Consider the following 60,881-nt stretch of genomic DNA (forward strand, 5'->3'; position numbering starts at 1 on the left):
CAACACACGTTATAGGACTTGTGGGGCCCAAAAAATTGGTAAAATGTTATGGACTGTACATCCTCGGGAATTACCGACGAAACCGTCGGTAATTTTTCCAGAGGGTATTTGTTGGTTACCAACGATTTCCTCGGGAATTACCGAGGGTGAACAGTCATTCAATTTTTTGCAAAATTTGAGACACTTTTATGAAATTTTGGGATTTTCGTGTATTTGTGTGTTCGTGTAAAGCCGTTTGTTTGGTTTTTTGTATTTGTGTGTTCATGTAAAAACGTTTAGAAAACGTTGATTTTTGTTTGGTTTAAAATATAATAGGATATGTAAGTAATGTTTTTTTGTTTGAAGGTTATAATGGATATTGAGGGGTAGAACAAAAAAGATATCAAGTGAGGGGGCAAAAATCATTAACCTTGGTCCTATGAGGGTATTGGGCCAAATTCCCCACAAATTAAACATCACAGGCCGTTAGTTTTGTTGGGTCCATGGATGCCAAAGTTCTTATTTATTTATTTATGTATGTGAAAGATATCATATGTTCTTTATGAAAAATATATTTATTTTATATATATAAGTATATAACACTTACCAATGAAAAAAATAAGAAAATACATTAAATATTTATCTTTTACTTCAACAATAGTATACTATAGATGTATCAAACCTCGTTTACTTTTGTCATGTTATTTTATATATACAATTTAGCAACCAAAAAGTCTATTCTTATAGTCTATATATACCTATTATGTTTGTTCCCAACTTGCATATATATTACACTCACCGACCATCGTGATGATGATTTTACACCCGCCATTTTCCATGGCGGCAAGCAGAGGGTTTTCTACAGCACGCTTTAACCGTTATAAATATGACTCAAGAGATAAATATTAATTTCTGACTGTCAATAATATGTGTACTATATCTATGTATAATATATCACTTTATTATTATTATTTTTTCTAATAAATATTTCCATATTTTAATGAACATCTTGACCCAAATTTGATCGCTGATCAAAATGAATCAAAGCATTTCAATTTTCAAGCTAGTCACTACGCGAAATTCGCTGATTAGCGACGATAAACAAAAACGCATTTCACAAAGTCACCAAATGTCTAGTTGCTAAAAACATTATACCAACAACAACGCAGAAATAAAAGTCGCCTAATATGGACTAAACAGTGACGTAGTACAAAAATAAGTCGCTAAATGTAAAGAGACTTGTGACACTAAATATAGAAGAATCTGCAATTCTAACTCTCTACGTTGCTAATTTTTACGTCTATACTGTGTCGCTATTTTATGTAAATTCATACGTCGCTAAAATATGGAAGAAATATCGACTTTACATTTTATGCGTCGCTAATTGTTAGAAATTTTAGCGACTTATTATAATTCGTCGCTGTTTTATGTAAACATATGCGTCGCTAAATTGTAGAATTTTTAGCGACTTGTGTAATTATACATCGTTGTTTACTTACAACTGCGTGTTGCTAATTTTATATATGTTTAATCTTCAGTGACTCGTTGTTTTGCGTTGCTATATATTTAAATAAAAGCGTCACTAAAAATAGGGATACAAGTCTAGAGCGTCGCTAAAGGTAAAAAATGGTGACCATGTTGTTATTATGTGTCGCTAAAAGTTGCAAATGGCGACAATGTTGTTATTATGCATCACTAAAGGTTGAAAATGGCCACCATGTTGTTATTATGCGTCGCTAAAGGTAAAAAATGGCGACAATGTTGTTATTATGAGTCGCTACAAGTCTTTTCAGCGTCAATTTTCTTCTTGTATGTCACCGTTGCTTTTTTTTTAATTGTTAAAATTTATTAAAAAATAATAAATACAGAAAAATTAAAATTAGCTTCATTCAAAATAATTAGAATACAAAAATTGAAAGTAAACATTTTCATAATAAAATAATTATCAAATAAATTAAAGAGTATCTCATGAAATATTTTTACAATTCGGTAAACTATTGTATATGCAAAAGCAAAAGCAATATTAACTAAATCTCCATGAATTGCATATTTATTGAGATGGAAGTTGTCATTCCCTTGTTGACGATATTACACACCTTCATACTGCATATGAAAAAATTAATAAATTTATAAACACTTATGCAAAATAAATATATATTAATTATTAAAAAATTATAATTTAGTAGATGAAAATTTAAAAAATATTATCGTTGTTCTTATGAAAGCGAATAAAAAAATTAATTAAATGGATAATAATAAATGTCATAAATATTACTTAAAACATATAAATAAATCAACGTACCAATTTATTTAGAAGATATTTATTATCCACATTCCCTCATAATCGTTACGAACATAAACACTCTCATATTCATCCTCATTATCATTTTCATCAACACTTGGCAACTGTATGACTAATGGATTATGAGCCATTGTAGTATCGTCAAAAACATCTTCTTCAACAAAAGTACGATGTTATGGTGGAGTTGAAACAACAGACCATCTTGAAGATCTTCAACATAAAATACTTGTTGAACTTAACATAACAATGTCAAGCAATATCACAAACAAAATATCTATAAAAGCAAGATTAAGAAAACCTAACCTACGGTTAAAATGAAGGGAAAAAAAAAAAAAAACCAATCCACCACATGTCACCGCCAACCACAAAAAAAAAAGAAACTCACCTAAACGATGGAGACGAAGAAACAAGAAACCCAGCTAACCATGAGGGTGAAACAGAGAAACCCAGCTTCTAGACGGAAACGTAGGCAAATGAAAAATGAAACCCGAAATATCCCACTCTTCATGTCTCTTTAGATTGCTTCCAAATATAACATTTATTAGGTAGTGTACTTGATATAGTTTTAGAAAAAAAAAAGAGATTCAAAGAAGCGCATAAAAAATTTTAAAAGGTGCCAAAAATTTTCAGAACAAGCGTGTAAAATTTTAAAACCCTTTTTAAGATGCTTTTTTTTTAAAAAAAAAAAATTAAGAGAACAGGCGACGTATTTACATCCTAAAGCGTCGCTTGTTCCATCAATATCATTATTTTTTTTTGTTTTTTAATTAGTTTTTTATTCTTTATCTAAAAATAAATACTGAAAATATTTATTATATATGTGAAACAAAATTACCAAAGTGGTAGTTTAATTATTTTGCTTTCCAAGTATAGTTTATTTACTTTAAAATCCTGTTCTAAGTTTTATTTTTTATTCCTTCATTTGATGGAATAGTCGATGAATAAAAAGCAAAAAGAGTCACCAGATCTTTTTATTTTTATTTTTAATAGTTATTAATTTATTTTTGAAGTACAGTTTATTTGCTTTTAAAAGTTGCAAGTAGAAAAATATTATTTTTTTAATTAAAAGCATAGGCAACATATTTACAGTTAAAAGCAACGCCTTTTCTCTCAATTTCATTTTTTTTTGTTATTTTTTTATTTTTCATCTACAAATAAACATTGAAAATAGTTAAAGAATAAAAGTATAAAAAAATAGTTAAAAAATAAAAGTTAGAAAAAAAATTGGAACAAGCGACACATTCTTAAAACATTGCGTTTCCTGTTTTCTTTTTTAAATAACAAAAATACTATTTAAAATACTTGGAAATTTAATAAGAAAATAATCTATACTTGAAAAATAAAAAAATTAAACAAAAATAATTAATATATTTAGTTAATGTTTTATTATATTTGATTCATATTTTTATTAACTCTCTATTAAAATTTTCAAAATAATTAAATTTATCACAATATTTTTATTTACTATCTATTAAATATGTATTAACTATTTATAAAGTTATTAATTTTAAAATAATAAAATTATTATATGAGTTAATATTTCATTTATTTGAAATATTAGATTCTTATGCCAATATTTATTTGAATTTTATTGTCTATAAATTATTTTGTATGAATTTATCTATTAAATAATCCTAATTTGACAAAATTAAAAAGTAACTTTCAAATTGAAAAAAAAAATATCGCTAAAAGCTGGAATAGACGACGCTTTTCTGAGGTTATAATTTCCAGATTCATCGCTAAATGTAGGAATAGGCGACGCATCTTGAAGAAAGAATCGCTAAATGCGATAAAAGACGATGCATTGTTAAAAAAAGTTTTTTATTAGTTTTTAAACATAAAAGAAATTTTTTAAATAATTTTTCATTACCTTTTTAACATAAAAAAGCTTTTTAAATAATTATTGAAGACTTGAATGACATAATTATTGAGAAGAAATCTCTTAAAAATAATTTTTATTTATAAAATTATTTTTATAAGCATAAATGATTAATATATTATTAATTTATACATTATGTTATAGAAATATAACAATTAACTTATCATAGAAACACAAATAAATTAAAGGAATTGCTTAATAATTTTGCCTCATATTTCTATCTATTAAAATTTTTAAAATAATTAAATTTATTACATTTTTATTTCCTATCTATTAAATATGTATTAACTATTTATGAAATTATTAATTTTAAAATAATAAAATTATTATATGAGTTAATATTTCATTTACTAGAAATATTAAATTTTTATGCCAATATTTATTTGAATTTTATTGACTATAAATTATTTTGTATGAATTTATCTATCGAATAATCCTAATTTGACAAAACTAAAAAGTAACTTTCAAATTGAAAAAAAAAAATACGCCCCTAAAGGCTGGAATAGGCAACGCTTTTCTGAGATAATAATTTCCAGATTCGTCGCTAAATGTAGGAATAGGGGACACGTTTTGAAAAAAGAATCGCTAAACGCGATAAACAGCGACGCATTGTTAAAAAAAGTTTTTTATTAGTTTTTAAACATAAAAAAAGTTTTTTAAATAATTTTTCGTTATCTTTTTAACATAAAAAAGCTTTTTAAATAATTTTTGAAGCCTTCAATGACATAATTATTGAGAAGAAATCACTTAAAAATAATTCTTATTTATAAAATTATTTTTATAAACAAATATAATTGATATATTATTAATTTATACATTATATCATAGAATATAATAAGTAACTTATCATAGAAATACAAATAAATTAAAGGAATTGCTTAATAATTTTGCCTCATATTTCTATCTATTAAAATTTTCAAAATAATTAAATTTATCACATTTTTATTTCCTATCTATTAAATATATATTAACTATTTATAAAATTATTAATTTTAAAATAATAAAATTATTATATGAGGAAACAGGAGATGCAATCAAGGGGAATTGCGTCGCCTGTTACAATTTTTTTTTAAAAATACAATTTAAATAGAAAATAAACTACACTTGAGAAACAAAATAATTAGAGAACAATAATAAAAATAATCATATCAAGCAACTGGCAACGCAATAAGGGGGAATTGCGTCTCCTGTTCCAAATTTTTTTTTTTTAATTTGTTCCCCTTTTTTTTATAAAAAAAATAAAATTTAATAAATACAAATTTAAACAGAAAAAAAAATGTACTTGGGAAACAAAATAATTAGGAAACAACAATAAAAATAATCATAAAAGTCAATAGGCGACATAATCAATGGGAAATGCTTCGCCTGTTCCAGTTTTTTGTTAATTTTTTTCCTTTTTTTTAAAAAAAAATACAATTTAAAGATTTGCAAATTTACATAGAAAATAAACTTTACTTGGAAAACAAAAAAATTAGAGAGCGATAATAAAAATAATTATAAAAGGGAACAGGCGACGCAATCAGGGGGGAATTGCGTCGCCTGTTCCATTTTTTTTTTAATTTGTTCCCCTTTTTTTTTTTTTAAATAAAAATACAATTTAAATATTTACAAATTTAAATAGAAAATAAAATGTACTTAAGAAACAAAATAATTAGAGAATAACAATAAAAATAAATATATTAAGCAATAGGCGACACAATCAGGGGGAATTGCGTTGCCTGTTCTATTTTTTTTGTAATTTGTTCCTCTTTTTTTTAAAAAACAAAAATACAATTTAAAAACTTACAAATTTTAAACAGAAAATAAATTGTACTTGACAAATAAAATAATTAGAGAACAACAATAAAAATGATCATAAAATGCAATAGGCGATGCAATCAATGGGAATTACGTCGCCTGTTCTAATTTTTTTTTTTTTAAAATACAATTTAAAAACTTACAAATTTACATAGAAAATAAACTTTACTTGGGAAACAAAAAAAAAATTAGAGAGCGACAATAAAAATAATTTATAAAAGGAAACAGGTGACAAAATCAGGGGTAATTGCGTCGCCTATTCCACTTTTTTTTTAATTTGTTCCCCTTTTTTTAAAAATAAAAATACAATTTCAAGACTTGCAAATTTAAACAGAAAATAAACTGTACTTGAGAAACAAAATAATTAGAGAACAATAATAAAAATAATCATAAAAGTCAACCGACGACGCAATCAGGGGTAATTGCGTAGCCTATTCCCTTTTTTTTTTAATTTGTTCCTTTTTTTTGAAAAAACAAAAATATAATTTAAAGACTTGCAATTATTTAAGAAAAAATAATATTCCTTCACATATTAAGAAATATTTTTAGTATTTATTTATAGATAAATTAAATATATACAATAATTAAATGACAAATGGAAATGATGTAACAAGCGACATTGATTTGATTAAATGCGTCGCTGTTAACAAAAAATGTTTATGAGATTGGCAATGTAAAGTAAAGATATGGCGACTCTTTTTCAGTAAATGCGTTACCTGAAATATCTGGCGACTCTTTATGCTATTAATGCGTTGCCTGTTCCCTCAAAATAAAGGGAAAAAAATACTTTATTAGGATTGCAACTTGCAATATCAAATAAACTATCATTGAAACATAATCAAATAACTAATAATATATAAAAAAAAAACAATGAATAAAACAACAAAAGCCGAAGCTATTAAGTCATATATTCAACAACGTTGAAAATCAAGGTCGCTTATTTTTGTTTTTAGCGACCTTCAATTCATTTTGTTTCTTAGAATCGCTAATTTGATGTCACCATATCTCAATTTTCTTGTATTTAGCGACGTCGTGGAAAGTGCATCGCTTATTGTTTTATTAAGCGATGTTTTATTGTGCATCTTTTTATTACGTTGCAAACTTGGTGTCGCTAAATCGCTATTTTCGCATGGTGAGTGCTTGTCACAATCGATCCCAAGGTCCCTCAACAAAGAGGCAACCACCAAAATAGAACTACTTTTATGCACAAAAACAAGAGGATGCAGCAGTCATATAATATATAAGATCAAACCCTACAAGAAGTTTCCTAACAAAGCATACATACAAATTTTACTTCTCTCTCAATAATAGCCTCAAAATCTCCAATGCTTAATTCAAAGTTTAATAGAGAAAAGGCTGCCATCTTCAATATTGCTCTGTAACTCCCAACTATGAGGACCATTTTGGCATATTATGTATGCGCTCACACGCTTGGACCTACTTTACATGCATGCGTTTGACCTTGACTGGTCATTCAAAAGTCTTTCAACTCCCAACTATGAGGACCATTTTGGCATACATGCTTGGACCTACTTTACATGCATGCATTTGACCTTTGATTGGCCATTCAAAAGTCTTTCACTATCTTTTGCTAAAACCCATATCAATGTATATCTCATACAAAGTTTTTGATGCGAATCTGCCCGAGACCGTTCAACCGACAACCCGCTGGGGTGCTGATCCCATACAGATGAAGGTGGGGCCGATCACTAGCGCCCAAGCCAAGAAGTTCAAGGAAAATCTTGCTGTCTTCATACAAGGAATAAGTCATAGTCAAGAGGGGTTTTCCATATATAAAGAACCAACGCCTGTTTTACTCATACAAGCAATAGAAGCCAAAACGGGCCCGGGTGACATTTTTAGTGCTAAGATGGAGGTCGGGTTGTATGAATTGGATCCCCATTCTTATGGGTTCAATTCATATGGTGAATGAGTCATAGAAACCAGCCAAAGCAGCCTCAAAGCCGAACAACATGGTGGTTTGCGCACAAGGGGAAGAAAAGGTCGAATTTGCTGTATTCGTTGTTGGCTTTACTGTATTTTACTGTATTAGCCTTTTCTCATACTTCCAAGCAAGGGCAACGTGAGGAACTTCACAATAAGCTTATTTGGCATTCCAAAAAGACTATTGAAGCTGATTTGAAGTCCAATTAGGTCAAAGAAGGGTCATTACCAACATGGCCGAAAATTACCATATTTAGTTTCCTAATTTGTTTTTACTTTTTATTTTAGGAAACTCTCTTTAATTTTGGATTTGTATTTATTTAATTATTGAACAAATAACTTTAGGAAATTTTATTTATTTATTTGGTTTGTAAATTAATTAATTCCTAATTGAAAATAAGGGAATTAATTAATTAGGTTAGGAAAAGGAAATGTTCGGCCAAGCTAGAATTCTTCCTTGTGTGGCCGGTTTTTCCTAGGGTTTTTAGGGTTTATTTTATGTCTTTCAAAGCCTATTTAAAGGCTTATTTTTCAATAAGAATACAACTTTGATTTGATTAAGAAAATACTTGTGAGATTAATTATCTCTTTGTTCTTTGAGAACACCTAAAACACCATTAGAGAATTGGTTGTTTTAGCTTGACTTATCAATAGGTTTTCCATCCCCTATTGTGGCGTCTACATTATACCAAGGTTTCTAACCACAAGTTGGTTAGGGGTTGAGGTCCATCCCATTAGAACTTGAACTTAATTAAGATCCGGACTAATATAATACGGATTTAGGAGCAGATCGTCCTAGGTTCGTATCATTTGGTATCAGAGCCAAATTTTGTTCAGGTTTGATCTATCTTTATTTGTTTTATTTGTTTTTATGTTATTCTACAATTTTAGCATTAGGTTAAGGTTGCATCCATCCCCTACACATTCTGCATCTTAAAAAAAAAAAAAAAATTCATTCCTAGTTGAATTAGGATTTCCTAGTTTTATCGTATTTTTGTTTCCTAATTTATTGGTTGTTTTTCATCATTGTTCTTGTTAATTTTGGTTATTGTTGATTATTCTTTGCTGTTTTAGTCTTAGATATTTGCATTCATATATTCAAAAAAAAAAAAAAAGGGTTTGCAGCAACATATTAAAAAACAAAAAAAAAAACTGCACATTTGTGTTCATTTGGAGGTCACAGGTTTGGTGAATTTTTGGAGTTGGAATTGCAAATTTGTTGTTTATTCTTGCTACTGCAGTTGTGTTTGATATTCAGTGAGTGAAAAAAAAAAGAGAAAAAAAAAAGAAAAAAGAAAAAAAAAAGAAGGCTGAATATAAAAAAATATATATTTATCGGTTTGTTGAAAATTGGTGTTGAAGTTTGTTGCTGGAAATTTCTTGTAACTGCTGCTTTGTTGATTATTTATTCCATATTTGGAGTTTCTGGAAAGTTATTTTTGCTGCTGGATAATTGAGTTTGAGTGCTAAATTATTTGGATTAAAATTAGTTAAAGGATTTGATACAAAAACTTAAATTACAAAGAACAACAACCAACACTTTTCTATATTTTTGTTCTCTTTGATTCTTGTTCGTATTTGAATTTCTTTTTCTAGAATATTATTTGTGAACTCATAATATATTACCATCTGGTCCAGTTCTTCAAAATTCCAAAGTTTTCTCATTAATTTGCTTTATTTTGTCTAGAAAAGCCGAAAATAGGTATTTTTCATTCCGTTCGGTATTTGTTCATTTTTGCTTACTGTTTTGTTGATAAGTTTAATTAAAGCATACTAGTGATCTAATTGCTGTTTTGTGGGTGTTTTAATTAGAAATTTGAGATAATTCATTGAGTGGAAAAAGGTAAGAGTGTGTGAGCTTAAAAGAGGGTAAAAGCCGAAAATAGTGTGCAAACACGAATGTCAAGACCTTGTTTGAGTGAAACACGTGAGGGAGTGAATATTGTGAGGATTTATTTTATTTTTTCAGTATTTTACTAACATGGCAGATTCTAGAATAAGAAGAGGAGATCCACCCTTGAGGATCAATGAGGAAGAGTCCGTAGCATTCCATGGCGATGCCCGAGCTACCGGGAGTGGAGACCAAGTGGACATGAGAGCTGTTTTGGAGTCAATACAGCGGGTTAGTGCTCAAGTTGAGCATATGAATCAAAGAATGGGAAGGCTAGAAGCCTCACAAGGAATTCCGAACACAAGAAATAGGCAAGAATTCCATGGAAGACGAAGAGATCGCGAGAGACCGAGAGAGGAATTTAATGAGGAGCCATTCGGTAGAGACTTGGAGGAAGGTATGGACGAAACTTTTGCTGTCCAAGATAGAGCTGGCCATGGAAGATATAGAAGGGAAGATACAGATGATGATTTGGGAAATATCAAGGTTAACATCCCACCTTTTATGGGTAAAAGTGATCCCGAAGCTTATTTGGAGTGCGAAGAAAAAATGGAGATGATTTTTTTACTGCCACAACTATTCGGAAAGTAAGAAGGTGAAGTTGGCAGCAATGGAGTTTGGACATTATGCACTCCAATGGTGGACCAATGAGTAAAATACCCGAAGAAGAGTTGGTAATGATTTAATCTCGACATGGCATCAAATGAAAGGAGCCATGAGGAAACGGTTTGTGTCATCCCATTACCATAGGTTGTTGCATCAAAGGCTTCAATTTTTATCTCAAGGAACTAGGTCCGTGGAGGATTATTACAAAGAGATGGAGATGCTCATGATGAGGTTAAGCATGAGGGAGGATAGGGAGGCAACAATGGCAAGATTTCTTGGAGTGTTAAACCGTGACATTGCCAACCAGCTTGAATTACAACAATACTTGGAATTGAAGGAGATGTTGCATGTAGCAGTTAAGCTTGAGAACCAATTCAAGAGGAGGGGTGTTAGCACACGGTTTGGAGGAGTTTCTAGCAGTGAAAGGACAAGTTCAAGTGGCTGGAAAAACAATTCCACCTATGAAAGCAAGCTGAAGCCGAAACTTGGTGAAAAAGCTACCAACCGGCCGAGAAGAGAATTTAAAACCGAATTTGCCCAAGCCATTAAAGGTGAGGTAAAATCTGAACCTAAACCTCAAAAGTCAAGAGAAATTATTTGTTTCAAGTGCCAAGGAAGAGGACATATAGCCAGCCAATGCCGAAAAGAAGGATAATGGTAATTAGGGGTAATGGAGAGGTGGAATCCGAAAGTGAGGCTGAAATCGAGCAAGAAGATGAAGGACTTGATGATGAGGCTGAAGCATTAAACACATCAAATGTTGAGCTAAATTTGGTCTCAAGGAGGGTACTTGCTGTTTACAAGGATGAAGAACAAATTCAACGAGAGAACATCTTCCACACTCGTTGTGAAATACAAGGTAAAATTTGTAGCATGATTGTAGATAGTGAGAGTTATACTAATGTAATAAGTAACCTTGTAGTTGATAAATTGGGCTTAAAAACAATAAAACATCCTGAACCATATAGATTACAATGGCTTAATGATAGTGGTGAGATGAAAGTAAACAAACAAGCCAAAGTAAAATTTAATATAGGTAGATATAAGGATGTAGTTTTATGTGATATTGTACCCATGCATGCCGGACATATTCTATTAGGTAGACCATGGCAATTTGATAAAGATGCTACTCATTTTGGTCGAGAGAATTGTATTGTTTTTAGATTCAAAGGCAAGAAGGTCAAGCTGGAACCATTATCTCCTAAAGAGGTTTACAAAGACCAATTACAAATGCAACAAAGGAGAGAACCCGAAAAGCTTAAGGAAAAAGCAAGTATGGCATCAACAGTTTCACCATCCTTTCAAGAAGGTAAGAATGAGGTTGCTGATCAAGGTAAGGTTTCTAAGACTCATATTGAGTGGAAAGATCAAAGAAAAACTGAAAGAGAGGGGAAAGAAAGTGGCAAACCCGAGAGCTTGGAGAAGGAAGGGAAATCCGAAGGTTTGCGCCAATCCAAGGGGGAAAAAGAAAAAGAAAGAAAAGAAAGGTGAAGTAGCAACTTTTATTTGAGATTAGGGGACATTAATAAGGTTATTGAGTGTAAGAAACCTTTTCTGGTCATGATTTATAAAGAAAATTATTTTAATGATCAAACTAACTTTGAAGAACTTGAATTGCCAAGTTCAATGATTTCTCTTTTGAAGGAATTTGGAGATGTCTTCCCAAATGAAATTCCAAGTGGACTACCACCTATTCGAGGGATAAAACATCATTGAATTTGTTCCAGGGGCTGCCATACCAAATAGACCAGCTTATAGGAGCAATCCCGAAGAAACAAAGGAGCTACAAAAACAGGTAAGTGATTTGCTTGATAAAGGATACATTCGTGAGAGTTTAAGTCCATGTGCTATTCCTGTTTTGTTAGTGCCAAAAGAATATGGTACATGGAGAATGTGTGTTGATTGTAGGGCTATAAATAACATTATCATCGAATATAGACATCCCATTCCTAGATTAGATGATATGCTTGATGAGTTGTATGGTGCTTGCATGTTTACAAAAATTGATCTTAGGAGTGGTTATCATCAAATTAGGATGAAAGAAGGTGGTGAATGGAAAATCGCATTCAAAACTAAATATGGGCTTTATGAATGGTTAGTTATGCCTTTTGGATTATCCAATGCACCTAGTATTTTCATGAGGCTTATGAATCATGTAATGCGTCCATTTATCGATAAATTTGTGGTTTTTTATTTTGATGACATTCTAATATATAGCCGAAATTTGGATGACCATGTGGATAAACTTAGGCAAGTTTTGCAAGTTCTTAGAAAGGAAAGATTGTTTGCTAACATTAAAAAATGTGATTTTTGCAAAGATGAGCTTGTGTTTCTAGGATATGTAGTAAGTGCTGCAGGAATCAAAGTTGACCAAGTTAAGGTGCAAGCAATTCAAGAGTGGCCAGTTCCTACTTCTATCATCCAAGTGAGGAGCTTTCATGGCTTGGCAAGCTTTTATAGAAGATTTGTCAAGGATTTTAGTACCATAGCAGCACCATTGAATGAAGTTGTCAAGAAGAATGTCGGCTTTAAATGGGGGGAAGTACAAGAAAAATCTTTTAATTTGTTGAAAGAAAAATTGTGTAATGCACCTTTATTAGTTTTGCCAAATTTTTCTAAAACTTTTGAAATTGAGTGTGATGCTTCGGGTGTAGGTATTGGAGCTGTCTTAATACAAGAAGGAAGACCCATAGCCTACTTTAGTGAAAAATTAAATGGAGCTGCCTTAAACTACCCGACTTATGACAAGGAGATGTATGCTTTGGTGAAGGCTTTGGAGACGTGGCAGCATTATCTCATGCCAAAGGAGTTTGTGATTCATACGGATCATGAGTCTTTGAAGCATATTAAGGGTTAAGGAAAGCTCAACCGAAGGCATGCCAAGTGGATTGAATTTATTGAAACCTTTCCATATGTGATCCGCTACAAAAAAAGTAAGGAAAATGTGATTGTAACATCCCACATCGGTTGGAGAGGGGCACGAAGCGGTCTTTATAAGGCTGTGGATACCTCTCCCTTCAAGACGCGTTTTGACAAAACCTTGAGGCCAGGGGGGAGAGAGGGAGTGAACCCTGGGCCAAAGAGGACAATATCTTGATGCGGGTGGACTGGGCCGTTACAGCCGATACATTATCCCGAAGGTATGTACTATTTTCTACCTTAGATGCTAGATTGCTTGGATTTGAACAATTGAAAGAACTTTATGAGCATGATAGTGACTTTGGAGAAATTTTTAGAACCTGTTTGAAACATGGATTTAATAAATTTTACATATTTGAGGGATATTTGTTTAAGGAAAACAAACTTTGTATGCCTAATTGTAGCATTAGGGAATTATTGGTTCGGGAAGGACATGGGGGTGGTTTAATGGGTCATTTTGGTGTTTTAAAAACTTTATCCTTGCTGCAAGAACATTTTTATTGGCCTAACATGAGGAGAGATGTTGAGAGAATTTGTAAAAGATGTTTGAAGTGCCAAAAAATAAAATCAACATTGAAGCCGCATGGATTGTACAAGCCTTTGTCGATTCCTACCTATCCTTGGGTAGATTTGTCTATGGATTTTATTCTTGGGTTGCCTAGATCAAGGACAGGTAAGGATTCAATATTTGTTGTAGTAGATAGGTTTTCTAAGATGGAACATTTTATTGCATATAATAAAACTGATGATGCATCCAATATTGCTAATTTATTTTTTAAGGAAATTGTGAGATTGCATGGAATGCCAAGAACTATTGTTTCGGATAGGGATGGTAAGTTCTTAAGTTATTTTTGGAAAACTTTGTGGGCTAAGTTAGGTACTAAGCTTTTATTTTCAACTACTTGCCATGCACAAACAGATGGGCAAACCGAAGTTGTGAATAGAATCTTCTCCGCTTTGTTACGTGCTTTAATTAGTAGAATTTTAAGAACTTGGAAAGAATGTTTGCCACATGTTGAATTTGCTTATAATAGGTCTTCACATTCAGCTACTAAACATACACCATTTGAGATTGTTTATGGTTTTAATCCTTTGACTCCATTAGATCTAACACCTTTACCTTTGAGTGAGCGTGCTAATGTAGATGGAAAACAAAAAGCTGATTTTGTAAAACAGATTCATGAGAAGACAAAGGCAAATATCGAGAGGAGGACCGAGCAATATGCAAAGGTGGCTAATCAAGGCCGAAAACCCATGGTCTTTGAACCTGGAGATTGGGTGTGGCTGCATTTGAGGAAAGAAAGATTTCCCGAACAAAAGAAATCAAAACTCATGCCAAGGGGTGATGGACCTTTTCAAGTTTTGGAGAGGATAAACGACAATGCCTACAAACTTGATCTACCGGGTGAGTATAATGTTAGTGCTACCTTCAATGTTGCTGATTTGTCTTCTTTTGCTGTAGGTGATGACTTTGATTTGAGGGCAAATCCTTTTCAAGAGGAGGGGAATGATGTGAATCTGTCCGAGACCGTTCAACCGACAACCCGTTGGGGTGCTGATCCCATACAGATGAAGGTGGGGCCAATCACTAGAGCCCAAGCCAAGAAGTTCAAGGACAATCTTGCTGTCTTTATACAAGGAATAAGTCATAGTCAAGAGGGGTTGCCCATATCTAAAGAACCAACGCCTATTTTACTCATACAAGCAATAGAAGCCAAAATGGACCCCGGTGACGTTTTTATTGCCAAGATGGAGGTCGGGTTGTATGAATTGGATCCCCATTCTTATGGGTTCAATTCATATGGTGGATGAGTCATAGAAACCAGCCAAAGTAGCTTCAAAGCCGAACAACATGGTGGTTTGCGTACAAGGGGAAGAAAAGGCCGAATTTGCTGTATTCCTTGCTGGCTTTACTGTATTTTACTGTATTAGCCTTTTCTCATACTTCCAAGCAAGGGCAACGTGAGGAACTTCACAATAAGCTTATTTGGCATTCCACAAAGACTATTGAAGCTGATTTAGAGTCCAATTAGGTCAAAGAAGGGTCATTACCAACATGGCCGAAAATTACCATATTTAGTTTCCTAATTTGTTTTAGGAAACTCTCTTTAATTTTGGATTTGTATTTATTTACTTATTGAACAAATAAGTTTAGGAAATTTTATTTATTTATTTGGTTTGTAAATTAATTAATTCCTAATTGAAAATAAGGAAATTAATTAATTAGGTTAGGAAAAGGAAAGGTTCGGCCGAGTTAGAATTCTTCCTTGTGTGGCCGGTTTTTCCTAGGGTTTTTAGGATTTATTTTATTTCTTTCAAAGCCTATTTGAAGGCTTATTTTTCAATAAGAATACAACTTTGATTTGATTAAGAAAATACTTGTGAGATTAATTATCTCTTTGTTCTTTGAGAACACCTAAAACACCATTAGAAAATTGGTTGTTTTAGCTTGACTTATCAATAGGTTTTCCATCCCCTATTGTGGCGTCTACATTATACCAAGGTTTCTAACCACAGGTTGGTTAGGGGTTGAGGTCCATCCCATTAGAACTTGAACTTAATTAAGATCCGGGCTAATATAATACGGGTTTAGGAACAGGTCGTCCTAGGTTCGTATCAGTTTTTCATTTCTTCTACTCCAATAAATCCTAAATATGGGCGTATTAGCAGTTTCTTCCAGTTTCATTCTCTTTTTCCTAACCAGTTTCATTCAAAACTCTAGCTTTACGATTTTCCTTCAATGTGGTTTAGTGGGAAAGAAGTGGATTTGATTCAGGAAGGAGTTACTATTATCAAACCTAATGGTTTATGCAGCCTGACTAACAAATCAAAATTTGTCACTGGCCAAGCATTCTATTCCAAATTCTTTAACATATTTACCATAAATTCTTCCTCATCCAATAACCGGCTGTATTCATCTTCTTTCAGCACATCTTTTTTTTTTTTGCCATTGTTTCTTCTTCAAGCATTAATGATGGTGGTGGATTTGGCCTAGCCTTCACTAGATCTCCCACCACCACCCGGCGGATTCGGCGCGGTGTATAAAGTTGTATTGCCTTCAACTTGTTGCCAAGTCGCAGTGAAGAAGATAACTCCTCGGCGTTCCATTCATGGAATGCGGGATTTCGCAGCCAAAGTTGAGAGCTTAGGACAGTAAAGGCACAAGAATTTGGTGAATCTCCAAAATTGGTGCAAGCAAAAAAGAATAACGTAATCATTGTCTACGATTATATCCAACATGGAAGCTTGGATTCTCTCAGTTTCAAACATAGAGATATTGATAACAACTCTTTATTATTGAGTTGGGAACGAAATTCAATATCTTCAAAGGCATTGCCGAAGGGCTTCTTTAACTTCATGAAGAATATCAACATGTGGTAAGTAATCTGGATGTGAAACCTGGCAACGTGTTGATAGATTCCGACATGAATTCTCGGCTAGGGCTGGAATCTCTTTTACTTCCATCAATACAGGATGATAGAAATGGCTAGCTAGTTCATGATCTCATGTGTGTGCGTGCTTTTGTCTTTTTCTTTCTTTCTTTTTTTTTTTTTAATGAAACATATATATATATATATATATATATTATGGTCAAATGTATTGTGAGGAAAAATTGTTGTAAATAATAACAATATATATATATATATATATATTTTTTTTTTTTTACACCATAACCTTTTAATTCTTTGCTTTTTAAGTTGTAATTTAAGCATTATTCTTTATTTATTATTATTTTTGTTGAGTAATAGTCCTCACCTAGAATTATGGATGAACAAACAAAGACATGTCGAGCATTAATTTTATTTGTTGAACGATTTCCAACCTTGATCGTTTGTTATTCCCAACTATTGATGAGTGAAATTAATTTTCCTTGTTTACAAAAAAATAAATAAATAAATAAAAAAGATTAATTTCCTCATGCTTCATGCTGTACGAAAATGAAATAGAAAAGGGAAAAAAAAAAGAAAAAAAAATGAAGCTGTGTTTCTGAAGTGAAAAATAATGGCATAAAATAAAATTTTACCCAAAAAAAGAAAATGGTATAAAATAGAAAGTGTTTGCCAAACTTAAATAAAGAAGACGGTGTTTTGGCTTTAATGATCAATTGTCGTAATGTTCAGAAAGTCTTAAAACATTTATATAAGAAAATTTTTGGAAATATGCTAAAAGAAAAATCCATCTACATCTAGAAATCAATATATACATATATTTTGACTTTTACCTTATTTAATTTTACCTTATTTAATTCAGAAAAATAATAGAATAAAAAATTTAGAAAATTAGTCTATCTATAAGGATAAGAAAGACACCAAAATATGATTATATGCCCTTCCTTTTTTTTTGTTTTTTTGTTTTTTTGTTTTTTTTTTTGGTATTGATAAAAGAATGTACTCAAGTGTGATCAAGTGTTGAGTGTGCGACATCAATTAATTGTTTAAATTTAAAATTTTAATAAATAAGTAACAATATTTAACGGTTATCATGTTAGACCAAAACTATATATGTGGTCACAAAATGTCCTTTCGCATAAATCTCCCATGAAGTCTTCAATATATCAAAATTCTAGGTATAAAATTTTTCTCTCATTTAAAAAAAATTCTACCTTATCTAAAAGGTTCGGAGTTATATACATATAATTCAATATAAATTATATAGATGAATATTTAAACTTTAAATCTAAAATATGTATTTAAAATAATTTTACCACTTGGTAAAACCTATAAATACAACATGTAATACCTTGATCGCTGCTAATTTTGAAATGGGAAAGAAATATAGGTCTTGGAATGGAGAGAAAACTCCCATAATTAATGAGATCATTCTTTTTGCAATACCAATTGAATTATATTTCAAATTTGTTTATGTCAATTTATAAAAATCACACCCTCTTATTTCATTATGAAATTTTTATACCCTAGGTATTCTCCTTAAAAAATATAATAATAAAATCAAATAAAATAAAATAAGATAAATAACTTTCTTCTCTCTTCAGTCTGCAACCTCAGACAGAAAAATCTTCTTTTTTTTTTTTTTGAAGGATTTAAATTGTTATTTTCAAAAACAGAGTTATATCTCCTAAAGATTGCAAAATAGGCACAACTATATTTATATTTACCCAATAACGTATCATCATATATCAATAATGTGTAAAACTTGGTACATTTTATCCTATTTAATGATTTTTTTTTTTTTGGTTTTTTTATTGAGCTTTCTATAAGATGCCATGATATTGTTTAAAAATATATATAAAAGAACATCAAGTGTATGATGTCATTATCTCACCTAAAAAGAACTTCTAGAATAATGTCAATTATCTCACCTAATGACGGTAGATCATTCGCTTTGCACAGAAAAGTTGCCAAATATAAAATCAAAGATCCACAGTTATACTCAAACCTCTTAATTTTCAAGTGATGTGACTTCAATTTTTATTTGATCCATTTTTAATGGAACATTATTGTAAAGTTTCATTTATGTACGAAAAAGAATTTGGATATCTATTATGATCTCAATTCCGTATAATCAAACTTTTGACTTTAACTAAAATACCAAAAAAAAAAAAAAAAAAAAAAACTCTTGACTTTAACTAAATATGTTTTATTCATGAACCTCGTTCTTACATATTTTTTGGGGATCATTTTGTCAATTAAGAATTTAATTAATGGCTGTATTGTATTCTTCTTTTGCTTTCGTAATGCTGTCTTCTCCACGCGATGATGGTGACTTTCCACACACCATTTCCATGGAGGACCACCAGCATAATTGAGTTTTCTTACATGTGTTTTCTATGACTGATCATGCATTAGACTAATCGTAGATGATTAATGTCAATGCATGTGATATGTACGTATGAATTATATACTATTATTATTTCACCAAAAAATACTTATATATTAATAATTATTATTTGTAATTATTTTCATATTAATTTGCACGCAAATTGATCTTCACCACTTGGTCCATGATTGTCACCATGGAAATTATCAGTAAGAGAAAGGTGTGCAAATTGCATGTTTCCATGTCGTCATCCCAACTGATCTCCAATAAAGGGCAACCACAAAAATATAGAATCTAGTAGGCTACAACTTGTGGACGCCAAACGCCACATGTTAATAAACCAGTCATAAACGATGAACAAACTCCTCAAAAGAAATTTTTGGTGAATATTTTTAAGGTGAATAAGCCCTCAAAAGAAATTTCCATATGTTTTAGGGTCCAAAACTGGCATTATCAATCCCCATAGACCTATATTTGCCGTTTACTTCTTAATTTCTTCTTCTTCTTTTTTTTTTCTTTTTTTTTTTTTTTTTGTTATTTTGGTTCCCAATTTTATTTTTTAAGTACATTTTAGTTCTTAATTTTCTTTACTAGTTTTAAAACATGCAGCAGATTTATTATAAAAAAAAAAAAATTATGTTATTTTTATATGTTGCATCAAATACATTTAAAGATCAAAATGTCTGAAAAAAGTTCAAGACCAAAGTGTAACCATGGTGTAGAGAATAACAGCTTCAATTAATCTATTATATTAGCATTTAAGCATCTCAATTCCCATAAATAAAGTTCCCAAAAAACTTTTCTCTTTTGGATAATTCCCAAAAGACTTGTCATATAGTTGGGATATTAATTACTTGCCAATGAGACCATTTTTTCAAAACGCATTGGAAGTTTACAAAATTCATTGAAAGTTCAAATATCGTTCCCAGTACGGCAAATTTAAGGCAAACAATGCCTAATTCCACTTTGGAGTTCCCTTTGACTTTGATTGAACCGACCAATGACAAAATAGTCTATGTGGTTGTCATTATTCTCTACAACTCCCCACTTTATCAATTTCTTGCACTTCCTTTGACCATTGCCAAGTCAATTCGTTCACCTTCTTTCCAAATTATATATATTTCTCATATTTTCCCATTTTTTACCACTCCAAAAGTCTTATAATGGCTATGCCAGAAATTTTTGCTGCTTTCCTTCTCTTGCTTCTTCTCAGTTTTGCTCAACTTCATGAAGCTTTTGAATTTACATTAAATGGCTTCAATGGAAGTGAAAGACAACTGAGCTTGGAAGGAGCTACAATTATAAAACCTTCTGGTTTACTCAGACTCACAAACAGATCAAACCTTGTTACAGGCCACGCATTCTATTCCCAACCCATTGAACTTCTTTCCAAAAATTCAACTTCAAACAAAACTTGTGTGTCTTCTTTCAGTACATGCTTTGTGTTTGGTATAATTTCTCGGAGAAACAAACCTGGTGGATATGGCTTAGCCTTCACCATATCTCCTTCTAAGGAATTCCCAGGTGCTGAGCCAGGGCATTATCTTGGAATTTTCAACTCTTCCAAACCTTCCAATCATATTTTCTTTGTGGAGTTTGATACTGTAAATGGGTATGATGGCAGCACGGATACAGCAGGAAACCATGTTGGAGTCAACACCAATGGAATGAACTCCATTGTTAATGAACCAGCTGCTTATTATGAAGAGGGGTCCGAATCAGAGAAAGAAGATATCAACTTGGAAAGCGAAGATGGAGAGCCTATCTGTGCTTGGATTGAATACGATGGTATGAAAAAACATCTTGATGTAACAATTTTCCCTTTATCTTTGGAGAAAAAACCAGACAAACCTTTAATATCACATGGTATCGACCTAGACGATGTTCTAACCATGGAGGAGATGTACGTTGGCTTCTCTGCTTCGACAGGGCACAACAGGTCGAGCTCTCACTATATTCTTGGATGGAGTTTCGCCATGAATGGAACAGCACCAGAACTCAACTTCAAACGGCTTCCTAAACTACCAAACCAAGATACTTCATCATCATCTCTCAAACCAAAAATCAAGGCTGTTATTGCAGGCGTATCTGCCTTGATGATCACCTTATTAGGGGTCTTGTGTTTTCTTACATTGTACAAAAGGATGACTCCGCCGTTTGAGAGTCTTGAAGATTGGGAATTGGATTGTCCGCACAGGTTTAGTTTCAAGGATATTTATAAAGCAACAAAGGGTTTCAAAGACTCTGAGGTGATTGGAGTCGGCGGCTTCGGTGCTGTCTACAAGGGTGTTTTGCCTTCAACTGGGGCTGAAATTGCAGTGAAGAAGATAACTCCAAACTCTCTTCAAGGAATCAGAGATTTTGTAGCTGAGGTTGAGAGCTTGGGACAGTTGAGGCACAAGAACTTGGTGAGTCTCCTAGGTTGGTGCAAAAAAAAGAACGTCCTCATCATTGTCTATGCTTACATTCCATATGGAAGCCTTGATGCTCTCATCTTCAATCCCAGAAATGAAGTTTCATTGGGTTGGGAACATAGATTCAATATCTTCAAAGGCATAGCCAAGGGGCTTCTATATCTGCATGAAGAATACCAACAAGTTGTAATTCACAGGGATGTGAAACCCAGCAATGTTTTGATAGATTCAGACATGAATGCTCGGCTAAGCGACTTTGGGCTTGCCAGGCTTCATGATCACGACGGTGAGATATCACACACAACCGGAGTTGTTGGCACAATTGGGTATATAGCACCGGAATTGGCTCGTACCGGAAAAGCCTCGACTGCCACCGATGTGTTTGCTTATGGAGTTTTGCTACTTGAAGTGGCCTGTGGAAGGAGACCAATTGGGTCAGGTAATTTCATATTGGTTGATTGGGTGAGTGAATGTTATGAAATGGATCGGTTACTGGATGTAGTGGATCCAAAATTGGGTTCAGATTTTGTTGTTGAAGAGATGGAGTTGGTGCTGACATTGGGTCTACTTTGCTCTTATGACAAACCAGAAGCCAGGCCAAGCATGAGAGAAGTGGTTCGGTATTTGAACGGAGATGATTTGCTTCCTGTTTTTGATGGTTGTGAACCAAATATTAATTCCCCATGGCACTGTAGGATGAATACAAGATACAATATGGAAGTGGTTTCTTACGATATCAACACATCCTACAAATCATCATCAGTTGTCCCTGCGAATTCTTTCAATTCCATATGATTTTTTTTTTATTTTTTTTTTTGGGACACATTACTTTTTTGTATAGTACTAATCAAGTACATATACATCTCTATAGCTGGGATGAACAGATAGAGATTTGAGTTTTAATTTTCCTTTTTCAAGTGTTAACATCATTTAATTATTCCCAAATTATACTGAAAATAAAAGTCCTAGAAAAGTTGGTTTCTTTATTAGTATTTTGGCTTAATTCCTTGCGTAAAGCTATATAAAATCTACGAAAGTCACAATTTAATAAAACAAACAGCCTATAAATTCACCAAGGAAAAAAAAAAAACTTTTTATAAGGCTATTTCATATAGTAATCAAGCAATGTCAGAAGTTTCATGCCCAATAGACGATATATTGAGAGCTTAAAAGGGGATGCCAGCTTTCCTTTATTTATTTATTTATAAATAAAAAATTAAAGTACTAAACAAGCAAATTAATCGGTTAAACAGTAAAATGTTGCAATTTTAACCCGGATTTGATCATTAGGCATCTAAAAAGTTTGATTTTAGACCCATCTGTTGGTGGATATTTTTAACCGGTCGAATAGTGGATGCAGTGGATCCGAAATTGCAATAGAGTTGTTAAAAAAGAATCTGCTTTTGCTTTTGCAGGAGGCAAGAATGGAAGGATAGGAAGAGGTAACTTGTAATGTTTAGAAATATAGAGAAACATGTCAAAACGAAGTGCAAACTTCTTTTTTTTTTTTTTTTTTTTTTTTGGGTAAATAAGCACAATGTGCAAACTAGAGGATATTATTTTGAAACATATTCTATAATAAGTTGTTATAAAAGCCTGATAAACCTTTTCATACTTCTTTTTAAGCTACAAGAGGTAAAAACGGTGGGTTTGAGTTTTATTTTATTTTAATTTTCAGATAAATTAATAGTAAAAATTGAAACAACAAACAACCAAACAAAAAAATCAATTTTTAGGGTAAATAGCATGTCTTGACACCTTTTCAATGGCACCTGTCACATTTTGGCAGATTTGAACAAAAGTGTAAATTTTTTAAATTATAGAGTATTAAATGTAGAATATAATAAAATCAAATAAACATACCACTGTACAAGAATAGATTAATTTTGAGGATATGAAAATGTAATTTTTAATGTTGTCTTCAAGTAAAATGTTGTTTTTGAGTAATTGTATCCATATTACAAGATATGCTAACTGTACTACAATCTGTACACATCTATTCTAAAATTTGTTTTTGCTAACTATGTTAATAATTGAGAATATTTCGTTTAGTGTCTAGACCCTCTTAACTTTGTATAATTTCAATTTAATCCTTAAGATTTCAAAAATATTATTTATTTCCCCTCATATTTCAAACAGTTATTATTTTCTTCCTTGTTATTTCATTTACACCTCTCAAAATAATTTTATCTGCATCCCTATAAAGATGCTAGTTGTAATTCTCAAAATCTAAGAAACTAAATTGATATTAATGCAAATTTGATGGAGCCTAGATGAAATATTTCCTTAATAATTTTTACTTATTTTATTTTTAATAGTTTAAAATTAAATCTACGTACATTATAACACACAATTTTCCTTAGTACCTTTGGGCTTTGTTTGGATATCAGAAGATAGAAGGAAATAAAAAATTAAATGAAAAATGACGGAAAGAAAATTAGAATTTTTCTTATGTTCGGTTCAACAAGTTGCAAGAGAGAAAAAAAATTACATACAGTTTTCCATGGATATGGCTGAGAGAGTTTTAGAGAAGAGAGATGTAAAGGAAAGAGAAAGAGAAGAAAGAGCGAAAAGAGAAGAGGATAGAGAGCTACAAATAGGGAAGGGATAAAGTTACAAAGAGAGAGGAGAGAGAGTATAGAAAAGAGAAAGAAGAGATATTGGAGGGAAAATAGTAGGCCTAGTAAAATCTCAACTGTTAACAGGACAGGAACTTGCACTATTATTTACTGGTTTGGATCTTGGATATTAGATTGGAATTGTATTAGTGTCATTTGATAAAACTCATGAAAAAGAATGATAATAGGATGATACTCATTGGAATTCGTTAGACCCATTAGATTAGTTAATATAAGGTATTTTTATAATTTTATATCATATAATAATTTTACCCTAAACTAATTTTATATCAAAATTTAAACAATAATGTGCTAATTTAAATTTTATACTTTCCAATAGTAATGCTGAATTTTGAATGTTGGTTTGTTTGTAGTTTTTGAGTGTTTAAATTGACAATGCAATGCATGTTCTTTAGGCTTGATGGATGTTTAATTTGTAATATTTTGAATTGATAATTATTAATGCATGTGGAATTTTTTTTTTTTTTAAAGTTTACCTTATCAATAAATATGTCTATATGATCTTTTTTTCCTAAACAAAAAAGAAGTTTATTTTATCATTTTGATACTTAATCAAAATTTAGCATATATGCTAATGAGTTAATGAATTAGATAACAGTATACATGAAAATTTTAGAATTGGTTCAGATCTACATATCTTAATACGAAAATTTAATGAATCGTATTTAGATTAAGAAAATATAATACAAACACGACACAATATCATAAGATACAAATATTAGGAAAAAAAAAAAAAGATAAAGAAAAGGGACCACAATAGAAAGGAGAAAACATTAGAAATGCATTCCATAAGGGAAAGAAATAGAGAGAAGTGAGATAATGGATAATATTTAATGATTTTTTTAGTATTTAAGCTCATTTAAGAATTTTTTTTTTTTTTTTTTTTTGTAAATTTTGTTAGAGTACTAAAAAATATTAAAATTATAATACCCGAAACATATATTACAATGTAAATACAACTGCTTTTTATTTTTCATTTTCAAAGGGAAAAACAATTAAAGTTAATTCATCGGGTTTAGAAAAGTCATACAATTGGACAAAATGTTGCCCAAAAGTCAAAACGCCCAGTCCATTTTCCAATGTCCACGACCCAAAAGGAAACAAATCATCATGGCCCATTTTCCATTGATTTTGTTGGGTCAATAAAAATTCTATTTATTTGGTAAGGTTTTTATTTGTTTACTTATTTATTTTTAAGTTTCAATAAATTTTTATATTTTTATAGAAAATCTGGGTATCTTAGCCAAAATCTGTACTAGATCTCACATGGTGCCTTGATTGGTTTTATATATAAATTTTTTTCCACATAATTTGATAAATGGAAATAGATTAAAAGATAGTATCTTCCTTTTAGCTTTGTGTTTGTTCAGCCTATGCGTGTATAATGTGTATCTATATTCATTGGATTCATGCGCAGGTTTACCATTGTTATTTTATGGCATGACGATGATTGTCCACGCCATGCATGTTTTCCACGGCAGATCAGGATGTAATTTAGTTTTCATGCATGTAATTTTATTTTTTTATGACTAATCATGAGACAAATGTAGTTAATAGTGAATACACGTATCAATAATAATAATTAGAGAAAGTTACAAATTATCTTTCTATTCTTGTCCATGTTTTATTTTATTTATTTCTGAAAAGCTTTCCTTTTTAAAGTATAGCATAATGTTAAATTGTCCTTTTTTTAAAAAAATAATAATAATTTTTTTTATGAAAATTACAAAATTCATCATCTAATTATCAAATAAATTGACCATATAAAAAATATAAATTATAAGTTTGGAAACAAAATTGATAAGAAAAACTTGTACCCAATTAATTTTTATAAGCGTTAACTTCTTTCTTTCTCTCTTTCTTTTTAATTCAAAACAAATTATAAGTTACAAATATATTGTTTAAAAAACAATCATTTTAAATATTGCATAATCAATTTCATGAGAAAACTCTTAACAAAATACTAAAGGAGGAAAGCAATTTAAAATTGTGTGTCTATAATTCACAGGGAAAATTATGTGATTATTTTCCACATCAATTTGTAGATAACGTGTTGACCCAGTTGAAAGATGACCAACAACACGGAAATTATCATAAATGAAAAAATGAATGTGTCACTGTATTTCTCGGTTCAAGTCCTCATCTCAAAGCCAACCACCCAAAAAAAAAAAAAAAAAAAAAGTTCTATGTAAAAAAAGAGAAAGTTCTATGTGGATACAAAACGGCATTGCATGCGAATACAGTCACAAACGACGTGACCAAAGTCGTCAAAGAACTTTCCTTATGATTAGCATTCATTTGCCCCAAAACGAAGACTTTAAAAACGCAAATCATATTCTAGTAGACATTAATTCACCTCACAAATATAAACATTACCTCTTGTAAATGATTTTAAAAAAAAAAACAAAAAAAAAGAAGAAGCTTCAAATGCCGTTCCCACCATGGCAAATTACAGACCCAATAAAATTGCTTACTCATTCTCTTCAACTAGGATTTGACATGACACTTCAGACTTTCGTTATCTTCAGTATTTATTTGCACTTCCTTTGACCATTGACATATTCAACTTCTTTCTTATATTATTTATAAAGCTTACACATAAACTTAAACTTGCATTTTTCCATTTTTCAGTTGTCTTTTCCTACTCAAAAGTCTCTTAAATGGCTCTACCAGGAATTTCAATTTCCTCTGCTTTCCTTTTCTTCTTTCTTCTTCCCAGTTTAATCCAACTTCTTGAAGCTTCATCATTTACTTTCAATAATGGCTTCAATGGAAAGGAATCAGATCTGACCCTTCAAAATGGAGCTACCATTGACAACCAATCTGGTTTACTCAAGCTAACAAACACATCATACCAAGTTACCGGCCAAGCATTCTATTCCAAACCCATTCAGATGTTTGCAAAAGATTCAACCCCCAACAAGACTCATCAAGTATCTTCATTCAGCACAAGTTTTGTATTTGCAATGGTCAATCCAAGATCAAGACCTGGTGGTTATGGCCTGGCCTTCACCATATCTCCTTCCGCTGAATTCCCTGGAGCAGAGGCTGGCCATTTTTTTGGAATCTTCAACCCTTCCAACGTTAACAACTCATCCAATCATATCTTCCTCGTGGAATTCGATACCGTCGACGGCTTTAACGAAACCGAGGACAACACCGGAAATCATGTCGGAGTCAACTTCAACTCGGTGAACTCCACTCTAAAGAAAATAGCTGGTTATTATGGAGATAGCAATCCAGAAGAAAAACGATATATGATATTGGATAGCACTGATGGAGAGCTTATATGTGCTTGGATTGAATACGATGGAGTCGAAAAACTTCTCAATGTAACAATTTTTCCTACATCTTTGCAGAAGAAACCAAACAAGGCCTTGATATCCAGACATGTCGATCTAACTAGTGTTTTCAACGAGAAGATGTTTGTTGGATTCTCTGCTTCAACAGGGAAGATGAAGTCAAGCTCTCATTACATTCTTGGATGGAGTTTTGCAATGGATGGGAAAGCAAGAGAGCTCAAGTTCAATCTACTTCCCAAACTACCAAACCAGGATGGTACTTCATCTCTAAAACCCCAAATTATAGCTCTTATAGCAGGTTTATGTGCCTTGTTGCTCACGTTATTCGTGATTTTGGGCTATCTTACATTGTACAAAAGGATGACAAAAACTTTTGAGATTCTTGAAGATTGGGAATTGGATTGTCCTCACAGATTCAAATTCAAAGATCTTCATACAGCAACAAAGGGTTTCAAAGACTCCGAGTTGATCGGAGTTGGTGGATTTGGTGCTGTCTATAAAGGTGTATTGCCTTCAACTGGATGTGAAGTTGCAGTGAAGAAGATAACTAAGAATTCACTTCAAGGAATAAGAGATTTTGCAGCAGAGGTTGAGAGCTTGGGACAGTTGAGGCACAAGAACTTGGTGAATCTTCAAGGTTGGTGCAAGAAAAAGAATAATCTCATCATCGTCTACGATTATATCCCAAATGGAAGCTTGGACTCTCTCATTTTCAATCCCAGAGGTAACATTTTCTTGACTTGGGAACGGAGATTCAATATCTTCAAAGGCATAGCAGAGGGGCTACTCTATCTGCATGAAGAATACCAACAAGTTGTAATCCATAGGGATGTAAAATCAAGCAATGTTTTGATTGATTCGGACATGAATGCTCGGCTAAGTGACTTTGGGCTTGCCAGGCTTCATGATCATCACGGTGAGATATCACACACCACTGGAGTTGTTGGCACAATTGGGTATATAGCACCGGAATTGGCTCGGACCGGCAAGGCCTCGACGGCCACAGATGTGTTTGCTTATGGGGTTTTGCTACTTGAAGTTGCTTGTGGAAAGAGACCAATTGGGTCAGGAAATTTCATATTGGTTGATTGGGTGACTGAATGTTGTCAGATGGGAAGGCTGCTTGATGTGGTGGATCCAAAGTTTGGTTCGGAATTTGCTGTTGAAGAGATGGAATTGGTGCTGAAATTGGGTTTGCTTTGCTCTTATCACAAACCAGAAGCCAGGCCAAGCATGAGACAAGTGGTTCGGTATCTGAATGGGGATGATTTGCTTCCCGTTTTTGATGGTTGGGGAACCAATGTTGAGTCCCAAGGGGAATATAGGCTGAGCACAAGATGTATGGAAGTGACTTCTAATGGTACCAGCACATCAATTGGCGCTGGTGTTTCTTTCAATTCCATCAACATAGGAAGATAGTATTTTGTTATTTTATTTATTTATTTATTTATTTTTATCTTGGTAAATAACACAGGAAGATAGTATATATAGGTTTTTCATGATTATTTTTTTCTTACCTCTTTCATTTTTCGGATTTTTTCTTCTTTTTCTTTTGTCGTGAAGCACTTCAAGTGCACATGCTTTTCCTCGTTGAATCTTGAGCCATGGGGATGTAAAAACATAGAGATTGAGTTTTATTCTTCTCTTTTTAACAATTATTGTACTTCTTTACTTATTCTCAATTAATAATTTGATCGAGTATATGCTTCGTGCATTCTTTCATGCTATGCCAAAATTATAAAAAATAAAAAAATAAAAAGAAAAAAGAAAAAAAGTCAGTTCGCGTTAAAATAATATTGACATATAATGCTGACTTATCACCTATATATATAATATATTTCAGAAAATTGGTAGTTCAACAGTTCCATTAGTGTATTGTTGGTTCATAATCTTAATTAAAACGTTCCCAAATAAAACAAACCTATTTGTAATATACGGCTATTATATATAGTGATCAAGCAATGTTAGAAAGGTTCATGCCAAATTGATGATATATTAACCCATTAATTAAACCATAGAAACAAAAAAAGGTCCGAATGTAAGTAAGAAATTAACAAGCAAATCAGCGAAAGAGTAATAATGCATGCTTAATTTTTCTCGGATGTGTAGGAGGAGCATCTAGACCCATCCCTGTATACATAATATAATATTAGTTATAAATAAATATTACAATCAATATTTGATGCTTTTTGTCGAGTAGAAACAAAAAGTTGGTTTCTTTATTAGTATTTTGGCTTAATTCCTTGCGTAAAGCTATATAAAATTTACGAAAGTCACAATTTAATAAAACAAACAGCCTATAAATTCACCAAGGAAAGAAAAAATTATTTATAAGGCTATTTCATATAGTAATCAAGCAATGTCAGAAGTTTCATGCCAAATAGACGATATATTAAGAGCTTAAAAGGGGATGCCAGCTTTCCTTTATTTATTTATTAATAAATAAAAAATTAAAGTACTAAACAAGCAAATTAATCGGTTAAACAGTAAAATGTTCAATTTTAACCCGGATTTGATCATTAGGCATCTAAAAAGTTTGATTTTAGACCCATCTATTGGTGGATATTTTTAACGGGTCGAATAGTGGATGCAGTGGATCCGAAATTGCAAAAGAGTTGTTAAAAAAGAATCTGCTTTTGCTTTTGCAGGAGGCAAGAATGGAAGGATAGGAAGAGGTAACTTGTAATGTTTAGAAATATAGAGAAACATGTCAAAACGAAGTGCAAACTTCTTTTTTTTTGGGTAAATAAGCACAATGTGCAAACTAGAGGATATTCTTTTGAAATATATTCTATAATAAGTTGTTATAAAAGCCTGATAAACCTTTTCATACTTCTTTTTAAGCTACAAGAGGTAAAAACGGTGGGTTTGAGTTTTATTTTATTTTAATTTTCAGATAAATTAATAGTAAAAATTGAAACAACAAACAACCAAACAAAAAATCAATTTTTAGGGTAAATAGCATGTCTTGACACCTTTTCAATGGCACCTGTCACATTTTAGCAGATTTGAACAAAAGTGTAAATTTTTTAAATTATAGAGTATTAAATGTAAAATATAATAAAATAAAATAAACATACCACTATACAAGAATAGATTAATTTAGAGGATATTAAAATATAATTTTTAATGTTGTCTTCAAGTAAAATGTTGTTTTTGAGTAATTCTATCTACATTACAAGATATGCTAACTGTACTACAATCTGTACCCATCTATTCTAAAATTTGTTTTTGCTAACTATATTAATAATTGAGAATATTTCGTGTAGTGTTTAGACTCTCTTAATTTTGTACTAATTTCAATTTAATCCTTAAGATTTCAAATAGTTATTAGTTTCCTTCCTTGTTATTTCATTTACACCTCTTAAAATAATTTTATTTGCATCCCTATAAAGATGCTAGTTATAACTCTCAAAATCTAAGAGATTAAATTGAAATTAATCCAAATTTGATGGAGCCTAGATGAAATATTTCCTTAATAATTTATACTTATTTTATTTTTAATAGTTTAAAATAAAATCTACATACATTATAACACATAATTTTCCTTAGTACCTTTGGGCTTTGTTTGGATATCAGAAGATATAAGGAAATAAAAAATTAAATGAAAAATGACGGAAAGAAAATTAGAATTTTTCTTATGTTTGGTTCAACAAGTTGCAAGAGGGAAAAAAAATTACATACAGTTTTCCATGGATATGACTGAGAGAGTTTTAGAGGAGAGAGATGTAAAGGAAAGAGAAAGAGAAGAAAAGGCGAAAAGAGAAGAGGATAGAGAGCTACAAATAGGGAAGGGATAAAGTTACAAAGAGAGAGGAGAGAGAGTATAGAAAAGAGAAAGAAGAGTGAGGGAAAAGAGAGAGGAGAGAGATTATAAAGAGAGCTATAGAGATATTGGAGGGAAAATAGTAGGCCTAGTAAAATCTCAACTGTGAACAGGACAGGAGCTTGCATAATTATTTACTGGTTTGGATCCTGGATATTAGATTGGAATTGTATTAGTATCATTTGATAAAACTCATGAAAAAGAATGATAATAGGATGATACTCAATGGAATTCGTTAAACCCATTAGATTAGTTAATATAAGGTATTTTTATAATTTTATATCATATAATAATTTTATCCTAAACTAATTTTATATCAAAATTGAAACAATAATGTGCTAATTTAAATTTAATGCTTTCCAATAGTAATGCTGAATTTTGAATGTTGGTTTGTTTGTAGTTTTTGAGTGTTTAAATTGACAATGCAATGCATGTTCTTTAGGCTTGATGGATGTTTAATTTGTAATATTTTGAATTGATAATTATTAATGCATGTGGAAATTTTTTTTTAAAAAAAGTTTACCTTATCAATAAATATGTCTATATGATCTTTTTTTCTTAAACAAAAAAGAAGTTTATTTTATCATTTTGATACTTAATCAAAATTTGACATATATGCTAATGAGTTAATGGATTAGATAACAGCATACATGAAAATTTCATAATTGATTCGGATCTACATATCTTAATACGAAAATTTAATGGATTGTATTTAGATTAAGAAAATTTAATATGAACACGACACAATATCATAAGATACAAATATTAGGAAGAAAAAAAAGATAAAGAAAAGGGACCACAATAGAAAGGAGACAACATTAGAAATGCATTCCATAAGGGAAAGAAATAGAGAGAAGTGAGATAATGGATAATATTTAATGATTTTTTTAGTATTTAAGCTCATTTAAGAATTTTTTTTTTTTTTTTTTTTTGTAAATTTTGTTAGAGTACTAAAAAATATTAAAATTATAATACCCGAAACATATTTTACAATGTAAATACAACTGCTTTTTATTTTTCATTTTCAAAGGGAAAAACAATTAAAGTTAATTCATCGGGTTTAGAAAAGTCATACAATTGGACAAAATGTTGCCCAAAAGTCAAAAAGCCCAGTCCATTTTCCAATGTCCACGACCCAAAAGGAAACAAATCCTCATGGCCCATTTTCCATTGATTTTGTTGGGTCAATAAAAATTCTATTTAGGGGAGTATGGCCCAATACCCCGCTTTTGAAAGCGTTAATAAAAATTACCCTTTCCGTTTTGAATTTTTTTTATCTACCCATCTCTTTTTCATTATTCCAACTATACTCTTTTTCTTATCTTATTTCTATCCCACAGTCCACATTTCATGCTGAATGTCCAGCCCACCACCTGATTGATGTCCTGCTTGTCTTTGTTGACTGGCTCTTCCTCTACTTTTCCCGTGACTACTCCCTCGTTCTGCTCGGTTTCGCCATCGTCGACTGATTCATCGTGGTGGGGACTCGGGGTGGTCACTGTCGTGTCTCTTTTGCTGGTGGGAGTGTGGGTCATGGATGAAAATAAAGCAGGGGTAAGCTAACTTTTGTGCAACTGATGAAGGCACTTGCAGAATATTTCAGCACATCTTCGTTCATGAGAGAAAAGCATGGAAATGTGACTAAAGAGCATCCCTTTTCTTCTGACTGGTTTTGGACGGTCGAAATAGAAATGGGATAAGAATCATTCAGTTTGTAATTGATAGTTATGTGATCCAGCTTCTGTGGAACGGATCTTACAATTTTTAGGAAATTGAAGCAGGAGGTGTTTTTTCCAATGAGCTTATGGGTTTTTCGGGGAAAAAGGATCAAAGAGAGCAGAGGTATGGAAGGTCTTTTATAATGGTTGTTAAGGGAAAAAGTAATTTTTTATTTTTATTGGGGGCAAAATTGAAATTAAGGGGTATATTAAAAAAATCTGGAAAGGAGAGGATAGATTTCATTACCCACTTATTTTGATGGCTATTGGGCCAAATTATCCTTCTATTTATTTGGTAAGGTTTTTATTTGTTTACTTATTTATTTTTAAGTTTCAATAATTTATATATTTTTATAGAAAATCTGGGTATGTTAGCCAAAATCTGTATTAGATCTCACATGGTGCCTTGATTGGTTTTATATATAAATTTTTTTCCACATAATTTGATAATTAAATATGATAAATGGAAATAGATTAAAAGATAGTATATTCCTTTTAGCTTTGTGTTTGTTCAGCCTATGCGTGTATAATGTGTATCTATGTTCATTGGATTCATGCGCAGGTTTACCACTGTTATTTTATGGCATGACGATGATTGTCCACGCCATGCATCTTTTCCACGGCAGATCAGGATGTAATTTAGTTTTCATGCATGTAATTTTATTTTTTTATGACTAATCATGAGACAAATGTTGTTAATAGTGAATACACGTATCAATAATAATAATTAGAGAAAGTTACAAAATATCTTTCTATTCTTGTCCATGTTTTATTTTATTTATTTCTGAAAAGCTTTCCTTTTTAAAGTATAGCATAATGTTAAATTGTCCTTTTTGTTTTAAAAAAATAATTTTTTTATGGAAAATTACAAAATTCATCATCTAATTATCAAATAAATTGACCATATAAAAAATATAAATTATAAGTTTGGAAAAAAAATTGATAAGAAAAACTTGTATCCAATTAATTTTTATAAGCGTTAACTTCTTTCTTTCTTTCTTTCTTTCTTTTTTAATTCAAAACAAATTATAAGTTACAAATATATTGTTTAAAAAGCAATCATTTTAAATATTGCATAATCAATTTCATGAGAAAACTCTTAACAAAATACTAAAGGAGGAAAGCAATTTAAAATTGTGTGTCTACAATTCACAGGGAAAATTATGTGATTATTTTCCACATCAATTTGTAGATAACGTGTTGACCCAGTTGAAAGATGACCAACAACACGGAAATTATCATAAATGAAAAAATGAATGTGTCACTGTATTTCTCGGTTCAAGTCCTCATCTCAAAGCCAACCATCAAAAAAAAAAATAAATAAATAAATAAAAAAGAGAAAGTTCTATGTGGATACAAAACGGCATTGCATGCGAATACAGTCACAAACGACGTGACAAAAGTCGTCAAAGAACTTTCCTTATGATTACCATTCATTTGCCCCAAAACGAAGACTTTAAAAACGCAAATCATATTCTAGTAGACATTAATTCACCTCACAAATATGAACATTACCTCTTGTAAATGATTTAAAAAAAAAACAAAATAAAAAAAAAAGAAAAAAAAAAGAAAAGAAGAAGAAGCTTCAAAAGCCGTTCCCACCACGGCAAATTACAGACCCAATAAAATTGCTTACTCATTCTCTTCAACTAGGATTTGACATGACACTTCAGACATTCGTTATCTTCAGTATTTATTTGCACTTCCTTTGACCATTGACATATTCAACTTCTTTCTTATATTATTTATAAAGCTTACACATAAACTTAAACTTGCATTTTTCCATTTTTCAATTGTCTTTTCCTACCCTCAAAAGTCTCTTAAATGGCTCTACCAGGAATTTCAACTTCCTCTGCTTTCCTTTTCTTCTTTCTTCTTCCCAGTTTAATCCAACTTCTTGAAGCTTCATCATTTACTTTCAATAATGGCTTCAATGGAAAGGAATCAGATCTAACCCGTCAAAATGGAGCTACCATTGACAACCAATCTGGTTTACTCAAGCTAACAAACACATCATACCAAGTTACCGGCCAAGCATTCTATTCCAAACCCATTCAGATGTTTGCAAAAGATTCAACCCCCAACAAGACTCATCAAGTATCTTCATTCAGCACAAGTTTTGTATTTGCAATGGTCAATCCAAGATCAAGACCTGGTGGTTATGGCCTGGCCTTCACCATATCTCCTTCCCCTGAATTCCCTGGAGGAGAGGCTGGCCATTTTTTTGGAATCTTCAGCTCTTCCAACTTTAAGAACACACCCAATCATATCTTCCTCGTGGAATTCGATACCGTCGACGGCTTGAACGAAACCGAGGACAACACCGGAAACCATGTCGGAGTTAGCTTCAACGAGGTGAACTCCGCTGAGACGAAAATAGCTGGTTATTATCCAGATGGCACGCCGGAAGAAAAACAACATATGATATTGGATAGCACTGATGGAGAGCTTATATGTGCTTGGATTGAATACGATGGAGTCGAAAAACTTCTCAATGTAACAATTTTTCCTACATCTTTGCAGAAGAAACCAAACAAGGCCTTGATATCCAGACATGTCGATCTAGCTAGTGTTTTCAATGAGAAGATGTTTGTTGGATTCTCTGCTTCAACAGGGAAGACGAAGTCAAGCTTTCATTACATTCTTGGATGGAGTTTTGCAATGCATGGGAAAGCAAAAGAACTCAATTTCAATCAACTTCCCAAACTACCAAACCAGGATGGTACTTCATCTCTAAAACCCCAAATAATAGCTCTTATCGCAGGTTTATGTGCCTTGTTGCTCATGTTATTGGTGATTTTGGGCTATCTTACATTGTACAAAAGGATGACAAAGACTTTTGAGATACTTGAAGACTGGGAATTGGATTGTCCTCACAGATTCAAATTCAAAGACCTTCATACCGCAACAAAGGGTTTCAAAGACTCCGAGTTGATCGGAGTCGGCGGATTCGGTGCTGTCTATAAAGGTATATTGCCTTCAACTGGATGTGAAGTTGCAGTGAAGAAGATAACTAAGAATTCACTTCAAGGAATAAGAGATTTTGCAGCAGAGGTTGAGAGCTTGGGACAGTTGAGGCACAAGAACTTGGTGAATCTTCAAGGTTGGTGCAAGAAAAAGAATAATCTCATCATCGTCTACGATTATATCCCAAATGGAAGCTTGGGCTCTCTCATTTTCAATCCCAGAGGTAACATTTTCTTGACTTGGGAACGGAGATTCAATATCTTCAAAGGCATAGCAGAGGGGCTACTCTATCTGCATGAAGAATACCAACAAGTTGTAATCCATAGGGATGTAAAATCAAGCAATGTTTTGATTGATTCGGACATGAATGCTCGGCTGAGTGACTTTGGGCTTGCCAGGCTTCATGATCATCACGGTGAGATATCACACACCACTGGAGTTGTTGGCACAATTGGGTACATAGCACCGGAATTGGCTCGGACCGGCAAGGCCTCGACGGCCACAGATGTGTTTGCTTATGGGGTTTTGCTACTTGAAGTTGCTTGTGGAAAGAGACCAATTGGGTCAGGAAATTTCATATTGGTTGATTGGGTGACTGAATGTTGTCAGATGGGAAGGCTACTTGATGTAGTGGATCCAAAGCTTGGTTCGGAATTTGATGTTGAAGAGATGGAATTGGTGCTGAAATTGGGTTTGCTTTGCTCTTATCACAAACCAGAAGCCAGGCCAAGCATGAGACAAGTGGTTCGGTATCTGAATGGGGATGATTTGCTTCCCGTTTTTGATGGTTGGGGAACCAATGTTGAGTCCCAAGGGGAATATAGGCTGAGCACAAGATGTATGGAAGTGACTTCTAATGGTACCAGCACATCAATTGGCGCTGGTGTTTCTTTCAATTCCATCAACATAGGAAGATAGTATTTTGTTATTTTATTTATTTATTTATTTATTTTTATCTTGGTAAATAACACAGGAAGATAGTATATATAGGTTTTTCATGATTATTTTTTTCTTACCTCTTTCATTTTTCGGATTTTTTCTTCTTTTTCTTTTGTCGTGAAGCACTTCAAGTGCACATGCTTTTCCTCGTTGAATCTTGAGCCATGGGGATGTAAAAACATAGAGATTGAGTTTTATTCTTCTCTTTTTAACAATTATTGTACTTCTTTACTTATTCTCAATTAATAATTTGATCGAGTATATGCTTCGTGCATTCTTTCATGCTATGCCAAAATTATAAAAAATAAAAAAATAAAAAGAAAAAAGAAAAAAAGTCAGTTCGCGTTAAAATAATATTGACATATAATGCTGACTTATCACCTATATATATAATATATTTCAGAAAATTGGTAGTTCAACAGTTCCATTAGTGTATTGTTGGTTCATAATCTTAATTAAAACGTTCCCAAATAAAACAAACCTATTTGTAATATACGGCTATTATATATAGTGATCAAGCAATGTTAGAAAGGTTCATGCCAAATTGATGATATATTAACCCATTAATTAAACCATAGAAACAAAAAAAGGTCCGAATGTAAGTAAGAAATTAACAAGCAAATCAGCGAAAGAGTAATAATGCATGCTTAATTTTTCTCGGATGTGTAGGAGGAGCATCTAGACCCATCCCTGTATACATAATATAATATTAGTTATAAATAAATATTACAATCAATATTTGATGCTTTTTGTCGAGTAGACCAATAACGCGTAAAACAAAAAAAAAATAGAATGTGAAAGAATTATACTCTTAGAAGGTCAGTACAACAAACCCGTTTTGATTTGAGGAAGTTTCAAACCAACCAGAAGGTCGTCATCCAAGTCAACAAATAAATAATATTATTTCCCCATCCATATCTAGAACTTGTCACATTCATTGCTGTGGTCTTGTGCACAAATATATTATTGTATTTATATATATAGGTCGATCCTACATCAATAAGAACTTTAAACACCTACTGCAATAGGAAAATACAGCCGTTTGGTTAGTGGGAAAATAGTAATATGTAAGAGAAAGAGTAGAGTAGGGATCGGTTTTTGGAACTCTCTTTGTTCTCCAACTCTTCAAGCTTTCGTATTTGGAAATTAATATAGCTATTTTAGCATATCCATGCAGAGTCTCATACAATAATTGTCTTTCCCAATTAAGTAATTCACCGGAAACCGTATGCAAAAATTTATACATAAAAAAAAAAATATATATATATATATATAAAAATAAAAAAAAATGGTTCATTGGAAACTGAGCAATCCAAACACAATCGTACTCTAATCAAAAACCTCCAAGGAGGTGAACTTGGACAAATATAATTTTCTTTGTTTTCTTCAGACAGTATGCATGTGTATTTACACGTAGCTTTTGGTTAAGATTATAATTGAATTTTACTTGGCCTAGAACTACAAAGCATGTGATTTTCCATGTAGGTCCCTGAGAAAATTAGGTGGCCTGGAGTAGGTCGGACTTCCGAGTAGCTTCGGAGATTTCAATATCAATGTCGCTTTCTGAAGGATGCCTACAAAAGCTCATTTTGGATACGATTTTAGACTTTTAAAAATATTATCACAATAACTAATACGATTCTGGGTCGTGTTTATACATAAGTTCAAAATTCGAATAGATTTTATTTTAAATTTAAGTTTGAAAATTTGTTTCTTTTAATGCAAAGAATAAATATTAAAATGAGGTTTTTCAGTTATCTGTGTTTTCAAAGGCGTAGAGCTTTTAGAGATATAATGAGCCCAACCTAAATTCTAGCTCATAACTTATAATTGTTAACTGACCCCCAAAAAAAAAAAAATATATATATATATATAATTGTTAAACTATTATTTTTGTACTTCCTACTTATAATTATAATTTTTTATTTTATTGTTGAAATGGTTTACATGTACTACGACTGTTAAAAATAAAAACATTCTTAAATAAAATAAAAGCATATATATTTACTTGGAGCGTTATTTAGTTTAAAACAAATAAACAGCAAACATATAATCACCTACTAACATGTATAAGTATTATTACTAACCTTTTTTTTTAATTTTTTTTCCACATAATAATCTCTTCTAATTCCTCACAGTGAGACTCGACCACAACAGGCTCAGTGTGCACAAATCATAAAATAGAACAAGAATTCAGAAAACCGCTAGGAATCTACACAATCATTGTTTTAATGCTTATAATCATTGACATAATAGAATCATAGATAGCTTGATGATAATAAAACATTATCTGAAGATAAAAGTATCTTTGTTCATGGCATAATTCATCCTCGCAACCTACCAATGAATAAATAGCCCAACATGGCCAAAATACCACCATGCAAGCAATTGAAAGTAATTTAAAAAGCACAGAAAAATGGATGAGATAGTGACATAAACTAAAGATGACTCAAACCACTGATCAGTGGATTCATTACACTAAACAGAGTTTCACAATACAGTAACCAGCCACATCCATGTAGTGGCCTTCATATATGCTGACAATTGACAAGTTCTTTCCCTACCCATAAAGCTAATTTCTTTTCCAAAAAAGAATTCCAGAAAATTTAGGATTCACATCTGCAATTCTGAAGACAATGATTTCAGACCCTAATAACATTTTTTGTGTTCCAATACCCTTCACCTTTACCAAAAACAAATATGCAAGTGACTAGGCTGGCTAATCTCATGAAACCATGACACGTCCAATCATCCCTTGAGTCCAAGTCGCTGTCTCCTTGAGCTGTTCATCATCAGATTGAAGGCACTCACCCAAAAAGTCGGCATAAAATGCTCGATCTCTAAACAGTATCTTTGTGTTTGGACCAAGTGCATCTGCAAGATCACCCATCACAGCAACAGCAGCTTTCGTCACACTTTCATCCCTGCAAAAAGGAAATGAGATAATGAGATGGGGAAAATATCAGATCCATAACAACCACTACAAGAGTTTCTTATTTTTGGAGAGAAGGGATGAGATTGAAGAAGAGAAAATTAATAAAGATACCTCTGCTTCTCCCTAAAGACAATTTCTATGAACTGCAATAGATTTTGGGCATATGGCAACATGATCTCAGACTTTGAATTCTTGAACCCCTGTAGAATACCAGAATATGCTTCAAATATGCTACGCTTGAGCTGGTTGCCATATTCCAGTAACTCATCGTCACTTGTGTGCATCTGAGCACAAAGCTGGGCAGCTCCCTGCATCATTTGCAGTGCATATGGGACATACTTCTCAAAATGCTCTCCAATTGCAAGAGCAACATCCCCAAAGCAAGAAAATATTGGAGGCTTCACAGACCGATGGAGTTCTTCACTAGAAAGATCCTTGATCAGGAGGTTCATAATCCCATCACAAAATGGTAATACCTTGTCATCCAGTGCACGACAAATATCACCAACCACCCCAACAGTAATGGCACAGACCTGGTACTCCTCAAAATTCTGCAATCCCATCTCTAGGTACTTGTAGAACTCAGGCATGTACTTACCAAAGTCAGGACCAGTGGCATAGGCAAGTGAACCAATTGCAAGCATTGCTTCCTCATGGACTGTAGAGCTACGGCAAGCAAACACCTTAAGGAACAGTAACATAATCTGATCTGCAGCCTGCAGTATCACAGGCCTTGTTTCGTCAACACTGCTAAGTTTCTGGATAATCACCTGGAGAACACCACAAAGAGAAGCTTGCAAGTCTCCTTGCTTTTCCCTGTCCTCCAATGATAAAATCTGAATTTCAGTGGTCTGCCCCAACTTATTCATAATCACTGGAAGCAGCTGTGCTATGATTTGAGATGTCTCTGCGATATTTGAACACCTAACTACCTCATTCAAGGTTTCATATGCAGATGACCTAAGCTTTGAGTCACCACCATCTGTACGATTGGCAGTTGCAAGAAGACTTTCAATGATGCTTGGGACAAATGGTGTAAAAAGAGAAGAGCTGGTTCCAGCATCTTCATACCCCTGAGCAAGGTAATAAATTGCCCCACACACCTTCTCTGCTACATTTGGAGCATCCCGAATGCTTTCCACTAATACTTCCACAACACGTTGAAGGTTCTCAGAAGATATAATAGAATATCCACTAGCAGGACTGTGCAGTAACTCAAAAATACGACTGAGAGTCCATGCAGTTGTGTCCTTGACATGGTTGTTTTCATCCCTCATTGCCCTAAGCAAGAAATCCAAACCTGAATGGACAAGAAGGGAAAGCTTCTCGAGAGATGGGCCTTCAAGGATTGAGCCAAATGCATATGTTGCTGCTTCACGACAATGCCAATCTGGCTTCAATATGTTGGCCTCCACAAAAGGCATCACAAGGGGCAGAATGGAATCACCAACTGTCCTGGCAACAAGACCTAAGCATGTCCCACCAGCCATGGACACATTCCAAATGCTATCATCCTGGTCTTGATCTTCTTCTTGCTTCAGTAAGGTTTCCAACAACATTGGAACCAGAGAAGGTAGTGCCTTCTCTATGAAGCCAGAATGTGGAGCCCCGGACTCCCCATTTTCATCACTCTCAAACTCTTGAAGCTCTATCTCTTCATCACAAATCGAGCTCCAAAACTCAATTGCTTGGAGGGCAACTGCCTCTTCATCTCCCTTTACAGCATTTGATGTTAGCTCAAAGAGATGTTGCATGTATGGTTGAAGTACCTCATAGTATGTTGATGCAATAGACACAAGACACTCAAAAGCAACCTGCCTAATTTCCACCTCCTTAGACATGGCTGTATCACAGACCACCTTCATGATGTAATTCCGTTCCATCTCATTTTGAAAGTTCGTCTCAGCAAAGTCAAGGGCATTATAGAGAGCTCTTGTTGCAGCAAGACGAACTTCAACACTATTTTCAGCAAGATTCATGCCTTGGACTACAGCAGTAAGAACGTCATTTACTTCTGCTTGCTCAAGATCCCTATGAGAAATCTCCTCACACACATATCCCAGAGATTCCAAGGTTGCTTGTCTTAAACCAGCAGGGCTATCTTTCTGTGTCATATTCTTAAGCAATATCCCAATTAGATCAGGCCACTGCTTCGGGGGGATCTCTATAGAAGCAATTTTTGCAATAACTTGTGCAGAAGTGTGCCTAGCCTCTGGAACATGTGACCCGAGGGTCCTTAAGAGGAAGTCCTTGATTTGGGATTTAATAGAAACATCAATTGTCAACCATTGCTGTGCAAGTTGCTCCTTTGTAACAGCATCTTTAGCATCTAATGAATTCTTAAGAACAATACCAGCCAACCGACGGGATTCAGTGGGTTTCTCATTGTTTGCAAGCTCAACTGATAAAGACAGAAGAAAAGCTGGTAGGTTGTGCTCTTGGAATTGTCTAAGAGCAGCCTCCGCGTCAGTGCGCACTTTTGCATCAGCTGATTGAGCAGCCAATAAAAACTGAGTGATTTCCATAGCCATTTGTTTCCTCACTGCCAAAACAATATGATAAAGAATGAATTTATAAGAGTATGTCAAAAGAAACCAATCAAAGTACAAAGACAATGAATTTACAAGACAATATAACCATGAAAGTCCTTCAGAAAGGCAGAAAAGGCAAAATAAACAGTTAAGGAAAAAGATTATGCTACATATCAAGTATGACAAATGCTAAACAGAAACAAAAATTTCACACTAGAGATAACATTACAAAATAGGATTAATACACAGCATGCTGCTGAAAGAACAGAGAAGCCCTTGCCAAATTTCCAAAGCAAGTGCAAAGCAGAAAGCATGAACTATGAATTGTAATATTTTAAATGACCCAGCAAATAGACATAAAGTGTCAAACCAAAAGAATAAGAAAATTTACAACCTTCAACATCCAAAAGTGAAGCAGAAAACAAAAACACGCTAGTTTCAACAGTGGAAACAAACAGTACAGAGATGCTAGTTTCTCTTCAATTTTTTCATTATCAGTTTCCAAGACATTCTACACACAGTGAGATACGAAACTTTTAATTTCTTTTGATTCCATGAAACCAAAACTAGCATTTAGCAAGTGAAACTAAAATTGTCCTTTCGTACCCATTTTCAACCTCAAATTTCAAACTGTGACAATACCTAAAAAAAATAATAATAAAAAATTAAACCCTACAAAGAAAAATACGCTACGACCAAACAATATCCGTATGCCAAAAAAAAAAAAAAGAAAAAAAAAATAGCAATACAAAACACATAAGATCTGAGGATTCAAAATTCGTTTACGTATTAGAAGAAATAAAACCTTGATGAAGATTTTCTTTTAAGACTACAAAATACAAAAGCAGAAGTAATCCGTAAAAAGAACTAGATCTATAATACAGAATAAGGAAGCAGCAAACCCTGATTAACAATAGAGGAAGAGAAATACCTTAAGCTACGAAAGCCGTTGAAGCCGAGAAACAGAGAAGAGGGGAGAGAGAGGTCCTCAAAAACCCTACTGGAAGGAAGGAATAGCAGTCAGCAAGGGTTTGTGACTGCAGGACCTTTACTTTCTCTCTCTAGAATTCTGGAGAGAGAGAGAGTGGAATGGTTGGGGGTCCACTGGTTGTGGGTTTGCTATAGAACTGAATCTGCAGATAAGAAGACGAAGAAGAAGGAGGTGATTTGAAATGGTGGGATTTGTATTATTTCGAATGCTGTGAAGAAGCGGGAGGGTTTTGCAAAGAGAGGTGTTATCTTTTTATTTTCTAAAATTAAAATAGCTACGGGCAGCTTCCTCTGCCTGCCCGGATCTGCCCGTTCTCCACCCTCTTTTAAAACCCTAGGATTTTTTAAATTTTCCACGTGTGATTCGTTGCCTCGTGCGGAGCGTCCCTGTCCCTTGTGTTTTGCTCTCAATTTGGGCTCCAGCCCATATTATTTCCAATTTTATTTATTTGTTTATTTTTTAATTTCATTTTTGGTATTATGTTTTTTGTTTTTTTTTTTTTTTTTGATTATATCTATATACACACACACAACTTTTTGAGCTGTATACACTCTGTAACAATATTCAAAATATTAAAAAACAAAAAAGAGAGAGAGAGAGAGAGAGAGAGAGAGAGAGAGAGAAAGATAAAGAGGACGGTCCAACCAAATGTTACTAAAATAGCCTCTTATTCTCTAATTAGAAGAGTCCACCAAATGAAAAAAAAAAAAAAAAAAATCCATAAGAAAAAGGGTGAAATGTGAATGTTCTCCATAGATTAATCCTAAAATTCATTTCATATAATATTAAAATGGTACACATTTAAGATATGAGATTATCTTTTCATATGAACAACGATAACCTATAAATAAAGTTACTACGTGTGAGAATTCTCAATTTAGGTGATAGAAAACTATGGATCATTAGCAGCTGTATTTTTATAATCCGACAAAATCCATAGACTATTCAGCCCACCACCAATCGACTGTCCTAATCAATCTATCATACTCTCTCATAATGCACAGCACATAAACCCACACCAAGGCTCAGATGGAACCTATCAGGAATTGAACCGTAATTTCTGCAAGCAGATGTGATGGGTTCATCAGCTTCCTACTATTTGATCCACTCCCCTGGGTGCTAAATTGTTTTTCTAAGATGCAATGTGTGTCTTGTACACGATGGTTTTATTCTGCTGGGATTTTCAAATGCCTCTTTGATAAGAATAAGAACAGAGGGTGATTGGTATTTGGATTATTAATTTGGTGGTTTCAGAACTCCCAAGAGAAACAGTAGAGAGGGGATAAGAGTCCTGCTTAATTTTTTTTATTTTTTTTTTCCTTTTTATCTTATGTGATAGTTTTGTGATAATAAGCCCTTTTCCTTTCTATTATATATAAGGGAAAAATGTGAATCTTATACAATGAATGAGACAACACAGTTTACATTACAATTTAAATCCCTTTTCCAAAAACACTAAAATGGGAGGCCTCTAAATTGGACAGCCTTTACATCTTTTTCATGTACAATATTCTTTCTGCTGTAGTTGCTTTTCTCCCCCATCTCTCCAGATGCAGTACATAAATATTGGATAGTAGTTGGAGCACCTGTTTGCACTACCTGATGCAGGTTTATCCAATCTACAACCCAGTCGACAAATATTTACATGTTATCTTCCTTCTCTAACTTCCTTTTCCTTTTTCAAATCCAAACTTCAATTTTTTCTCTCTAAAAGGCCATGGAATCTGATCCGAATGTTTCCACGACAAAAAAGATGTTTAGCCATTACTGCACATTTTTGTCAGAAAAACTCAGGTGGCAACAATAGTATTGCCCTAGTGAAGATAATGAATATTAGATATCTGATTCTCTCACTTTTGCTATTCACTAATTCGTTCTTTTGCTTTGTTATAGAGCTCAACAGTATCAGCATGACTGGGATCAAGGCACAGGGCTGCTTCACAGTCTCGGACGGTAGATATGTAATCATTCATTGATTCGTAAAATGCTGCTCGAAGATGCAGCAGCTGCAGGTCAGGCTTAAAGGCAATTGCTTTTGTTAGCTCTGCTATGGCTTCTTTTTCTTTGTGGTCATCCATCAGAACTAGCAGGGCATAATTTCCGAGTTAGTAGTTAATAATTGTTTCATTAAAAGGTATCATGATAATGACGCATTCATATGAAGCAAAAGGAAACGAAATCTGGAAAAAGGGCAGGAAAATAAGGGGGACAAAGGAAAATAACAAGCTGCTATCTCTAATGCAAGTCAATAATAATGCGTTCTGATGCACCATATATAGTATGTTGATTTAAAAATAAATAAGATAAAACAGGTCTCACTCCCACATGAACGAGACCTTGTATTGGATGTAACATTGGCACGTACCACATAGTGAAACTTTGCAATAGAGAAGGGAAGATGAACCATATAAGCAGCAGAAAGTTCTTAAAATGTACATAGAGCAGTCAATTAGTACTTCAGTATTCTAGGGAACCTTATGACAAGAAGCCTAACTAAATTGATCCCATTAACTGCAATTAAACCTAATTCTAGCAGTTGGAAAATGTGAGATATCAAAAGGAAAATTTTCTGCATCAAAATTCGCAAACAGTTTCCATAGACTCCTGATTACAAATAAATATAAATTAAATAAATATTCTAATATAACAATACATTAAAAAAAAAAAAAAAAAAAAAAATAAGAACCGTGAAACCATAAAAGATTTAAAAAAAAAATATATATATATATATATATATATATAATACTTGAAAAGTAATTAAGGCCTGATATGAATAATATAGCTACTTCATAAAAGTAGTTTACAAATATTTTTTATATAATGCCACTAACACCTCCTAATTGCTTTAATAGCTTAGTCAAGTCTGTTGGCAGCTAGTCAAACTGGTATTAATTATTTTCTTCCTCAAAATATACGCAACCAAAAAAAAAACAAAGAGAGAGGATGGATCTGACTCAGAAGTTAACTACTCAAAATAGATCCATGTGGCCATGTTGATAATGGATAGATTCATCCATTCAATTTGAAAGTTATATATTGGCATTCTAAATATCAAGAACCAATAATTACACCTCCAGAACTTAAATAAATAACAAATCATAATGGTGCAACAGATTGTTTAGCCTGAAATAAACACACAAAGTTCAAACTGCATACAGTCCGATAAAATAAAGCAATAAAGATGATAGGGAACTTACCAGCTGCTCTATATCTGTAAGGATATGTCCTCAAAGGATCTAGTTGGGATGCCATACTAAGATCACTTTTTGCCATGTCACGGTCACAGTATTCTGATCGTTTCTCATAAGCTGATGCATTGTTCCTTGCCTTCTCTATCAGCTTTGTCATCTCATCATAAGCTGATTTACGTTGATTTTTAAGATGATATACACGTGCCAAACCCTGATGGGCTCGGGTATGTTTAATGTCGAGTGCATTCATGTAACAATCAGCAGCAAGATCGAGCTTATCACAGTCAACATAGACACTTCCTAGATTATTTAACGCCTGAAAGTAGCAAATTAATTAAAATAAAATTTTGGTGAAAGACACCAAGATGACAGGGTTATCATAGATATGACACTTACTTGTCCTTTCCTAAGGCCATCTGAAGGGCACCTCAGAGCATCCTGCAGAAGCTGGATCACATGCTTTGAAGACTCTTGATCAAGACTTGAATCTGCTAAAGCATAGGCTTTAAGGAAAAAAGCTTCAAATGATCTCTGGAGAGATATGGATTCCTCTGCCTTAGCCAAAGCTTCTTCACGATGGCCAGTGTCATACAATATCCATCCCTCATAAACTAGTCTTTCGTGATCAGAATTAGAATAGTTCCGGGCCAAACGCAGACTACGCATAGCAGACTTTTGACAATTCAACCTACAAATTCTAAATATGTCAAAAATGCTGCTAACTAAAACAGACAAATATTATATGGCAGCAGAGGGACTGCCAAAATGACAAATAAATATACTAAGTGGGTAAAAGGATTCACAAACAGAAGAATAAACACTTCAAGCAAATAGAAGCTGCTATAGTGAAGACTAAGCCCCTCATATACAATGAATTAATTTGCGTTGTCCAAATTTATTTGAGTTCAAAACGAATTATAAATGGACAGAAGCATTACTAAAAGCATGCAGTTAAAACAGAGAATCAAAACGTATGCCATGCTTTTTCATACTTACCGCAATAGAAGAAGAGATTGCCGAAAGCGTAGCAGGCTTTTCCCAGGGTCGTTTGCCAACATTTGGTGAACAACAGCTAGAGAACCAATATCATCGACAGAGGACCACCGGTCATATAGTTGCATCCAGCAATCAGCCTGACTATACTGTTGAACAAGAGGGCGGAGGAGCTCTATCAAATGATCGCCATGCATTTTCCCATGAAACATCATATAATTTGGATCCAAAGTCAAGAGTGCACGAACATCTCTTAGAGCTCCTTCATAGTCCTCTAATGCAATCAAAAACCAAGCACGCAATTCAAGGCAATCAGGGGAAACCTTGAAAGCAATGATTTTATTGATTTCCGATATGGCTGCTCCAATCTGCATCTCCTGCAAAAGTGCAACTGCACGATACTTGTATGGATATGATAGCGTAGGATCCAACTCAGTTGCTGAGTTCAAATCCATCATCTTCTCTTTTCCAATACAATACAAAGATCGCTCTTGATGCATCCACCCAACTGGTGTATGATTAGAAAGGAGAGAGTTCATCAGCTTGTATGCAGAATACATGTGGCCACGCTTATACTTGGACCTTGCAACACCCACCAATGAATAAGTATGACCCGCATCAGCTGCTGCCCCAAACCAATGACTGGCATCTTTATACTCCTTCCTTTCAAGCATTACAACGCCTAACTGGTGAAATGCAAGTTGCTTTTGCCAATTTTCAGTTGCACACTCTGCCAGCCTCTCCAAAAGCATAACTGTTGTGTTTGATTTCATGTCTTCCTCTATGGCAATCTGACTTAAGAAATAATACAAAATAAAAGAAGCGTGGCCAACCATAGCCAACCTTTCCCTAGACTCTGAACTACAAAAAAGTTTCATCACATTCGGATTGTGCATCGAATTCGGGAGCTCTCTCAAACACGCTTGCAAACAAGCTGCCACTAGAAGATATGCATTCTCTTCTAGTCCATACTCAATCAGCAACATGGCATTATCCATATCAGAAACTAGATATGCTAAATGAACGTCACAAGCTGCTTTCATCTCGTCGCAACAAAACTTGTTTGCCAAGGAAAGTAGCTCCAAGACAATGTTTGTATCAAATGAATCTAATCTCTTAGTCCGGCTAAAATTCTCCACAGCTTTCATCCCCTCCGCAGAAATCCCATTGTTTGAGAAATTAATCATTTCCCTTCTGGACTCCGCAAAGTTGCCATACAACATTGCTTTAAACGGTCTGGATAGCGATGCAATATTGTACCTTATACACCTAATCTCATCATCTCCTACACAAAATGACATATCACCATCTTCCTCCGATGTCGAACATTGCTCATCCTCCATATCAAATTCATCATCAACTTCCCCTCTACAGCTACTGGAACACATACATTTATCATATACCGATTCTGGGTCATATCCAGATACCAAAGTAGCCTTAGGACATTCAACATTTGTTCCACAACAATCCGTCGACGATGACCCAACAAGCTCATCCTCTCTCCTCTCAAACCTCAACATTGAGGCCAAAACAACTTTGGTATGCACATCCACAGCGTGCTGTCTTGCTGACCGGAGGCTCCGCCTGAACAGTTTGGGATCGTAAAGACCCCGGAACACGATGCATTGCTCCATATAGGCCTTGGATTTCTCGAACTGAGGACAATTCTCAGTCCTACGGTACAAATCAGCTATGGTTTCAACGAAATCAACGAACTTAAGAAAGTGGTCGATCTGAGGCTCCAAGAGGTCGGTCAAAGGAAGCCCATATGGGAGAAGACTCTCAGCTATAGCATTAATGGCATTAGAAGCTTGAAAAGTTCGAGTGGATTTCGATCTAACGGAATTGGCCTTGAGATGGTCTTGAAGCTGATGAAAGAACTTCTCACCAACACTACCTCCACCACCACCGCCACCACCACCAACACCGCCTCCGCCATTGGTGGTTGGTCCAGAAGGGTTAAGCGCATAGACCTGGGTACCTTTACACCCATCCATAATCTTCAAACTTCTCATTGACGTGAATATATTATGCTGCATCTTTCGACTATAAAATTTAACCTCCTAAATCCACACTCGTACAAATTTTCCCAAACATTCACCACATTGACATAAAATGGAATAATTTCAAATGGGCAATCAAAAAAAAAAAATCTAAAAAAAAAAAAAGTAAACAAGAGTTCACCTTTGTGCCCAGCAAACACCACCGTTTCCGCAAATGAAAACGAAGAGAAAATGCAGAAAAAAATAAACAAATAAACAAATCCCAGAAACAGAAACAAAAATTGAGAAAAGAAACGATGGTGATGCAGGCCAATGAAATTGGAGGGGAAAAGGGTAAGATTTTTCTTGGGGTTTTTTTTTCCTAATTGAAAAAAAAAAAAAAAAGTTTTCCCGAGAAAAAGGAGAGAAAGTTGGGGGATTTTTTCTTTTTTTCCTTTCCTTTTTTTTTTTTTTTTTTTTTTTGGCTTTGGGGAATAGAAAGGATGTGGGGAAAAGATCAAATTGACCGCCAACCAGATGTTGAGATGGAAGTGGCCGTTTAAACGGCCACGCTTTCCCTGTTTCTCTCTCTCTCCTCTATCTACCTTCTGTATATTTTCTCCATTTTTTTACCTCCTAAATTTGCTGTATATTCTCTCTCTCTCTCTCTCTCTCTCTCTATTTTCAATGTGGTTTTTGGGGTTGTGTTTTGTGTATGTGCACGAAGTTGTGTAAATGTTTGTGTGCGTGAAAACGTAATGAGAAAGACGCAAGAGCCGCTAAAATCGGGTTTTCATTGACGCCATTTCCATACTCTGTTTTATTTCTTTTCTCTCTTTATTTTTTCAGACCCGGATTTGAAGGGCCTGTCTATTGCTAAAAATTACTGCCCCACGCTTTACATATAGCGCGTGTATGAATACGGTTGACGATCACTTTAACACAACCCTATGTAATTTTTTTATTTAAAAAAAAAATACTTCTCACCTAAATTCTAAATTTGTAACAATACTAAATATTTTTCTTTTGTAGATTAACAAAATAAATATATTTCCATGACAAAAATATTTTATTATTTTCATTTAAAAATATAGAAATGTTATATTGACTCCATTATTTATTTATCCATATTTTAGTAAAATTATGTATGACTGATTTGTTGTTTTTTTAAATAATAATAAGAAAATGATAAATAAAACATACTGCAAAAAGTTTCTCATTATTTAGGAAGGATGTAAATGATATGAAACTCTTTTTTGTTTTCTATGATATTTATGAAATGAGTCTGTAATTAATGTTAAATCTATTATTAATGTGGAATTTTTTCAATGCCCAAATCCTAATGCTATCGACTAGATATTACCCTTCTTTTAATACCTTGTGCATTGAACTAGTTTGAACTTCACATCGACTATGACTTTTGAAGCAATAACCAGGCTCAAAGAAACAATTGAAATTATGTATGCGGAAATTATATTTTAATGTTTTTGAAAAAAAATGAATTAATACGAAATGGTCAAATAAATAAAAGTAGAACTCCACGACGGCGTATGAGTGAAAAAGTACGCGTCTAAAACGACGCGTGGGACTAAATTCAGAAAGACAGACAAAATGAGTAATCTGGTACATACGTGCAAGTATGGAAGTATAGAAATCACACATTTATGATGGCATATGATAGACCTTGATCTGATTCGACTACTTGTTTCTGACTTTTCTTCTGGGCCCACTCATCCAGTTCTCCTAAACGCTGAAGATCCATAATTGGGCCAAACATACTGGGTCTAATTTAGCTCATGTATCTTTGTATGGGGCCCATCTCACTGGGCCCCTACCACTTGAATTGTCCAACCATATCAGCTTTGTTTTTCATAGCCAAAAAGTGATTGCTTTAGTTTGATTATCATCCACATATTTATTATATTAACCAAATAAATAAATAAACGTAAAGTGAAAGTAAGTTGAAGTCATAATAGTGATTGAAATTAAAGAGGATGAAAAAATAGGTTGTGGGTCGGACAGAGAGCATGAAGAGCATGCATGGGTTTCTGCTTTTTGCACTTTTTATTTTATCTTTTTTCAAATCACAATCATTTCCATGCATAATTCAATAGTTGAAACTTGAAAGTTGGCCTTTATATTTCTGCCCACTTTGTACATTTGACAGCTACGAGACATGAATGATGATTGTATGTTTTCCAGTATTTTTTTTCTTTCTTTTTGTTCTTTTCTTTTTCTCCTAATCAAGCAAAAATTGTAAAAACAAAAAATAATATATATATATATATATATATATAATATAATATAATATAATATAATATAATTTTATATATATTTTGTCAAACTATCAAATCAAGTTATGCTAAACCCCTCCCTAGCCTCTGGATGGACATCTTGATTTACGCCATCCAAGTTTCCTCCTTTCTCTGCGGCATTTGTTAAATATGGAAATAATTACAAATATTAGCCGACCAAACACCCAATTATTAATTTGATACAAAGCTAAGGCTAGTGTCAAAAGGGAAAAAAAAACAAAAAAAGGGAATTAATTAAATGATTAATTTAAAGCAATATAGTTGGAGCTTAATAGTCAACAAACAGCCAGCCAACCAGCCAACTAACAGCAGCTAAGCCACAATCTCTTTTGTCTCTTTGAACCATATGAAGAGGCAAATTTTATCCTCAAGATCAACAAAATTCAGTTCTGTATAAAATATATCTAAATCATCGATTATAAGCCATTGGAGCTTGATACTGAAACAGTCAAAATTCCTACCTACAAACAGCTCATGCCATCACATAAAGCCCCATCATAATTGCATACTGGGATATTAGTCTGAAATTTCCGATGCAAATTTGGAGTTTATTCTGGTAAAAGGAAAAAAAAAATAAAAATCTAGCAAGCACCACGTGATATAGATTTTAATTTTAAGCCCAGCATTTTCTTAGCTGGTACCTTGTAATAGTTTTCAGACTTAATATCCGAATTTTGTTAAAATTTGATGCACTGATTATAGGCCATTTTTCAACAAATAAGGAATGGAACAGAGAGACTAGTTACTGGCAGTGCATCCAGATGTGTTTGGTTTGGACAAATCCAGATTAATTATTATTTTGTTCTGCTTAATTATTCTAATTTATCTGTTTCTTTCTTTGGGTTCAAATATTCCTTATTTCTTTATAGGGTCATGTTTGATTTGTTTTCAAATTTTTTATATTAATTATTGTTGGACAACCTGACCGTTGTCATAAATTTTGTGCTTGTAAGGACGGAACGCGGTCGAAAATGATAAGTTTCTTTATTATTTTGTAGGCTGAACTTCATCGCAGACGGACCCATATGCATAATATATATGTACACACACACACACACACACACAATATTTAACTTATAAATTGCATGTCCTACAGCTATAAATATGATTAATAATTAAGAATTTCTCTTACTTTGTACATATATATATATATATATATATGCATATTAATTATTCAATTACATAGAATTTTCAAAGTCTATTATATATATATATATATATATATTGTTAGAAAATAGATATTAATTTTGAAAGTTGATTTCAACATGCCTTGCCAGATAATTTTTTTTTTGGAATTCTCTTTTTTTTTAATTTTGAAAGTTGATTTCAACATGCCTTGCCAGATAATTTTCTTTTGGAATTCTCTTTTTTTTTTTTTTAATATATATATATATATATATATATATATTTTTGGCTAAGAGATTGTTTTTTTTTTTTTTTTTTTTTTTGGTAAATGCTAAGAGATTGTTTAGTCTATTGTAGATAGCACTGGAAACTCCGGGCCTCATCCATGTCATGGAATGTCCAAAGGAAAATTGGGTTTTTGTCCAAGCCCAATAAGTAGCTAAAAAAGCAGATCCTTAAAACAACTTCAAGTAAACTTTTGGTCTGGCTCAAGCCCATTTCAAACTTTTCATGTGGACAATGAGAAAAATTATTCATTTAAAAGTCAAAACATCTATCAGTGTGTTTTAGTTTTTGGTCCTATATAAGAGTTTTAGTTTAGCAGCAAAATCGCTATTTCTTAAACAATAATTCTGAAATTGAAAACGATATTCTCCAATTTGTTTGAGGGCCACATAAGAAGGAAGATTGTCAATAAACAATTATTAATAATAATAAAAATAAAGATTTGGTTATATATACTGAAGCTACCATAAAGCAATATCAGAAAATTTGCTTAAAATGGCACCACAACAACGAGAATTCTCAGTTGTTTTAATCTTGAAACTACTGTATGGTTCCCTACAATGATGCAGTAGTACAAACTTCATTAGCAGGTAAATAAATTGTGCAAGAGAGTTTGACTTAAATTAAAGAGAAACTTATTAATACTTGGAAAATGGAATGTATATCCAAATCACTAGTCCTTGTCATAACTCAATGATTTGGCCTTCTGGAATGCATGAAACTGTTTGCCTTGTCTAAAAAACAAATCCCAAATTCTTCTTACTCCTCCAGGTGTCTCATAAGCTTTGCTGCTAATTTTTCGCGTGCACTAGAGGAATTTCCAGTACCTTAGACTTATCTGTTTGTATTTAGTGTTTTTATTTTGTTTGAGATTTTGAAATCATTTATTTAAATAGAGTATTTTAATATCCTTTAAAAAAAAAAAAGAAAAAAAAGAAAGAAGAAGAAGAGGGGAACAAGGAAAAAAATGATTAATTAAGAAATGAGGGTGACTCTCCTTGATTAGTTGAAAGTTAAATTGTGTTAACAGCGCCATAACAACTTAACATGATAATTAATTACAATCAATGTAGTTGTCGTGACCATTAGATTCATATATTGTATGACCCATTTCTACGTATATAAGGCGTCTTTTTGTTCATTGAAAACCTACATTATACATACTTTAATAAAAATATATATATATATATATTAAAAAAAAAAAATCTTGACGGAGGTATGTAGGCCTACCATGATGCAAGAGAAAAAAATTGATATAGGCATATTAGGTAGGAAGTCATCTAAAATCTAAATTGGTCAAATATCATTTGCATTTTCAAAGACCATGTCACTGTATAATTCTTCTGATTTTCAAATTTTAGTTGCCGAAATTGACTAGAAAGTATAGCAAATAATGACAATATCATCAACTTGTGTGTGTGACTTGTTCGGGAAAGACAACTGGGGGTAGTGGGAATGGAAGAAGTGTAATAGTCTATCTAATTGGGAAGCATGAATAAGTGAATCTCAATGCATGTCATATATAATATATAATACGAACACTGACATTTGTATTATAATATGTATGAAATCTTTGGACCTATTACTCGAGGATTATAATTTAATTTATAAAGTGGTAAAAAGGGGAAGTTCAGAATTTACTGCGCTAGCAAAAATAGTTAATCATGTATAGGTTAAATTTAGGCTCTCTTTCTTCATTTCCATCTAGCTAGCTCTTCTTTGGATTTTTATGTGTGAACAAGTTCATAGTATAGTCAGCTAGCATTAGTTTATCCAAGTTGATCGTATATATTTTGAAACATATATATATATATATATAGTACGCTCTAGCTAGCTATATATTATCAATCTCTATGCATAATTGAGAGACAAAAACACATGGTGGGATTTTCTCAAAAAAAAAGAAAAAAAGAAAAAAAGAAAAAGAAAACCACATCAAGGGACTCTATTGAGAAAGTAGTACGCCTGGGAAATTGACGTTTCTAATAATCATGTAGGAAACCGGCCAATGGATCTAAGAAGAAAATAATATTAGCTGGGTAGGATCTAACCCCCACTGGATGAAAATCGAAGTTAACAGAAGGATAAATTAAAATAAGAATATAGCCAGGGATTTTCTAACCATATGTCTGTACTAATACCAGATAATTAAACTATGAATTTTGCTATTATCACCATTGTGATTGTCATTAATGGAATTCATACTTATTTGGCAAATACTAATTGGTTGATTTGATATTATATATATATATATATATATATATATATATATACATATATATTATTTTTAAAACGAAAGACTTGATATGGAAATATGAATTTTAGGGTTGGTTTGAGATGGGGGACTAGATCTGATTAAATTAGGCTAATTTAAATCCAAACAAATCAAATTAAGCTATATTCAAATTTAATCCAATATGATTCAATAAGATTTCAAATAGTTTAGACTTTGTTTGGCATGCTGTTACCGTTTCTTCTTCTGCTTATTCAAAAATGCTACCTAAGGAAGCTACTTTTTACTGATTTTAACTAGAAATATTTTTAAAACCAAAAACACTTTTTGAAAATTGTTCAAATACTTTCAAAAATAGTTTTTAATTTCAAAAATTACTTTTGATTTTTCAAAAATTATGTCAAACACAGATTTAGTATAGTTTAATCCATTTTAAATAGACTAATTATAGCTTATAAAGTTGTCATATATCAATATACAAATTCCATTAATAATGAATTACCAATGATAATAAATAATATTTTTCTTAAACTATTAGATTTGAGCACCATAAATAATATATGGATGCCATTTATTGCTGACGTAAATATGTAGAGTGATTATCCATATCCTTCATGCTAATTACATATGATCAATTATAACATCGATTCTCATTAATGATGCACCGCAAAATATCATCAACAAAATCATATTTGAGCCGTATGACAACTTTTTGAGGAATATTGAGGAATAAGTAATCCTCAAAATTTGGAACAGCAAGAAAATTTGAGGTTAATGTTTCAGAACAATGATACTTCAATAAGGTATCAAAATCGAGGTCGTGTTCAAATTTAAGACTTCTCAAATGTCTTATTTCTGAATCTATCTATGATAACCAAACATTTGGCTAAAAATGAAACGACCTACGTGCCCATGCGTGTTTAGATATATATTCAAACTAAGAAATTAGATACATAATGCATATATTTAACAAAATAATGTATATATTACATATATACATGAATATATACGCCATAATTAATTAAAAATCGAATGAGACCTACGGCGGACCCAGGATCTTGACCTTGGGGGCCAAGGATTTTGTCGAAAATAATTCACCACAAAATTTTAGTGTACAACATTTGATAATAACAGCAAAGAAAAACACATTTTTATTTTGTGCTATTAAAAATTTTATATAATTTAATTATAATATTTTAACTAGATCATATATCAATTCATTAAAAAAAAATCAAAATAATACCCTTCATTTCGTTAAATCTCTAAAATCATACAGAATTGAATATATACATTTTTTTTTTTTGCGCAAATATATTATTCTCTTCTTAACAAAAGCATAGAAAATTAAAAAGAAAAATTGCAAAAGTTATTGATTTCCTTGTGTAGATAGAGAATGGAATTAAAAAAAAAAAGTAAAAGATTAAGAACTGGAAGTCAGAGGAAAAAAACTAAGCTAAAACCCCAAAAAAATATATACAACACGTATAAAATATCAAAAGAAAAAATTGGGAGGCGGGATGACGCCCTCAGGCCAAACCCTACCTCCACCCCTGGTGGCAATAGACGTCAACTTTATCGTCTACAAAGTAAATAATCTATGCTCCATCAATTAAAGCCATCCCCTAAAGTAATAAATTTGATTAGTTTTTATGTTAAAAAAAAATATGGAGGACATATATCATTAATATAAAAAAAGGTGGAGCATTAGTTTATTAATTAGTACATGAAAATTATGATTAATTAGCTTGAAAGTTGTTGACCTTCCTTAATTAAGGAGGTGCTTGGCCAAGTTAAACCTTGATCAATTGCATTCTTGCCGTCCAAATGATTAATTATTGAAAGCACTTCGGTACTATTGATTTATAGGGGTTTGAAATTGAAATCCTCAATTTTTTAAAAAATAACGATTTAGATCGTTAATTTTTCAATTTGTTATAGATTAATAAAATTATTAATTTATCAAAATAAATTAATAATGATTTTATTCAGGAACTTGTAACATAATCGGTAAAGAAAATGATTTGGATGTTAATTAAGGAAAATAACGCAACCATATGGATGAAACTATTACCAATGTATTAGTTAAATTAGGAATTAGATCAAATCTGTAACAAATTAAAAATCTAAAAATTTAAATCATAAAATTTTAAAAATTAAAAATATTAGACTGCAATTAACCTTTAACTATTTATCTTCTTACCTCTTCCCATCAAAACAAGAAAAATTCAACGTTCCTTAAAAAAACCTAACATTTATGTCAAAAGAGTTAGACCATCAAATTAAGTATTCCTGATTAATTTGATATATTTTGGTATGAAAATTCTTCACTCGTGGGTTGAATTGACCAAGATTACTCTTACTTTGTGATGCATCAAATGGAATTATAAAATTTGTTTTTTTTTAAAAAAAAAAAAAAGAGAGAGAGAATGGAATTATAAAATTGATTAGTAATTGTACGGTGCTATTATAGAAAGTGTTGTTTCTTTATTTTATTCAAGAAGATAAGGAGAGAGAATTTATAAAGAATTTGGTATCAAAGTGAAAATGTAGTGGATAGGAGACAACCAAAGGATAGGTGAGATGTAACATACATAACGTTAGGACCCAGAAGTAAATAAATAAGAAAATGAGACAAAATATGCCTTTGACATGTCAATTAATAAATAATATGGGAGTTTATAATATGCTTTGCCAACCATGCATGCATACGTATTGATGTGAACAGTATTATTCAATAGTAAAAAAATTAAAAAATAATAAAAATTTATGAGAAGAAATTAGGCTTGACCCCAAATTCTCCATTGAAATTAATTTAAAATAACCAATGGAAAAGCAGGCAAAGTTCGTGGAATTTGCTTTTGATATAATGTATCTGCGGACTAATGTCTTGAGGATGGAAGTCTTTAATTTTAATCTAAATTATATGCCCAAAAAAAAAAAAAAAAAGGGTGTAATTATGAACAACATGGGAAAGGGAAGCGACCCAGTGTATTTGTTTTATTTGCAATTTACAATTGAAAGGTCGTTTACCTTCCATAGTTATTCAAACCTCATACTCCAACTTTTCCCATTTCAACAATCAATATAATTAAAAATAAGCTGTTTTCCTTTCTTCTGCTGACAATATTTGAAATCCAGCATTTATGTTCTACTAATTATTTTAATAATTATCATATCATATGTAGATATATATTTGTATAATTACATAAATGTTTGGGAACGATTAACGTCAGAGTAGTTTTTTCAATAATAATAATGATAATTAGTCAACTTCACATTGTATAAATCATGCACTGTGGACAATAATGAAAATAAGAGCATTTCCAAGGAAGATATGGAGAGTATTTTAAAAAATCACTGCCAACAGTAAAGTGGGGAATGGATATCAAGTTCACATGACATAACCATTGTAAAAATGACTGCTTACTTATAAAGGTTTTATCAAACATTGTAATTTTTCTATAAAAATAAAATTTTATTTAAAAAAATTATTTTATTTTAAGTAAAGAAAAAAATTAATAAAACATGTAATTAATTAATAGCCTTTTACATTGTACTATTAAAAAATATTGTTTTAATTAACTTTCAGAACATTCATACCATCTAAATACTATATAGGGTTAAATTTTTTGAGATTGCTACAATCTTATATATTTGAATAGGTGATCTCTAGGCTACAATCTTATAAAAATTGGGCTATATAATAACCTGTAGATTTAGGACCAACTACACACAGTCCCACATGGTAGTGTACGACACTTTTTGTTATATATCGAATATATGTACAATTAAATACTAGTTGTTTTTTGGGTCCTCAAGAGTAGGCTTTTTTTCGTAAAGTACCATTCATATCTCAATTTTCCTGCTTAATTATGGTTTTAGTACTACACATGCATTTTTTTTTTAATCTAAATTCATCAAAATATTATAGCCCTATATTTTGGACGAAACAGGATTACAACTAAGCTCACTTTAGATCTAAACAAGAATTGATTTGTTACGCTTTTAAATTAAGCAACGAAAAGAAAATCATTTTATTAAACTAAAATTTAAATTTCATGCATACTCGATTGGTTTTTAATCTTTATTAGAAGAAGTATATATTTACTGAAACATAGCAAATTTAGGGGATTTTGGTTGCAAATTTGCCTCATTGACCAATCTTGGAAATAAAATAAAAAAGATGGAGAATATTATAAAAATTGATTAATATATATATGCATGCTACACATTTAAATTAGGAATATAGAGGAGGAATGCGGAAGCACACAAAGAAGTACTGCCACTTTCATGAAAACATCACTCTATCTACTTTATTCGAAGCAGCTCATTTTCTGAGGTTATAAAATTTGCATGGGACATATATATTTATATGTAATATATATATATATATATATATATAGATTTTAGCTTGCAATTTAATACTATACATGAGAATACCACTCACACCTGCCAATTAGAATCGGAGCAGTTGTGAAATCTTATTTAAATTGAACTCAATTTTTCATGAGGATGATGATGGTGATCATGTATAGTTTAAATGGTCTTCATGGTGCATGCATGCCGTACTGCATGGATATGCACAATACAATATATATAATATGTAAATATGGGCATGGCTATCGATGCATGAACCGGTGTGAATAGTTTATGGGGTAAGGAAGACCCATAAATATAAGAAGACAGACATCCTCATTCTCAAATAATGGGGTTAGATCCGCATTAATAGGCTCACGTATTCTCATGCAAATTAAAAAAATAGCATAAAAATAAATACATATAAATCTGAAGAAAAAGGGACAAAACTACTGCTGGGCGTTGACCTCCATCACAGGCCAAGTGTTGCACTGATTCTTTTTCGATCCGATGAAGGATATATTTTATATGGGTATGGCCTCCTCTGCCTGAGATTTGGTTCCTAAAATAATCCATATATCAATTCTTCTTAATTTTCGTTTCTTTTCTTGTCTTCCCTCCCTCTAACCCCCCCCTTCTCAAAACAACGCTGCATCTTGAATTTTTTATTTTTATTTTTTGGACAATAGCTTGCCTTCTTCAATTAATTTATTGATGAATATGCATATATATATATATATATATATTATGTATAACAACTTCTGTTAAATTCATTTTACTGTTAAAATTTTATTTTTCAACTTTTAAATTAATTTAAATGTTGATAATAATTTAAAATTTTAATTGTACTCATCGAAATCTTTATAAAGTTCACTTCTTTCATATAGAATTTTACCAATATTTTAACAATACTACCAATATTCAATCAATAATTGAAAAATCTATATTAAAATTATGAAGTTTACCTATGTAAATCCGGCTATATATATATATATATAAGAGATTGTTCTTTAATTATTTAAGATTAGTTTAATTTTACCGTCA

At 32.4% G+C, this 60,881-nt stretch overlaps 5 protein-coding genes and 1 long non-coding RNA gene across 6 annotated transcripts; 4 read left to right on the forward strand and 2 right to left on the reverse strand.

Moving 5' to 3' along the window:
- Window positions 1-20,233: 20,233 nt before the first annotated feature.
- On the forward strand, window positions 20,234-22,470 carry LOC107430899 (lectin-domain containing receptor kinase VI.3-like). Its single transcript, XM_016041777.4, has one exon. It carries the CDS (start codon window positions 20,259-20,261, stop codon window positions 22,302-22,304), a length of 2,046 nt encoding a protein of 681 aa, XP_015897263.3. The 5' UTR covers window positions 20,234-20,258; the 3' UTR covers window positions 22,305-22,470.
- Window positions 22,471-26,778: 4,308 nt separating this feature from the next.
- On the forward strand, window positions 26,779-29,151 carry LOC132799181 (probable L-type lectin-domain containing receptor kinase VI.1). Its single transcript, XM_016016218.4, has one exon. The coding sequence runs from the start codon at window positions 26,809-26,811 to the stop codon at window positions 28,867-28,869; it is 2,061 nt and encodes a 686-aa protein (XP_015871704.2). The 5' UTR covers window positions 26,779-26,808; the 3' UTR covers window positions 28,870-29,151.
- A 2,723-nt stretch (window positions 29,152-31,874) lies between these two features.
- On the forward strand, window positions 31,875-33,757 carry LOC107405367 (uncharacterized). The gene is made up of 2 exons (XR_001580520.4): window positions 31,875-33,289; window positions 33,557-33,757. It is a non-coding gene; the product is annotated as an uncharacterized LOC107405367 (long non-coding RNA).
- An 856-nt stretch (window positions 33,758-34,613) lies between these two features.
- On the forward strand, window positions 34,614-36,965 carry LOC107408799 (probable L-type lectin-domain containing receptor kinase VI.1). The gene has a single exon (XM_060818640.1). It carries the CDS (start codon window positions 34,819-34,821, stop codon window positions 36,877-36,879), a length of 2,061 nt encoding a protein of 686 aa, XP_060674623.1. The 5' UTR covers window positions 34,614-34,818; the 3' UTR covers window positions 36,880-36,965.
- A 2,369-nt stretch (window positions 36,966-39,334) lies between these two features.
- On the reverse strand, window positions 39,335-43,643 carry LOC107430902 (importin subunit beta-1). Its single transcript, XM_048463953.2, has 3 exons — window positions 43,298-43,643; window positions 39,947-42,377; window positions 39,335-39,824 (listed from the first exon to the last, which is right to left on the reverse strand). The coding sequence occupies exons 2-3, from the start codon at window positions 42,364-42,366 to the stop codon at window positions 39,626-39,628; spliced, it is 2,619 nt and encodes an 872-aa protein (XP_048319910.2). The 5' UTR covers window positions 42,367-42,377; window positions 43,298-43,643; the 3' UTR covers window positions 39,335-39,625.
- Window positions 43,644-44,696: 1,053 nt separating this feature from the next.
- On the reverse strand, window positions 44,697-50,352 carry LOC107430905 (ethylene-overproduction protein 1). The gene is made up of 4 exons (XM_016041782.4): window positions 47,545-50,352; window positions 46,945-47,236; window positions 46,555-46,864; window positions 44,697-45,440 (listed from the first exon to the last, which is right to left on the reverse strand). Exons 1-4 carry the CDS (start codon window positions 49,578-49,580, stop codon window positions 45,217-45,219), a joined length of 2,862 nt encoding a protein of 953 aa, XP_015897268.3. The 5' UTR covers window positions 49,581-50,352; the 3' UTR covers window positions 44,697-45,216.
- Window positions 50,353-60,881: the final 10,529 nt, after the last annotated feature.

This window comes from Ziziphus jujuba, chromosome 6 (assembly GCF_031755915.1).
Source record: "Ziziphus jujuba cultivar Dongzao chromosome 6, ASM3175591v1".
In the NCBI taxonomy this organism is placed as follows: Eukaryota; Viridiplantae; Streptophyta; class Magnoliopsida; order Rosales; family Rhamnaceae; genus Ziziphus; species Ziziphus jujuba.

Coding starts and splice junctions, on each gene's coding strand:
- LOC107430899 (XM_016041777.4), top strand. CDS start 20,259: ATGGCTATGCCAGAAATTTTTGCTGCTTTCCTTCTCTTGCTTCTTCTC.
- LOC107430905 (XM_016041782.4), bottom strand. CDS start 49,580: ATGCAGCATAATATATTCACGTCAATGAGAAGTTTGAAGATTATGGAT. Junction 47,237..47,544: donor CAATCTCTTCTTCTATTGCG/GTAAGTATGAAA, acceptor TAGAATTTGTAG/GTTGAATTGTCAAAAGTCTG. Junction 45,441..46,554: donor TTACAGATATAGAGCAGCTG/GTAAGTTCCCTA, acceptor ATGCCCTGCTAG/TTCTGATGGATGACCACAAA.
- LOC107430902 (XM_048463953.2), bottom strand. CDS start 42,366: ATGGCTATGGAAATCACTCAGTTTTTATTGGCTGCTCAATCAGCTGAT. Junction 39,825..39,946: donor GTCTTTAGGGAGAAGCAGAG/GTATCTTTATTA, acceptor TCCTTTTTGCAG/GGATGAAAGTGTGACGAAAG.
- LOC107408799 (XM_060818640.1), top strand. CDS start 34,819: ATGGCTCTACCAGGAATTTCAACTTCCTCTGCTTTCCTTTTCTTCTTT.
- LOC132799181 (XM_016016218.4), top strand. CDS start 26,809: ATGGCTCTACCAGGAATTTCAATTTCCTCTGCTTTCCTTTTCTTCTTT.